The 71024-nt window shown below is 49.0% G+C and overlaps 1 protein-coding gene across 4 annotated transcripts; it reads left to right on the top strand.

Annotated features, from left to right (window-relative positions):
* The first annotated feature begins 23689 nt into the window (after positions 1-23689).
* On the top strand, positions 23690-64967 carry STEAP3 (STEAP3 metalloreductase). 4 transcript variants are annotated; one of them, XM_079132956.1, is made up of 5 exons: positions 23690-23902; positions 46857-47356; positions 49315-49842; positions 56796-56957; positions 62107-64967. In XM_079132956.1, exons 1-5 carry the CDS (start codon positions 23800-23802, stop codon positions 62386-62388), a joined length of 1575 nt encoding a protein of 524 aa, XP_078989082.1. In that variant the 5' UTR covers positions 23690-23799; the 3' UTR covers positions 62389-64967. The 4 variants fall into 4 exon arrangements, with proteins under 4 accessions (XP_078989082.1, XP_078989084.1, XP_078989083.1 ...); XM_079132958.1 differs by lacking the exon at positions 23690-23902 and adding an exon at positions 27236-29009; XM_079132957.1 differs by lacking the exon at positions 23690-23902 and adding an exon at positions 33335-35017.
* Positions 64968-71024: the final 6057 nt, after the last annotated feature.

Raw genomic sequence — 71024 nt, 5'->3', positions numbered from 1 at the left:
CTCTTATAGTGCTGTGATCAGGTCGTGAGGGCTCTGCTGCCATGTCTGGATCAGTGCCTTAGGAAAGGGGGAAGTTCACTCCTTTGGTCCCTTCTGCCACATAAGTACTTTTTTTGTTGTTTTGTTCTTGAGACAGAGGCTCACTAAGTTGCACAGACTAGTCTTGCTCCAAGTCACTAGGATTACAGGCCTGTACACCTTGCCAGGTATCTGACACATAAGGAGGGTGCTGGAAGACACAGCACTACCACACCATCTTGAAAGGACAGACGTCTTGAAAGCGCAACCCTCACCAGACACCAGACCTATTGGTGCCTTGATCTCGTACTTCCCAGACTCCATAAACTTGGCAGGGGGGTTCTACTGTTCATAAATAACCCAGTCTTGGGTATTTTGTTATGGCAGCATGAATGGACTAAGACTATCTAGGTACCCCAAACTCCACAAGCCATTCCCTTAAAGCCCCTCTGTTTGGAATGATGTGAGTCCCTGCCTTGTTCCCCAGGAAGAAAGGGATGAGCAGACAAAAACTACAAATTAACTTCAGTAAACTCTTTAAATTTCCGATCTTCAGAATGCACAGATTGAAGGACAAAGAAAGTAGGAAATTACGGAAAAAGCATTCTCTTAAATGACCCACAACTCCAGTCCAAATCTCTTCCCTGGAAATTAATTATATATTGATCCAACACTTCTAAATATATGTATACATGTATATGTATTTAACATATTTGCATATGTAAATATATGCATATACACACATGTAAATAGTATATCTGTATATAAATGTAAGCATGCATGTGTATACAGTCATGCATTGCTTAACAACAGTGATACGTTCTGACAAATACTTGTTGGCAACTTTGTCATTGAGTGAATATCACATAGTATGCTTACACAAACTCAGATGGCTACAATGGCACTAGGTCATATGACCTTACGGGACCACTGTTGTATGTATTGTGGGTCATTGATCAAACATTGTTAGGCAGTGCATGACTGCTTATTTGTATCCTCAGAAAATATATACTATTATGGTAGTGGTTTTGTTATTTGCATAAAGGATGTTTTCTATATACATTATTCTGGATCTTGGTTTTCCCACACAAAGTGTTGGGCATCTTTGAGGTCCCTTGATCTCACATTCTCTAGACTCTCCTCGTGCACAGCAGTTGTTGTGGCAACCACCTGCTCCCTGGTGTACCCTGACAACTTTACCTCGGGTCACCACAGGTATGTCTTCCTTCTTGCCCCAGGCATCCTGGTGCAGGGGCAAATCTGCAAGTGTATGGGATGAATCCTCCCTGGACAAATTCCTGCTCTCTAGGAGACGCAAACCAGTATACAAATACTGCACACCTTCAGGTCTCAAGAACAAAATGCTAGGCAAATTCTGCATGATTTCTCTGAAGGTCTCCAGTTAAATGCAGTCCCCGATTGCCCTCAGTAATGACTGGCTTTTTCTGCTTCCAGGTCCCCTAACTTCTGATCCTTGGAATCTCTTCCCAAAATAAACTAGCTGAATGTAATCCCTTATCTCAGGCTTTGGGTGGAATCTAAGCTAAAGCACTAAGCCAAAAATATTATTAACAATAATCTACATTGATCAGTACCAATCTGCATGAGTGATCCTCCACAAGTGGTCTTTGAGTGGTCCGGAACTCAGTCCTTAAGACTGTTTCTGGGGGCCCACAAGGTCAAAACTATTTTCATAAACACACAAAGAAGCTATTTTTCTTTATTATTCTCATTCACTCACAAGTCTACAATGCAGTTTTCATTGCTATTGGTTTGTAATGTGGAAGATTGAACACCCAGGGGTCTTGCACATGCCAGGTGAGCTACATTCCAAGCCCTTTATTTTATTTTATTTTGATAGGATTTTGTCAGGATAGTTTTGAACTTGGTGATCTTCCTGACTCATTCTCCAGATCCAGTGGGATTACTGGTATGGACCACTACACCCAGCCTATCTCTTAATCTGAACTGAAGCCTTAGAGTTCTCCTGTAAATTGTTCAGAACACAGCTTGAAAGATGCAAAACTTCTTTCCCCATCTATAATAACTCTGTATTCCCCAATGCCTTATACAAAGCCCCACGCTAGACAGCATGCAGTAAATGTGAAACAAGAAAATACTGCACAGAAGCTGGGCATTTTAGCACATGCCTGTAATCCCAGCAACTCAGGAGGCTGAAGCAGGAGGATTACATGTTTGAGGCCAGCCTCAGTAACTTAGTGAGGCCCTAAGCAACTTAGGGAGAGCCTATCTCAAAATAGAAAAATATTTAAAAGGGCTGGGAATTAATCTCAGTGGTAAAGCACCCAGTCAGTGCCAAAAAAATAAAGAAAAGAAAATAGTGCTTAGACATCGGGTAAGCAATTTCTCCACACTGTCAAGGACTGCAAAGCTACAAGGCATCTTGGAGCTTAAAAAAAAAAAAAAAAAAAAAAAAAAAAAAGGAAGAAAACGCCAAGCATATAGGAAGCTAACACAGATATGACCCACCTCCTGGAGACTGATATGGTTTATATGTGGTTTGTCACCCAAGGGCTCCTAGCGGGAGGTTTAGGCCTCAGTATGGTGATGTTAAGAGGCGGTGGCCCAGTCAAGCTGACACATAAACTGAACCGTCACAGCAGTTGTGTCTCTCTGTAAGGGAAAAATGGGAAGCAGCACCTTCACCTGGCTGTTCTTCCCTCATCTAGGAGATATGGCTGTGGGATCCCATGGACAACGAGGAATGAAAGCTACTGGGAAGGAGAGAGAAGGTGAGATGGAGCAGCAGAAAATGAGATTGGCCCAAGCAGGTTCCAGACTCAGAGGCCTAACTCCCAGAAAGTAAAGAGAGCCCTGCTGGTGCTGCTCCGGGGCCTCCCGGTGTGGAACTGGACTCTCTTCTCTGGATGGCAGCTGAGGAGAAGCTTACTCCATCCAAGAGGAGGACAAGCCTGTCGCCACTGCGTTCCAGCGGTAGGAGGACTCTGCCACATCCTGATCACTCTTGCCTACTTTTATCCTTTCATTTCATTAACTGTATTCAAAGTCACCAATGTGTGGGCAAAGATTTTTCCTCCTTCCCTTCCTTTCTTTTTTTAAACATCATTCTTTTTTAATAATTTTATTTCATTTATTTTTATGTGGTGCTGGGGATGGAACCCAGTGCCTCATATGTGCTAGGCGAGTGCTCCACCCCTGAGCTGCGCCCCAGCCCCTCCGCTCCTTTCTTCCTTTCCTTTTTCTCTTTCTCCTGCATGACTAACGCTATGTTTTGATGGACAGTGAATAAAGGTGGGGGGTTGTTGATTTTATGTAAAGTTCCCCCTCCTCCATTCAACTTTCTTCTCTACTCATAAGCTTTTGGCACTCAATGTTGAACAAAACAAAACAAAATCCTCATATATCTGGTTCAGAGAATTGCAATGTTTTTCATTCTTTGTAAAACCAAGGACAATTTTGTAACAATTTCTGCATATAACTCTTTCACGCAGAGTACTCTGTGTTTGGGTAGGGATATAGCACTTTATTTTATTATATTTTTTGCAGTGCTTGGGATTGAACCCAGGGCCCACACTGAGCTATATCCCCAACAGGGTATCTGGCACTTTAAATGGAAAGTTTTCCCTTCAAGTCAAGCATCTAGTTATTTCATTAAAGTCCTTGAGTGTAGGGATTTTGTTTCTGTGGCCCTAGAGGAAGGTCAAGAAACTTATAATTTGCACAAGTGAATGAAGTCTGATGCTACAGACCTCCCCCCACCACCAAGTTTCCCCATGTGCTCTTCCAACCTAGAATGGGGAAACTGAATACAGTTCCTCTCACATCGTTGACTGAACTTGGGAAGCTCCACTTGGGACTGACCCTGACCTTTTATAAGAAGAGAAAACTTGTTAAACAGCAGGTGCCACAAAGTCACAAGGGGAGGGGAAAGCACCATTTCTAATGGTGCATTTCACACTCAGGTGTAGGGAGGCCTGCTGGGTGGGCATTGAGGTTGCTCCCCTGAGAGCCCCTGGGGGTGAGGGAAGAGGCCTGGAGTCACAGAGCGGTCATATCAGGTTATCCTCCCTCTTCCCCAGTACTGGTATTAAATCCAAGGGTCCTCCACCACTGAGCTACTCCCCCAGCCCTTTTTTAATTTTGTATTTGTTTTGATACAGAGTCTTGATAAGTTGCCCAGGCTGCCCTTGAACTTGCCATCCTCCTGCCTCAGCCTCCTGAGAGTCACTGGGATTACAGTTGTGCACCATCTGGTGGACATCTTGACACAACACCATGAGTTCTTCGTAAAACATCTGGGTGACAGGAAAGGGAGTTGCCCATCCATCCTCCCCATGCTCTCTTCTTCAGAAGACATTCTTCCCTCCATGTCTGCATCCTAGCTAACCATCCCACCATTCTGCCCCTGCTGTCTACGAAGGAGCTGAGTCTGGTTTAGTGGGCGTGCTGAAGGCTGAACATGGAATGTCAGCTGCAGAGGCCAAGGGCTGGGTGGAAGGACTTGCAGGCAAGAGCACTGCAGCCCACACAGCCACCTCCAGCCTGGGGCACCCCTATCACTTACACCCCCTGACAGGATCTGGATTCCCACCCCCACTCCTTCCCACCTGGGAAGCCGCTGGGCCAGCAGGGACTCGCTGTAACCATCCTCCTCCCTTTCCTCTCCTCCCACCCCCAGGGAACACTCAGGCCCTTTTTCCTCCTGTTCCGGAGACAAAAGCTCTTGTTACTGCAGCAGGTAATTTCCGGTTCTTTTCAAGGCAGAGTTTCTCTTTGCTCTTGATCCTGACGTCCTTTTTTGCCTGGCTCAGGCAGATTACTCAGAGAGCAGGGCACGGACAATAGCCCAGGGAACAATTCCACTCCTTCCAGACAGGGATCCATTTTCCAATTATTTCTTTATCCCATTTACTTAATGACCAAATCTACCATCATCCCACATCTTCCAGTCGTGAGCAGAGCCATGATGAGGGGGAAATGGTTCACACTGCTGGACCTGCTCCTGCCGGACTGAAGGAGCCCAAGGAAGCTTCCAGACTTCCTTCTCCACTCACCTGTGCACCAGCCATTGCCTCCAGGGTCAGCTTCCCACTTCCCCTCAGCCCACCCCAGGCCCTTCCCTCGGAAGCAAACCCCAGTGGAATGGGCCCCAGCTTTACAAAGCTCTTCCTGCCCTCTCCTCCCTGCACTGACAGCAGCTGTAGGCAACTGGCATTCCCAGTGGCCAAGCAGAAAGCACAGTCACATGTTTTTTCAAGTATTGTGTCCTTGTGTCACAAGCACAGAGCAGTTGATTACTCCAAGTTACACAGAGGCAGCAAGTGAATGAGCTGCAGCCTGAACCCAGCTCAGACTCTTAAACCTTGCACCGGGGACTTGGAGGCTGCCTTTGCTAAAAGCACGGACTCTTCCCTGGGACCTGCAGATGCCTGATAGGTAACTAAAAACAAGATAAAGCTGGACATCTCTGCCTTCATTCTGTATCTGTCCCCTTCATCTTCAACTTTGGTTCTGTTGTCTGCTGGACTCTGCACATAGGCATGTTAATCATTTAAGGAGTGTTCATCTAAAGCAGGTCATGCTCCTGCCTCAAGGCTGAGGAGCCAAGAGCAGCTAAGGTATTTCCAGATTTGCAGGAACCTTCAGTTGCCAGCTTTCACAATGTCCTGTTCCAAACTTCTGGAGAAGCCTTCAGTTGAAGTAGGATAGAGAAGTTTAAAAAAAAAAGTAGAAAGGAAGACAATGAAATATGCACACACAGACACCTCTCCTCTCTCTCTCTCTCTCTCTCTCTCTCTCTCTCTCTCTCTCTCTCTCTCTCTCTCTCTCTCTCTTTCTCTCTCTCTCTGGCATACTTCCAGAACTGTTTAAATATTTTTATTTTTTAAATTTTTATTTGGAGACAAGACCTCACTAAGTTGCAGAGGCTGGCCTCAGTCTAGCTTATCTTCCTGCTTCAGAGCCTCCAAAGTTTCTGAGATTGCAAACATGCACCACCACTACACCCAGTGGAAATATAATTTTAATTAAAAGTACCACATAATTTTCCAGGCCCATCACTCCCTAAGCCAGTCTCCCTCCCAGGCCTGTCACTCCCAAATATCTGGTAAATCTGCAAATCTTAAAGTTAACCATAAATTCACTCTTATGATCATTACCTTATGTACTGTTAATTCGCCCACCAATAAATAGATCAAGCAAAGAGAAATAGACTATTTTGAGAAACCTATAATTTAGGGGACCTTTCCAGAATTATCTACCAATCAGCCTACCACATCAGCCTAAGGAGCCTGAGAATGACCAGACCACCATAAACTATCTTATGATCACCAAACTGATGTCATCCCTACCTACCTTCCCATACCCACCCCTCATCAAGTTTCCTTTCAAAGAAGAGCCAGGAACCCCCAAAACACATCTCTCACTCTTGAGACAACCCACCTTCTCCCTTGAATGTGTATCCCAGGCTTTCCTAAATAAATCTCAGTGCCTCTATGACACATGCTAAGATTCTTTTCCACCATGTAGGTCAAGGACCTCGCTGTCCTGAGTCGAGTGTCCCATCTCTCTGGGAACTCCTCGGGACCCTCTTCAAGGGATGTCTCTTCTCCAGTAATATAGCCATTGCCCTTCACCTTCCAGGAACAGCAGAGCCTTCCAGGCAGATGGCCCATGACGATACTGCCCCCCTAAGCAGGAGCAATCATCTCATGGGAACCCAGTTGTCCCCTTCTGGCAGCACATGCCTAATGATAAACATCCTGTGAAGCAAATGGAGACTGTCTCCTCCAGTGATAAAAACTTCTCCAGAGCCACCTGCAGAACCTAACTGAGGCAATGATCAACCAGGCCACAGTCTGACCAAGACTGTTTGACCAAGCATTTCCCTCACCTTCTTCCCCAGTCCTTCCTCTACTTAAACCTAAAGCTCTGTCAGTCCCTGAAGACAGGGCTGAGAGGTTGATCTCAATCATCTTCCCAATGTGGCACATTGATTCAAGTTCCTTTCCTGCTCTTTACCATTACTTTTTCCATTTGGCTTTGGAGTAAGTGGCTGGACCTGATTTGTTGGAACCCTCAGAGTCAGACCTCTGGCCTGGGATTCCAGTAACACTCCCAACTGATGCCCTAGCCGCCAGCCTCTCAAAGCCACCAGAGGCCTTCCAAGGCCAAGTCCACGGCTCCTTGAGGCCCAGGCTTCCTTAACTTTCAAGCAACACTGGCTCCCCTAATGAGCCCTCCCTCCCTGTCTCACTCCCTCTGACTCCTGGCTCTCCTACTCTGTCTCTGTTCCCCCCCCCCCCCACCTCCAAGTTAGATTTCAGGCTGTCCTTTCCCTCCAGATTATCCTGTTGAAATGTGGTTTCATTATCCAGTTGGTTCAATTTGTGTTTGCCCCTATACCTGCCAAGTCTGTGTGTCCATCCACCTCTCCCCAAACTTCCCCTCAGCTCCAGAGATGTGTTTGCAAAGGTTTCACCCCTCCTCCACATGATCAGTCCACCAGAAGCAGCGCCCCGGACCACAGTTCCCCATCCTCCTGCTCACTCAGGCTTCAGGCTCCAGGGTCAGCCTTGCCTCCTCCTGCCCTGTCAGACTTCCCACTGATGGTCTTGGCTGCCCACACTTTTCTCCCTATGGATTCTCATCCTCGCTGAAGCTTAGGAATTCCCTTGCAGGGCATTGGGAACTCATGGTTGCCACCCTCTTTGAGAGCCTGATGGATACCAGTCTTGGAGCCCTTCACCTGAGCCCCTGTGCATCGCTAGCCAGTCAGGTGGGTACATGCAGGGTGAGCTCTGGTCTCAACTCTGAAGCACCTCCACATGGAAGACACTCTTCCTAGCTGGCATTTTCTCCTCTGGACTAGCAGTATGCTGTTTTTCTGGGCCAGGTGCTGGGGACATAGTAAGAACTCATGGTCCCTGCCCTCAAGAAGTTTTTAGTACTATTGTAGAAGTAAATAAATAGACGGATATGGAGAAAATGCCCAAGGCATATCTTAGGTGGGGTTTGCATGCAAGGGATAAGCATTTGCAAGGAAAAGATCAAAGCAAGACTGGGAAGAGGGAAAAGCTAAACAGGAAAGTAGCCACAACTGAGGCCTCAACTGACCTCATGAGGTGCTCTGGCACTGGATGGCCCTTCAGTGTTGTCCCAAATTGAGGCAAGTGGAATGGCCCCCAACCCACTGCCAGAATGCCAGCTGCTCCCAGAGGTGGTGAAAGCTGCCACAAGTCATCTGCCTTCTGCAGAAGGCAATTCCCAGAGAGGACTGCAGCCATCACTTCATCCGCAGATAATACCAGAGGCAGCTAGGGAAATGTCCAGAAGGGGAGTCTGGGTGGCATGCCATAGCATCCACTATTGGGCACATGTAAGGATGCCCGAAGGAGGGACTGGTCAAGTTTCTTGCCTGAATGCTTCCCCAGGGTGAGACCTGCCCCAAACCTGACAGATACAGGTTTCTCCTCTAGCTTGACAAATGGGGGCTTGCAGCCAGTTTAATTTGATTTTTATTTTATTAAGTAAATAAAATAACGTGACATTCTTTCATTCCCCCAGCAAGAGCTAACCCACTTTCTCCAGTGCTTCTAGAGAGTAGAGGGCATTTCTCTGATAGAGGCCCTTTGTATGAAGCTCCTACCTCCCTAGAGACTTTAATCTCATGGGAGACATAGTGGGATTTTCAGCATGTCTGCTGCCCAGGTGAGGCCTAGCAAGGACCCAGAACCCAGTGAGTCTGCAACAAATGATATCTATTGTAATCAACCTTCCTTTACATCAGCGCATAAGACGTAGAAGTGTTGCTCATTATTTGCATTCCGCATCCCTGCCTTTCCCTCACCTCACAGGTCCTCGAGCACATATGAGCAGCTGTTCATCAATGATGCATGAAAGAAGCATGGATGGACAGGTGGGAGGATGGACAGGTGGGTGGACGGACACACGAGCATAGTAAGCAAGTGAAGGAAGGCTTGTCTCAGAGTGATCTATTTGGGCCACTGCCATTTCCTGTTGGCTGAGCAATGAGCATGCCACAGGGCCAATCAGCTCCAAAGGCAAGGGAGTACATGGTCAGAGGAAAACTCCTGCTGTCCCCCCATTTCCCTGACAGCCATCACCCTGAGGGCTAACAGAGCCCTTGAGACTAGTTCTGCCTTCAGGAAGGAAAAGGCCTGGCACGACATTTTGCATTCAGAAAATTAACATTTATAAACAGGCAGAGAACTATGAAAAGATCTCTGTAGCCGAGCACGGGGCAATGCCATGTCGCTGGGCTCTGATGAGCACTGCAAACTCACTTGCTCCTTCTCCTCCCACCGGCCCCTTTACAACAGCCGAGTGTGAAACAGGTGACCACAAAGAGCCAGAAGGGTGCAGAATACACAGGAGAGGCCCAATTTCAGGGAGGAGCCTTGGGTGAGTTTGGGGGAGGGACAGGCCCTGCCTCTTGATGGGACCTGGGGAAGCCCTGCCTTGCTCTCCTTAGCTGGGCAGTCAGGCAACAGGCAGATGTCCCATGTTCAGAAAGTCAGATGCTCCAGTCAGGGACTGGGGTCTACAGTGACACCTAGCAGCAGGGCAGGTCAGAAGTCTTGCTGACTGAGGTGGTGTAGAAGCCCCCAGCTGCAGAGGCAGCAGGGCACATGATAGCGCCTGATGTCCAGGTCAGAGGCCACAGTATCCTGGTCAGACAGTCCCTGCCCTGTAACCTCATCTGTCTTTCTGACTGCCTAGAGCACCTGTGTGTTCCCCTAGGTCTCCCTAGATTCTGGGAGAGGCCCTGCTCTAGCCTGTCAAGAGCCCAGTCCCTTGTAGGCAGAGCCCTGGTGATCATTGAAGGGGAGCAGGGAGCGGCGCAAGCCACTGGCAACACCCCTGTGGCATCTGGGAATTTAAGGCTGCTTTCAGCCCAGTTCCCATCATCTGAAGCTGCCTGGACAGATTTGGCCCCCCAGCTATCGGGAATGCTCGTGTTCCTGTAGCGCACCTTGCTGCGGCTTTTGTCCTTGCGTAGCGGCTACGTGCCTGCCTTCTAGATTTGCTTGTGGGCGTTTCTGTGTGCCGTTTCCCCACCTTCACAGAGGAGATTGGGCACAGGTGTTTGTTGGGCTGCCTGCATCCCAGGGCTGGCCAGGCACTCAGGCAGGCAGTCATGGAGCACGTCTTTGTGCAAGGCTGTAACAGGGGTTACAGAGACAGGGAAACTGAGGCCCAAGAGAGGACAAATCCATCACCCAAGGTCAAAAAGAGAACAAGAGGTTAAGGGCAGCGTGTTCATATTACTGCAGGACTCTAAATTCTACCACAAAAATTGATGCCTATTCTTTCAGTGGAGCCCATACATTTTGCACTTTAGCATTTATTTGCAGATCAATATCCATTAATAATTGAAGGAGATGATCAAAGACTTTAACAATGGTCCAGAGGTCTTCCTAGATGTGTTCAAAATAGTGGGGACTCACTCGCCAGTGGTGCCCTAAGTCAGCAGAGGTGATTGTTGGAAGCCGACCTGGCCCACCCCTACCCCATCACACCCAGCCGCACTCACCAGCCCTCCTAGGACCTAAGGGTTCATCACACATGGGCCACCTTGGAAGTTGCTTACCTTCTCTCCCTTTTCCCTGTCATAAAATGGATACAGATGTTGAACAAATTAATACAGATTAATGTATTACCAGAGGGAATCCATTTACCTCTCATTGCTCCACTAAAAGCCCTGGAGGCAGTTTGGCATGAACATAGGTTTATTCAAAGCTGACTTTGAGCAGCGCACGCCTGTAATCCCAACAACTCAGGAAGCTGAGGAAGGAGGATAGCAAGTTCAAAGCCAGCCTCAGCCACTTAGTGAGGCCCTAAGCAACTTAACGAGACCCTGTCTCAAAATTTAAAATAAGGGCTGGGGATGTGGCTCAGTAGTTAAACACCTCTTTGTTCAATCCCTGGTACCAAAAAAGGAAAAAAGAAAAAAAAAAAAAAAAAGCTGGCTTTGAGGAAGGTAGTGTAGTGGAAAACTTTCTGTCACTAAGCTCCTCTTTAAGTCGTTAAGGGGTTCAGGGGCACAGGAAGCTTTTATAAGAAAAGAGAAGGCAAGCCAGGTGTAGTGGTGCATGCCTGCAACCCCAGCTACTTGGGAAGCTGAGCTAGGAAGAGCCAAGTTTGAGGTCAACCTGGGAAACTTAATAAGACCCTGTCTCAAAATAAAATTTAAAAGAGAGAGAGAGAAGACAAAGCAGAGTGGAACAAAAGAAAAATAGAAAATAAACCTATATATCCATAGCTAGTTGTGTTAATCAGAAACCAGTACCAGTCAGGCCACGGGTACAGCCCTTCAGCCTCCACCTTCAGGATGAGGAAACACAGATGCAGAAAAACAGTTATCCATACTTTGCCTTTAATTTTAAAGGGACTCTCTTTCAAATGAATCTCAATTTTATTTTCCTTTCCTTTTGTTTGTTTGTTTGTTTGTTTGTTTGTTTGTTACTAGGGATTGGACCCAGGGGCACTTTGCCACTGACTCACATCCCCAGCACTTTTAATTTTTTATTTTGAGTCAGGGACTCACTAAGTTGCTGAGGCTCTTGCAAAGTTGCTGAGGTTGGCCTCCAACTTGTGATCCTCCTGCCTCAGCCTCTCAAGTCTCTGGTATTACAGGTGTGCACCACCACACCTGGCTCAATTTTCATATCTTGAAGTGAGAAGATTAGACTGGAGTTAACTAGAGGATTCTTGGAATTCCTTTCAAGCAAGGCAAGTAGCATGCACCTGTAGTCCCTCCTATGGGGAGGCTGTGGCAAGAGGATCACATGAGCCTAAGAATTTAGGGACAGCCTGGGCAACATAGCAAGACCCAACAGAGAGAAAGAAAGGAAGAAGGAAGGAAAGAAAAAAGGAAGGAGAGTGACAGAGAGAGAGAGAGAGAGAGAGAGAGAGAGAGAGAGAGAAAGGAATAAATTCCAGCTGTGGCATTATCATCTACCACTAAGTGGTTGTGCAACTGGGTTTCATAAGGTCCAATCCTCTGGCCTCACCAATCGTTTGGCACCTTCAGGCTTTTTCCTCAGCTTGATGGTGAAAGATGTGCTCAAGGGAGGGGTTTTGTGATCTGTGAGTCAGCTTGGATGCTGTGGTCCTTCCTGGGACTGTCCCTGGCTGTATCGGATGCCTTTGCCTCATCTCACACCCCCTCAGCCACCATCTGATTATAGCCAAGCCCGTGCAGGCTTTATTTTATTACTTTTACTTTTGGTACTAGGAATTGAACCCAGGGGTGCTCTATCACTGAGGCACATCTCCAGTTCTTTTGAAATTTTTATTTCGAGTCAAGGCCTTGCTCAGTTGCCCTGGCTGGCCTTAAACTTGCCATCCTCCTGCCTCAGCTTCCCAAGTCTCTGGGATCACAGACCGGCACCGCGCTCAGCTCCTGCGGACTTCTCATGGAGCCTGTTCCTTCTGCATGCTTTCATTCCCTCTGCTGCCCTAGGGCTTTTCTGGTTCTGTGAGGCATTACCCGCAGCACACAGGACAGTCACCGTCCCTTGTAGGAACCCTTGGTCCAGGTGTATGGGCTGCAGGTCGGGAGGCAAATGCCTACACACTCCCTAGAAGCTTGGAACCGGACAGAGATAAGCTCAACCATGCACCTTTGACTTGACTACTCCTTCATTCCGGATCCCGAAACCTTCATTCTGCACGCATGCGCACACCCACCTCTAACACAAAGCACAGGGGCCTGCAGCTGTGTGCTTAGTAGGACTCCAGTGAAGACATCACTGAGACTCTGAGCTTGGGCCAGAGAAGAAAGCCAGGTGCAGGGCTCCAGCTGCGGTCCCCAGTCAAAGAGACTTTGGGGCACTGAGTGGGATCCAAGGAAGAAGAAAGGATATCTGCTATGGAACAAAGAGGAAAAAAACACAGGGCTATAATAACCAAACAAAACAACTTTAGAAGTGTTTCCAGACACCAGTGCAGCTCCGAGAGCTCAGACTGCAAGTCCCTGCACCCATGGCACGGACACAGCCTGCTGCCCTTCCTTCCCCTCAGACCACAGGGAAGAAGCTCAGGACAACAGCCCAGGACATCAGCTCTAGGAAAGGTTGGGCGCATTGGTGCAGAAATGACATGTGGAACTGGAAACAACTTCTCGCAGAATGTGGCACATCATGATTTCTAGAAAGAAGCTACTGGGTGCCCCTTGGGGTACATATTCAAAGATCATATCATGCATCATAAGGGTAAAGGTCTCATAGCACTTTTTATTTTGCTTATAGGTGTATAACATATTTGATTATGTAGGTACAGCATATCCTGAGTTTAAGGGACCCCTTTGTCTTCTACCTGGCTTTGAGCTTCAGCCCCTCATTCTTTACCAGGTGGCCTGAAATTCAAAACTCCTGTCATTTTAAGATGCAGGACAATTTATGTTCCATGTGTCTGGGATTCTGCCCCAGGTGTGGGCTGAGAGCTTGGAGAGGAGTCTGCCTTTTTCAGCTAAAGGACTCCTTAGAGATCTTGTCCCAAAGGAGCAGGTCTCAGCCTCTCTGGGAGGGATTCTGCCCTCTGCCCTCCTCCCAGCTCCAGGAGCTCAACTTGCCTTTTAGAAATAAGATTTCATCTGTCCTCATTACAGAAGCATCGCTGTACCAGTGCAAACAAGACAGACATTAGTGATGATGTGCTCTGGGAAGAGCAGGACAGCTGGGGCTAAAGCTAGGACTGCCACTTGCTGCAGACCTCATGTAAGTGGGGGCTTGGGCCTGTCTTTGCCCAGGTCAGGTGCTGGCTTGTGTAAATTCTGGTGCTGACATCTGAGGGTCTGCAGAAGGCCCAGCAAGGAGGTGCATGACAGGTATAATGATGGCCTCTCCTCTGCAGTGGGGCTTTACACCTCGCTCCCCCAGACCCTAGCCAGCTCCATGCAAGGCTGCCACATACACACTCCACCCCAGTCTCTAGTGGCTCATCCACCATGGTTCTGGTCTCTAAATGGGCAGGGTATTTCATTTTTTCATATATTTTATTTTAAATTATGAATGATTTCTTTATTCACATATTTCCAAGTTACTCTGGGCAGGATATTTTAAAGACTGGAAAGAAAAATGAAATAAGTTAAGGGAGAAGGAAGTCAAGTTCAGGTTGGGACAATCCCAGAATGCCCTGGCTAGAAGGTCCATGGATGTTATTGGCTACACAGTCCCAGTGTTTAGATAAGGAGTTTGGAACAGAGTGGCTAAGTCAAAAGCACCAGGCCTTTTAGGGAATCCTGAGTTCCTTCAGATACAGAGTAGATACCTCTGACCTAAGCGACAATCGTGTTAGCTTTCTGTCACCGTGACCAAAAGACCTGGCAAGGACCACTTAGAAGAGGAAGTTCATTTTGGTCCACGAATCATAGGTTTCAGTCCATGGTTGGCTGACTCCGTTGCTCTGGGTCTGAGAAGATGCAGCATATCATGGTAGAAGGGTTTGATGGCCTCCAGAAAGCAGATAAAGAGACAGCAAGCGGCACCAGGGACAAAATATAAACCCCAAAGGCACACTCCCAGTGACTTATTTTCTCTAGCCATAACTACCTGCTATAGTTACCACTCAATAAGTCAACTCAAATTATTAATCTATCAGATGGATTAATCCACTGATTAGGTTACAGCTCTTATAATCTGATCATTTCAGCTTTGAACATTCTTGGAGTAACAAGAGTTCTGAGAGGTCGCTGTATATCCAAACCATAGCACACACCTTGGGGTACATAAGCAAAGATCATATCATGCATCATAAGGGTAAATGTGTCTCATAGCACTTTTTACTTTGCTTATAGGTATATAACATATTTGATTATGTACATACAGAGTCAGGTTGTGCAATCACATGACACAATTGAGAAAATGCTCCATCTCTCCTTCTCACCCTCTCAGGTTCCAGTGTACACAACCAAAAAGGCAGAACCAACCCAGCACTATTGTAACCATGATGTGTCTGACAGGTGGCCACAGCTGTGTTTTCAAACTTTGGTAACTATTAGAAAGTAAAATTGATCAAAACTGGGTATAGTGGTACACACTTGTAATTCCAGCGATTCAGGAGGTTGAGGCAGGAGGATCACAAGTTTGAAGCCAACCTCAGCATGTCAGTGATATCCTCAGCAACTTAGTGAGACCCTGAATCCAAAAAAAAAAAAAAAAATTTTTTTAAGAAAGGGCTGAGGTTGTAACTCAAAGATAGAAAGAAAGAAAGATATGGGCTAACAAGCATCCCTTTTATTGAAAAAGAATAAAGTTTTATAGCTGGGCTAATGGTATATAATACTCATATAATCCCAGCTATTCAGGAGGCTGAGGCAAGAGGATCACCAAGTTTAAAGCCAGTCTCAAAATTTAAAAATTGAAAGGATGGGGACTGTGGCTCAGCAGTAAAGCATCACTGGGTTTCAGCCTCAGTACAGAGTGGGGGGAAATCAGATCACATCATGCATCATAAGGGTGAATGTGTCTCACGGCTCTTTTTGTTTGACTTGTAGGTATATAATATATTTGATTACGTACATACAGGGTCAGGTTGTGCAATCACATGACACAAGCTTGAAAAATCCATTTTATATATTTTATTATATATGCCCATTATTTTATACCACTTGACAAACCAACCACCCAACAACGCCTGTGTGTGTGTGTGTGTGTGTGTGTGTGTGTGTGTGTGTGTGTGTTACTGGAAATTGAACCCAGGGCTTCATGCATGCTAGGCAAGCACTGAGCTAAATTCCTTCCTTTTTATTTTATTTTAAGGCAGGACCTTGCTAAGTTGTCCAGGCTGGCTTGCAATCTTCTTGCTTGAGCCTCTCTAGTAGCTGGGATTACAGGCATGTGCCACGACCTCCAGTTCTAACATTCTTTTCCGTAGTGGTTGCAGTTCCTGTTCTGCCATGCAATCATTTTTATTCATGTGTCTTTAATTCTTCAGATTTTCCTGACTGTATAGTTTAAACAACTGAAAACCTATTTAAAACTGTAGCAGCAGGTTGTAGTTTTAGCAAAGAGGAAAGTGGTGGGATTAAACTTGGTATTTTATTTCTTGTAGAAGTTTATAACAAGGTATTTTTATATGGTCCTTTAAAAAATATACTGTGTACAACACTTAAAGCATCAATGTTGGGATCACTACAAAACCCAGCTCATTTTCTGCTTGTTGTAAATTAAGCGAACATGTTTAAACCAAAACCACTGTAGTAAGTTGATGGTTTATAAGGCGACATCCATCACATGACTTCCTTCCATTCTCACTGCAGGAGGATCAGCATTTTCAACTTCTAAATGTGCAGATGGAAGGTCCTCTTACAAGGGTGCAAAGATGTTAGTGACGATGGATGTGTAGCCTCAGCTCACAGGAGCAGCAGAACCACCCGCACACCCACGAGGAGCCCAGTGTCAGTCAGAGGGAGACCAGAGCCTGAAGGAGGCCTCATCCAACACCTTTCCTGCCTCTGCTCCTGTAGGACCTCTATAGTGAGTCTGCTGCCTCAAGAAAGGGTATTTGAGGGCTGAATGGGAAATGTGGGCCTGTCTTCAGAGAGTCTGCCAGGTGGGAGGCCCTTCCGGCAGGAGCCACAGGTAAGGGTCAAAGATGGTTCCCGGCCCCAGACACAAGCAAGTCTATGCCAGAGACACCCCAGTGCTCGGGCACACTTCTTGAGGAAGTCTGTATAAGGCAGACTTCTTGTTTTCCTCCTCACTCTCCTTTTCCAAAAGGCAGAGAAGCCCTGGCTGCCTCACACTGCTCTGGGGCCGCATGGCACCGTGGAAGCTCCTGAGGGGAGGCCCTTCTCCAAGAAGTGTTCCCAAGACCTGTGGTTCATTTGCCAGCATTCATACACCTCCTCAGCACTAATGGGCCTGGGAAATGGCTGAGCTTCCATCCCTGCTAAGTGCTTGGGCCTCCCCCACCTCTGCCCTGCAACCGGGCACTCTGCACTGCCATTAGCTCTGGTTCGCACTCTGCCAAGGACTGGAGCATCTCCTGTGGGGTTTGGCATCTTATTTTACTGGTAATTGTACCTGCTCCTCGTGTGGTAACTCCAGGAAGTGAAAGATTATGCCTGTGTCACTAGGATCCAGTCAAATCCTGAAGTACATGGTACTGAGAAAGATCCCCAGTGCTCAGAGGTTGGCGGTGGAGGAGCCTGGCTGCTGAGTCTGGAGACCCACACCGCCATGGGGATCCTAGGCCCCTGGTCACCTTTGGCCATTTCTGCAGACCACACTGTCCTCAGCTGTGTTGTTTTATTACACTCTGCTTTTCTGGTCCTTGAGACAGAGTGAAGTTGGGGTATGTGGGTCCCTGAGTCCGCCACCTTGTGAAGTCCTAATGAGACTACTTTTGCTTTTGAGGTGGAAATCTCTATAACACAAGCCCCTACCACCATCTATCTGGAAATTCATACCTTCCCAAGGCACACATACCCACCCACCCCCACCACTGTGATTTCTGAGTATTTCTCAGAAAACTGTCTCCCAAGGCTGAGAGTGAGGAGCATCCCCCACACGCCACCACCACTGCCTTGGGTCTGGCCACTGCAGTGATGTCTCATTGATGTTGATCACATGAGATGAGTTGTATCCACTGGGGACCACTGATGCCCCCGCTGGCTTTGGAGAGCAAGAAGATGAAACCCTGATTGCACGACCAAGCCCCGCTATGACTTTGAGCAAAACACTCAAAGCTGTATTTAGCCCAGTCCAGTCCTCTCAGCTCACACAGACCTCAGCCTGCCTGTGGAACTTCACTCAATCTGTGCCTGTGCCCACATGGTAACTCCCTGGGCCTGAAGGCTGAATGATGGGGGCAGGGAAGGAGGAAGGTGGCAGGCTCCATGCCCATCAGGAGGAACTGTTCCCTCTCCACACCGGAGTGTTCAAGCCAAAGTTCTCCAGGCACCAAGCGACCTCGCTCTAGAAGTCCAAGACTGCCCTCACATCCCTTCCACCAGCATTAACTTCTTTCCTAGATGACCAGAGTACCCATTCCCTGCAGCAAGAAAACCCCACCCTAACCACCAGGGTAAATTCTGGCCTGAACCTGGCTGACTTAAGAAAATAGCAACAAGGGCCTCCAACCTTTGTAGAGGCTTTGTGTACCTTAAAGTCCAGCTTTCATGCATTAATATTTGCAGAACCAGGCCCTAGGTGATCCTGTGCCCACCTGTATACACATGCTTGAAAGGTTATTTATTTCCAACGTTTATTTATTTGTTTGTTTGTTTATGCAGGGCTGATGACAGAACCCAGGGCCTCTCGTGTGCTAGGCAAGGGCTCCTCCATGGAGTTTCAACCCCAGCCCACGTGATTTATGGACCCAGCAACACAGCAGCACTAATTGGAGGCTGCATGTAATTACCACTGCAGGAGTTTCTGGAGAGGACCTCGACTCAGGACAAGGGGGGTTCTTGGCTCACGCAATGGAAAAGAATTTCAACATGAGCCAGTTAGAGACACCGATAGATTTATTCTGAAAAGCAGATACAGGTTTGAGAGAAAATGTGAACTATCTCAAGGAAGACAGAGATGTCTTGGGGAGTAAGGGAAGAAGTACACATTCAAGGGAGAATCCTGAGTGCAAAGGAGAATACCAGCCACTTTCAGAGTGAGAAGCTTTGAGGGTACATTGGAGGGAGAGGAGGAGGGCCATCTCCAGAGGAAGAGGCAGCAATCCAAGTAAGGAGTGTCAATATTTATAGAGCGACAGTTGCAGGGGCTGGACAGGAGGTGGAGTCGGGGCAGAGTACTGTAGTTTTCATGCCAATTTTCCCTCTGCTTGCAAGTTGCCCTCCTGTTACTTCTGGCAGACAAGGGCATGGGTCAAGGGCATGGGCCAAGGTCACAGGCTAGACCTGGACCAGGGTGCTCAGGAATGTTTATTTGGCATTTCAAAGGTTCATGGGCATTTCCTGCATTCCAATAATTCATGGGCATTTCTCTTTTTATTTATTTATTTATTTATTTATCTATTTTTGGTACTGGGAATTAAATCTAGGGGGGGTTTCACCACTAAGCTACATCCACAAGCCCTTTTAATTTTTTATTTTGAGACGGGGTCTCACTGCGTTGCTCAGGGTGTTCCTAAATTGCAGAGGCTGGCCTCAGATTTGTGATCCTCCTCCCTCAACCTCCCGAGTAGCTGGGATTACAGGTGCAAATCACCATGCTCAGCACTTTATCCTTTTTTCTAATTTTTCTTTTCCTCTATCACCAAATTCCCATCTCAGAATGAAAGCCAGGCAGCTGTGGATAGGAGTCCATTTCCTCTGCCTCTGGCTGTGGGACCAGGAAATCCCCTGTACCTCTCCCAGCCTCATTGGCATCCCCTCAGGGCCGTGGTGCTCTCTTGCTCAGTGGCACCTGTTCCTAGTTGGTGCTCCATAGCTGCTTGTTGTCCTGCTGAACACTGCTGAGAAGAGGGACCTTGTGGCAGGAAAGCTGGTGGGCCTGTCCCTGTCAAGTCCTCTGAGGCTTAAGGCAAAGTTGGAAGTGAAAAACAGGAGGGGAGCACCCCACCCCCAACCAGCTGCCATCCCAGGGCCCCAGCCTAAGGCCAGATTCATTTGCATCTATTTGCATAAATCTGCATAAGTTCTATATTCCAAGTGTGTCCTGTAGCCAATTATTGTCTTCAGGCAGCTTTTAGTTCCAGGAAGGGGCATCAGCAGAGAGGTGGCCCCCTGGGTTCCATGACAAGAGGACACCCAAAACCCCTCCCCTACCCTGAGCAAAAGCATCTGTCCTGAGCCTATCCCATTCTGTCCCCATGACTACCAAAAAGTTTATGCCCACTGCCTTTGCTGGCTTCCATTCAGATAGGTATGGTTTTGGCACCGCTACTACTTCAAGAAAAAAAAAATTTTTTTTTTTTTTTTTTTTTTGCACTGAACCACATTCTGAGCCCTTTTTATATTTTATTTTAGAGACAGGGTCTCACTGAGGTGCTCAGTGCCTCACTAAATTGCTGAGGCTGGCTTTGATCCTCTTGCCTCAGCCTCCCAAGCTACTGAGATTATAGGCAGGCCCCACCATGCCCGGCAAGAAATTTTAACTTACCCAGATTAGAATCTTGGGTGTGGAGGGGACTTCAGGGATGTTTAACTCAGTGGATTTTTAAGACAAATCCCTGGTCTTGATAAGAGGTGGATAAGATTAAAGTCCCACCCTTGTTTAATACCTTTTCCTCCAAGGGCATCTGCAAAGGCCTCAGACACTTCAGAATGTTTGAGACCCCCTCATTTTATATCTGGGGACAAGAGGGAATTGAGCCTCTGAAGGATCAGAAAAGGACCCTGAAGACTAGTGTGCCACAACATGCTGAGAGGCAGTGGACATTGCCACAGGATCACATCCCTCTGACCTTGTTTGGAGAAACTCTCCGGAATTTCCTCCTCTAGGGAAAGCTTCTTTTAAAAGAAAAGCAGTGGCAGGGTGTGACTTAGTAGTAGAGCACTTGCCTAGCATGTTCTGAGGCCCTGGGTTTCATACTGAGCTCTGCAAAATTAAAAAAAAGAAAAACAGCCTGTTCTTTCTGGGTGTCAAAGTGGGGTCTTGAAGTTCTGATGCTTAATACTTAGAACAGGACCTGGTATGTGGCAAGTCCTCAGATAAACGCTTGTCATTATTATCACAGATACTCGGGCCTCTTAAAATACTCCTGGGCTCCCCCTCCAGCATGATCAAACCTGACTTCTCAAGGGCAACCAGGGCCTCCGCTGGCTTGCCCCTCCTCCCCGGCCCTGACTCCTGCAGTGCCTCTCAGGCCCCCAACCTGTGCACAGGCCAGGGCCTGTCCCCAGCAGCTCTCACAGCAGTGAGGGAGGTTCCAACACTAAGACCTCACTACCTCAAGCTGGCAGGAGCACGAGGCCCAGCAAGAGTCCGTGAGGCGGCCAGTCACCACAGCCTGATTCCCACACCAGGGTGCCTGGCTGCTCACCAAGGCTGGTGGCCCTTGCCTGCCTGGAGTTCCTTGCCCCCTGGGACAGATGGAAGCGGAGGAGAACAAGTCCCCTGGGCTTGTCCCAGGAAGTCCTCTTCCTAGGAGAGGAAAGGGGCCTTCTGGGAGGCCTGTGTCTTCAGGGAAATGACTTTTTCAGCAGGCCGCCTTCCTCTCCAGTCTTGGAAATCAGGATTAAACACTGGAGAAATACCGAGGCAAGCGTAGAAAGCAAGTTCTATTTGAGAGAGACAGAGAGAAACTTTTCCTGAGACAAAAGGACCCAGAGCTGGGTATCCGTAGGAGTGGGTGTGTCTGGCCTTTTCATGGATCCCAGGTTTCCTCTCCTTACCCACCTGCCTACGTGCCTAAGGACAGGAAAAGAGCCCTCCCCGATGTGATCATTAGCAACTCCTTGGGGTGGGAAGAGCGTTAGCAACCCATTTCCTTCTCCTTAATAATTAACCAATTAGCCTTCATCTGTGCAACCTGATCATCTGCTATCTATGCTGACCACCTGTCCTTCGCCCTGTCTCTGTCTGACTCACTTTTTTGTTATTGTTGTTTTGAGATGAAGTCTAGCTGCATTGTCCAGATTGATCTTAAATTCCTGGGTTTAAGCTATCCTCCTGCCTCAGCCTCCTGAATAGCTGGGACTACAGGCACGTACCACTATGCTTGGCTTGGTCTGACAGAGTTTTAATGAACACCTACCAAATGTCAGGCGCTTTCCTAGTGATGTTGCACTTAATGCTCACAACCAGCTCGAGATGTATATATGCTCCCATTTTGCAGGGGAGGAAACCATGAGGCTAGTGGAGAGTTAATTTGAACCCTGGTTTGTTTGACTCCAAAGTTCAGACATGTTTTTCCTTTACTTTTTTCTTCTCCTGTCCCCTCCCCTCTCCTTTTCTCGTTTTCTTTTCCCTTCTTTGTGGTTCTGGGCACGGAACCCAAGACTCCTACATGCTAAGGAAGCTCTCTACCTCTGAGCTCCATCCCCAGCCCACTGCATGTTTCTTGACCCTGTGAATGCCTCCAGAGGCCAAAGCTTGCCTCCCTACTTCCCTGGTTTGCTGTGACCTAGAACCCTGGACCCAGAAGCAGGCCCTGGGCCATTATGTACCCCACCCGCCCCTTGCAGGAATCTGGCCTCTCCCATGCCACAGTCGATACTGGCCTTGGAAATCAGGGTCGAGTTCTCATTCTTCCCCTGCTGTTAAAGATCAAATGCCCGAGAAACACGGAGGCAAGCGTGGAAAGCAAGTTTGACTTAAGAGATAAAATAGATAGTAGACTTCTCTGGAGAGAGGCAGACACCCAGAGCTGGTGCCTGCAGGACTTGGAGTGTCTTGCTTTTTTATAGACCCGCCCGACCTCCTTTCTTTCCTGTTTATGTGCTCAGAGGCAGGAAAGAGTAGACCCCAGGTGATTGCTGTGTTGGAAAGTCCAATCCTTTCCCCTAATGAGGCATAAGCATCCCATCTCCTTTTCTTTGATAATTAGCCTCCATCTTTCCAACCCAATCATACGCTGACTACTTGTCCTTTGCCCCTGCTTTACAGTCACCAGCAGTGACTAAGGATGGCTGTGAATGATGGCCCTCTTGCATGGTGTCATGAAGGCAGCCAGAACACCAGACAGAATCAGAATCTTGAGAATTTACCTGGCATCCCATACACTTGCTTTCCAGCTGGACGGATCCCAGGTAAACGCAATACCGAGCAGTCACCTTTAACAGTGGTCCACTTCATGCTTTCAATACAGCCCTTGCCTCTCTGGCACTACAATTTATTTTTAAAAAGAACATGTTTCTTTCTCTTCCTCTCTCCCTGCTCCTCCCTAATCTCAGGGAAAACAGGATCACCTTCCTTCCCCATCCTAGGCAGTTATCTGTCCCTGAGTGCACACCCCCACAGGAACAAAGGAATTCACATTAGGGGATGACACAAGAAGATCTCAGAAATGACTATCTCCCAAATTAACAAGTGAATTACAACCCCAGACAGAGAACATGTGGAATGTAGCCTTTGAAACACCTCTTTAAAAGACCCCAGTTCCCCTGGATGGGCAGAATCATAGCCTCTGGGACAGGAGTCCCCTGTGCCTCTTCTCTGCTAGCAAAGCAAAAAACCTTTTCTTTTTTTTCAAAACCTTGTCCTTATTATTGGATTGGCATTGGGGGCAAGGGCCCAGCTTTCAGTAACAGCCTTCCAAGAGGTTGGGGACAGATCACCCTAAGCAGTCTGAGGTGCATTGTGAGAAGTGTTTGGAAGAGAATTATCTCCCTCTGGTCATTCTGCATGCACTGCCCCTAGTCCTCAAGCTGTCACCAAATGTGTTCAGGCCTTTCCCCACAGAAGCCTTCTACTTGGAGAGGTAGGGGAAGATCTGGGAGTCAGGGGAACCTGGTTCAAATTCCAGATCTGCCATTTCCTCACTGTGTGATGCTTAACAGGTAATATCCTCATATGAAAAATGGAGCTGGTCCCATTCATTTGCAGAGTTTTAATGTAGCTTGCCACCAGGTGAGCAAATGTTATTTCCCTCCCTCATGTCCCCTTGGGGGACAAGACCAGGGAAGCAGAGATCTGGGCAGGTTAATCACAACCCCAACCCTGGAGGGAGGTTTTATCTCCGTCCTTGACTTCAGTGTGTTTGCAGATGACCCTGAGGCCACTGACCAACATGCCCCGCCTGCAGAGCTCATCTGTAATCTGCCTGCCCTAAGCCTCCATCTATACTGGTCTCCACCACCTGAGCTGTGCTGAGTGAGCTCCAGTCACCCAGCCTGGGATCCCTGCAGAAGAAGGAGCAGCACTCAGAGACATGGCAGCTGAGGTCCCTGGTGACCAAGGCGCCTGCCCTAACATCCCTTCTCAGGACTGTGGAAAGTCACCTGACAAGGACAGCACCTCCCACCTGAGACCTGGTGAGCTGGGCTCTGATGGGCAGGGAGGAAGCAGGGAGTGGCACGTGATGAGCGTCCTGTGCCAATTCCCCCACCAGCTGCTGGGGTTTCTTTACTTCTGGCAGAAGTCCAAGGAGGCATGCTTCTTCCAACCCCTTCATCCGCCTTCCAGAATTCAGCAGAAGTCATGCCATGACCATGAGAGAATGACAGTAGTCAAAAGGAAACAGGGAGGGCTGGGGGTTTAGCTCAGTGGTAGAGCACTTGCCTAGCATGCAGGTCTCCCTGGGTTCAATCCCCAGCCCTGAAAGAAAAAAAAAGGAAAGGGGGAATTTGCCTTTGTAGTCCACACAACATTCCTATTTGTTTTGTTCCTGGTGTTGGCATGGGATAATTTACAATGGAAAGCTTAACAATAAGGATGATAGTAAACTAAACAAGAATCCTGGATTAGGGGAAAAGAAAGGAGAAATTAAATGTGTTTAATAAGAATAATACAGTCAGAAACATGGTTCTGAGTATCCTAGTCACCATGGTGGAAGGGAAATAAGATCAGTTCTTGGAAAGGAGCCCCACCAATGGAATGACTGAGCTGTCTAAGGAACTGCATTCAGGAAAGAGTAAGTGTAATTTGTCTTTTTTTTTTTTTTTTTTTTCTTTGAAGTTTTGTGTAATAGGCACTGAGTGCTATGAAGGGTACATTCATTTGCCTCGTATATATAGAAATTCAGAATCAGATAAATGAGGCTATTTGGTTCCCAAGAACCTTCAGGAAAGCAGATTGCGATATTGAATTGCAACCTGGTGAGGGTGAGGGTCCATCAATTTGAGGCTTCCATTGGCCAGCCTTGACCCGGAGTGCAAGGAGCTGTCAGTTTCCTCAGCTGTACTATGAACCAGTGCTTCCGATCTTTAAGGTACATTTTTCTAGGGGATCTTGTTAAACTGCAGTTCTAATTCAGGAGCTAGAGCCAGCCTGACACTGCAGTTCTAAACCCCTCCCTGGGTGTCATGCAGTAGCAAGGGGCTGAAGCGCAGACTCCTCTAGCTGTCTAAGAGTGCCATTCTAATCCGCCCCCCAACTGGAAAGGCAGCGCCATGACTACCTCAGACACAAAGCAGCTGCTCCTGGGCTCGGCAGACGCTTCCTGCAGGTGCTGGGCCAGCTTCCCTACACTTGAGCTGGTCACGTTGGTCTAATCACAAGCCAAGATACTTGCTCTAACACAAGAGTTTATACCTTAGTGCCTACTAAGTACCAGGAAAGCCAAGAGAAAAACGGGACTGCTCCGTCCTTTACCCACCCTCCCCCAGAACCTGCCTGTAGAACCTTCCTAATGGTCTTGCGTCAGCCACCGTTAAATCTCCCTGTGGACACACAGTCTCATTACCCTGAGCTCAGAGAATTTATCTTCTCTAAAGAGCTCAAGTTTCAACAGAGGACTGGAAGGAGGACTGCCTTACACCACAGCAGACTACTGACCTTGGGGATGCCAGGAGATTTGGGGTGTGGTTGGGGGTTTCCAGTGTCCCATAAGCCACGGCTTTACAATACTGTGCAATATGCAGTACTGGTTCACAATAATATGTTGTGGAAGCCATCTATATGTATTTTTTTAAGATTATTTTTGTTGTTGGTTTTTTCTTTGTTTGTTTGTTTGTTTGTTTTGTACCAGGGATTAAACCCAGGGGCACTTAAGCACTGAACCACATCCCCAGCCCTTTCTTTTAAAAAAAATATTTTATTTAGAGATAGAATCTCACTGAGTTGCTTAGGCCTTACTAAGTTTCTGAGGCTGGACTTAAACTTGCGATCCTCTTGCCTACGCCTCCAGAGCCCCTGAGATTATAGGTGTCCACCACCAAGACCAGTCTTGTTGTTTTATTTTGTGGCGCTGGGGATGGAACCCAGGGCCATGTGCATGCTGGGCAAACACTCTACCACTGAGTTACATCCTCGACACCACCATCCATATATCTAAATCCCAGGCCCCAACACATTTCTGCCAGCTTGCCTCACAGTCTAGTTGCATTATTCTTCTGGCTCCGGATGTGACTGACATGGGTGACATTAGATCTTCCTGAACGCAAGGATAACTCTTCCATTTGCCTGAGTCACCCTCAGGATCTTCCTGCTTGAGTGCAGCCTCATTCCCTCCCTCACAGAAGGGTGATTCCCTCCCTGTACGCCCAAAGCTTGGGGAATCTCAGGGTGCTGGGAGAAGCACAATTCTGCAAGGAACACTAGCTTCCTTGGGACACAGCCCACCCCACCCAGCCAGGCAGGAACAGATCCAGGTGGCCTGGCTCCTGGTTAGGGCTGTCAGAATTCATTGAGGTCCATGGCTTCCTGTGGACATCTCATTTTAATAGTCAATTAGAGTATATATTTGGTGAAACGGATGTACTCTGTCCCAGTCTACAAACGCTGGATCAACCCAAGAAGCTGAGAGTGAACAACATTCCAAGTTTCCTCTGGTCCAAGTAGAAGATGAATCTAGATTATTTTCCTAGATACTCTTATTTGTTTATTTAGTGGTGCTGAGGATTAAACCCAGGGGTGCTCTACCACTGAGCTATATCCCCAGCCCTTTTAAAATTTATCTTGATACAGGGTTTTACTAAGTTGCCTTGAACTTATGATCCTCCAGCTCCAGCCTCCTGAGTCACTGGGATTACAGGCATGCGCCAACAGGGCTGGCTTCATCCTGGATACTTTTGTCCTCGTAGCCAAAGGGCTAGTCTCCTCTTCAAGGAAAAGGCGATCCCAGGTGCTCTGTAAATAAAACATTCAGCAACCCCAGGCACAGAACCCCTTAAATGCATGTAGGGATCTTCTCTATCAGCAGCATGTGATCACTGAGCACGTGGGACAGCAGGGTGGGCAGGAGCCCTGGTGGAAGCTTCCCAGAGATGCTGAAGGAGCTGAAAGAGGGCGACAGGAAGTGTGTTGATTTGAGAAGTATTTGCTGAGCACCTATTACCTGCCATGCGCTACTTTAGCAATGAGTAAAACAGACAAGAATCCCTGCCCTGGAGGAGCTCACATTTCTGTGGGAGAAAGTTATTACCATGCAATAGACGTAAAAAATGTATACTCTACAGTATATTAGAAAATGATAAAGCCTATGGAAAAGAAGAAGGGGGGGAGGGAGGGAAGGAAAGAAAGGGAAAGGGAAGGGAAGGGAAGGAAGAGAGAGGGAGAGGGAGAGAGAAAGAAAGAAAGAAAGAAAGAAAGAAAGAGAGAGAGAGAGAGAGAGAGAGAGGGAGGGAGGGAGGGAGGGAGGGAGGGAGGGAAAAGAAAAGAAAAGGAAAGGAAAGGCAAGGAAAGGAGAAAGTAATCCAAACTGCAAGATGGAGGAGATGAGGGTAGGCTCATGAAGGCCATATTTCAGCGAAGACTTAAGGGAGGAAGGTAGGAGGTTCGTGGGGATTCCTGGGTCAACAGAAGGAACAGCAAGGGCCATGGTCTTGCCTGATCTATTAGAGAAAAGGGAGAAGGTCAATTCAGCAGGGTGGAGCTTGAGTAGAGATGGGGAATGGAAGATGGGGTCCAGAGCCATTCATGCTAGGCCTTGGAGGCCATTTCAAAGATTTGGTTTTTGCTCTGAGACACCCTGGGGAACCGAGGGATGGTTTTCAGCAGAGCGACTTGATCTGTTAACGGTCTTGTAAGGGTGGCTCTCATGTTCTGCCATTGGGCTGGTTCAGAACACCAGAGTCTGACCCATAGAAGGTGCTCAACACACCTCAGTACCTCCTGTCAGTGCATTCCTTGAAGAAGACAGGTGGTGGTCCAGGCCAGCAGAGCTAGGGAGAGGGGGACCCTGCCAGCAGGAGGAAGCCCATGGCAGTGAGAACGCACAAGGTGCTCATTGTGGTCTAATGGGTTGGTGGGAGGGCAGAGGGGCCCCTCATCACAGCCTTTAGGGCAAATCTCTGCTTCCTCATCTCTTCCTCATCTCCCTTTTGGGTTCCTATGGTAGGGCCATTCTGGAGGCCCAGCACCCCCACCTCTGGCTTCCCTAGGGCTTATCTCTCTGATGCAGTTTGACTTCCTGGAAACAGGACTCTTATACTCCCTAAGAGTAACTTGAAGCCCCTTATCAGGAGCTGGTGGAATATGACCCCCCTCTGGAATATTCTAGAAAAGGTCCCAGGGGTTAGAAAACCCCTATTTATCCTACCAGATGCTGAGTGAAGTTAGTGTTGGCCACTTTACTATCAGCCCCCATTTCCTCACCTATAAGGAAGGGGAGGCACTGTCAACAGCAGATGTGGCCTCGGCTAGAAAAGGGCTTGGGACAACGGTACAATGTTTCCTCCACCTGTGAGCCACCTCCCTGTTGTGCCATGAAGCCTGTAGAATAAGGGGTGGGGGCAGCAGTGGACAGTGTCCTAGGACAGGGAACTAGACAGGGCTCCTGCACATCTCCTGGGGTACTGGTGTTGACCTCCAGCCCCAGCCCTGTGAACCTATAAGGAAGGGTCAAAGGCTCACCCTAAAGGCGGACAAGAGACAGGGATGGAACAGGACCACAAATGCCTGGATTCAACCTTGTTAGAGGGAAGGAGCGGAGCCTCCTGCCCTCACTTCCATTGGAGGGAAAGAAAGGGTCTCCTTCAGGGGGTTGGGCCTCTGCCTACCTGTGCAGGCTTAACCTGCCGCTTGGTCTGCCAGTATGACCTCGGTTATAAAATGGGCTTGCATTTGAGGTGGCCCTCGGGTTAGGGCAGGGAACGAGGTCACCTCGTCCTCCATGCCCTGCTTGTCCTGGTTAAGAGGTGACCGGAATTCTGCTAGCTTTAACTGCATGCCAACAAGGAAGCAGCAGCGCTGGCTCCAAACCTCCCGCCTGAGGCACGAGGAGGAGGCTGGTTGGTCGCTTCCTCCTATGCCGGGGTTGCAAGGCTGGGCGGGGACCGAGGACTCTGCCGCTCGGCGATTGCTGACCGAGAGGTGGCCGAGCGGGATAAGCAGTGGCGGGTTGGCGGGCGGCCACCTCCCGCGCAGCTCCTGCCCCCGCGGGTGGGCGGGGCGCGGGCAGAGGAGGAGCCTAGGGCCGAACCACCGCCTCCGCCGAGGACCTGCAGCCACTGCCGCTGCACAGAGCGGCCGGCCGGAAAGGTGAGTGACCTTCCTTGTCGCCTCGGGGCTATGCGCTGTGCCGCGTCACCCGGACCCCAGCCCATCGCCTGTCCATTTGCACCCCGAGCCATCGCTACTCGTCTGGCAACCTCCATGCCTTCTGACCGAGCCACGTGCGCCCGGTGGTAGAAGAACCCTGTCCTGTCCCCAACCGGTGCGCTTCCTTTTCTAGGGACGGAAGCCGCGCGTGCCGGGCGGGGTGGGCAGGGCCAGGAACCGAACCGGGGTGCAGAAGAGGTCCAGAGTTGGGGTGCAGCTCTAAGCGCTCCTCCTGGCGGCCCCAGCCCAGAGCCTCCAGCGTGCCGGGAGGTTCTGCGCAGCGGGTCTCAGGGGAGGACAGGCAGTCGTGGGCGGGACCTTCCTGGATCTTCCTCTACCGGCCTCCGGCTCCAGCACAGCGCGGGCAGGGGCGCGGGACCCTGGTCAAAGGAGGCTGGCCTGCCCAGTGCCCGCCTCTGCCCGCGGAGCTTTTGCCTGGAAAGTTCCCCCTCCTTTCCAGTTCCCCGAAATTTGGAGGCAGGCTGCCCGGAGAAGTGTGATTGGAACTTTGGTCACTCTGGCTAGATGAAGGAGGGTGCGAGCAACTGTTTGTTTATTCTTGTACGAGTCAGGAGGCGCGATCTGGCCAGAAAAGGAAAATGCACACAGGTTCTTTTGGAGGTCTGGCACAGGGCATGAGGGTGTTCGGGGCCCCTTCTGAGACGGGCTGCAGAAGTGGGGTTCTGAAAATGCCCCCAGGGAAACATTTCTGTACATCAGAGTGCAGCCATGATATAATTAATAGCAAACATTTATTGTACATTTATGTGTTCCGGGCCTCTTGCGAAGGGCTCTGCACGCAATATCCCAGCTAACCGTCACAGCAGGAAGGCATCATTATTATCTCCTGTTACAGATGGAGATGCTGAGCATCAGAGAGCCTGGGTATTTTGCAAAGATACTCAGTTAGCAAGTTGCACAAGATTTGAACCCTGATTTATCTTACTTGGGAACCAAGAGGAACTTACTAGTGGAGAGGGACAGGCTGTGTCCTCAGAGGATCCTGGCAGTCCAAAGAATGCAATGCTGGGGGCCAGCATGTTCCCAAGATCAAAGGTTCTCACCAGGGTGTGCCCCCTCAGTCACCTAGTCACCTGGAAGCTCTGTTAAAAATGCCAATGCCCAGGTCCCACATTCTGTGGAAGGAATCAGTCAGGTGCACCTGGAGGGCCTAGACTCGCCCCTGTAGCAACCTGCAGAGGAGCTGTCTGGGAGCAGGTGCCTCAGTGTCTGATGGATAAGTGGGTATAGTGGGCTAGATCACGTCTGGAGGGTTGGGGAGGAGGGGGAGGCTTTCTGATACTGGCCTTAGAGCCCGCAGGGAGTTCAGGCTGGGTCCCCTGATCAGTCACTTGAGAGTTGAACAGCCTTAGCCCAAGTCTGCTGAGGTCTTGAGAATCCAGCTTGGTCAAGCTGAGACCACAGATGTGCCCTGTCCAGCCTAGAGGCATCGAACAGGTGGATTCCTCTACCATTCATGTTTTCTGCGCTTTGTCCCATAGCTCTTTCCTCCCTGAACTTATCAGAGACCAGAGTGCTAGGCAATGTCTCGAGGGAATTAAAAAGTGAAAGTGCCTGGTGGAAGTTCACACCTGAGTGCCAGGTTGGGGAAGTGGCAGCTAACTGCCAATAGGGCAGAGAGCCTGAACCTCAGCTGTCATTGAAGCCCTGAACTTGTTTCTTCTTCTATATAAATCTTGCCAAGAACTTTGGATATGATATCCCCATCAGGGACAATGATGGCTTCCTGGGGGTTAACTGTGTGGAGTGCTGAGTTGTGGAGACGTATTAAATATCAGGCCCCTCTCTCTTCCCCTAGGGTATGTGTATTAATCTGATGGAAACTTACAGGCTCATTGCTCTTCTAGTCTGAACCCTGGTTCCCTGGAAAAGGCAACTGAAGCCCAGAGAGTGACCTCCAAGGTTCTCTTTGTGGAAGAGCTGGCTCCAGCTCCAGACCCCAGGGTTCCCAGCTCAATGTCTTGGCCAGTGCCTCCCAGCCTGGAGGAGAAGTCTGCTTCATTCCTTGTCCACCCTGCAGATGAGCTCAGTGGGCTGGGGTGGTTTTCAGGCAGTTGGGGTGGAGTAGGAAGCAGGCCATTCAAGAACTTGGGTTCCTTTGCCTTCCAGTTACGACTGGATCCACCTCTTCCTACCCTCCCTATCATGCCTGCTTGCTAGGAGTTCCTGGGCTGGGCAGGTGGGAGCTATGCTAAGCACTGCATACAATTGTTTTCTAGTATGGGATCCCGAAATGGGCCCCTTGATTTAAAGTGAGGAAATTTGCTAATTTCAGTAGTTATTAAAATCTAAGACCAAGTTGACTCTATTCCTCCTCCTGGGAGTCAAAGGAGCATGGCAGGTACCTCTCTTTTCCACTCGCCCTGGCCCCATCCTATTTCAGGAGATTGTGGAGATGATAGAACTTGGGGACAGGTAGGGGCGGGTACTCCGGGGGTATACAAACGTTTGGCTATAGAGGTTTCACCTCCTCCTGGATGCCCCCTGCACCTGGATCCACCCACCTGTCCAACTCTGCCTCCCATGGCTCCCAGGTCGCTGTGCACTACAGCCTGTCAGTTACCACACCTGAAATGACAGTCCTCACCCCTGCCACTCCTGTGTGCCAAGCCCTGGACCAAGCAGAGAACGGGCATGAGCACATTTGTACCTCCAAACTCTTAAGAGATGGATAGTGTTGTTCTCCCAACCACATAACTTTCTTAAGGACAGATGAGATTCCAGTCTCTTCTTTCAACCCCAAACCTGAGATTCCTGACCACTAACTATATGCCTGTCCAAATTCTGCTTCATCATTATTCATTCAACAAACACTTACTGAGCACTCACTCTGTGCCAGATACTCTAGAGACTGACTGAGCCCCACTTCTGGCAGGATGAATGTCACAGTCATCATTTGTCACCCCTGGAGGCCCCTACCATCCACATATTTCTGAATACAAGTAGGAAACAACCTCAGAGAGGCCTAGGACCCACAGCTATTGTGAAAAAGGATTCAAATCAGAGACAATACCTCCCCCACCCCCAAGTTGGAGGTATTGACTGCTGTGCTGCGCCAGGGTTGATGGGCTACTGCTCGTGAATCATAAACTCCTGCGTGGTTTCTTCAACCCAGGACAGACTGTCTCCCTCCTCTTCAAGAACATTGCTCTGAAATGACCATGGTTTGTTGCCTCAGTACATAAAAACCCCTGTCACTGGAGAATTCCTCCATAGTAAACCCTTCCCAGTCAGTCTGCCCCCATACATCACATCGTCACCTGCAACAGGTGAGCACTGCTTGTTCTGCAGTCAGGTGGTAAATTATTCCTACCTCCTTCTTCCACTTAATGACAGGTAGTTGGATTCTAACCAAGCAGAGCATTTTCATCTTGGGTACCAAGATTTGAACTCAGGGGCGCTTTGCCACTGAGTTACATCCACAACCCCTTTTATTTTTTATTTTGAGACAGTCTCACTAAGTTGCTAAGACTGGCCTTGAACCTACAATCCTTCCTCTGCCTCCCAAATTCCTGGGATTACAGGCATGCACTACCATGCCTGGCTGCATTTTTAAATAATTTCTCAATGTGCTGGGGATGGAACTCAGGGCATTTGAGCATGCTAGGCAAGTGCTCTATCACTGAATTACACCCTGAATGTTCAAACAGCTGGTTTGTCAGTCTTTTTGAGCTGTAAAATTAGGAAATTAAACTGGGGGGAAAAAAGTTAAAACCCCAAGATTGTAACATAGATAGTGGTATAAATGTAATGGAATGTAAGATTGGTGAGGGGGCTGCTGATCTTTTTCATGGTAGATTGGGCTGTAGACAGTAGGGGTTCCTAAGGTGGTGTGCTGGGGTCTGGGGTGGAGGGACCTCTCCTGTGGACTGTAGACAATTGTGGGATGGATGTCAGGCCCGTGGGGAGGGTGGTGGTACCCAGAACTGGAAAGGAAAGAAGCAAGAAGTCAAGAACTGTGATGCAGGGAACAGGGCGCCAGCAGGCAGGCTGCCATCCAGGAATGGCATCTCATCCAGATCAGAGAGCTGGAAGGCGGAGACCACAACACTCGGCTTTTGGGAGGGTTCCAGTGTGGCTGCTTTGTTCGTCATGGTCCTTGCTGCAACTCCTGTTGAACATTGTGGCATGGATGTGTGGAATACCAATGGGAGAGGGTTTTCAAGATTGGGGAGCTTAGGGTGCAGCAGGTCTCAAAACCCCGGGAGAGGTGTCAGAGCTGACCTGCAGCTCTGAGGGACTGTGGGGTGCTTGCAAGTTCCTTTCCACTCAATCTGATGGCTTTGTTTTCTAGAGAAGCGTGGTTTCTGCACAGGGTGTCTTCTCCAAGGGAATATGGAGAGCACCCGGCAGCTTAGATAGGAACAGAGTCCTGAACCCCACTCTGGTCTACTGCATCAGGGTCTCTGGGCTTGGGGCTGCCTGCACACCTGCTTCTTTGGCTCTCTGGGCAATTCTGGTGGATTCCAGGGTTCGCTAATGTTTGAAAACCATGCCTGAGCGCCATCAGCCCCACAGACATCTGGCAACCTCACCGAGAGCAGAACATGAGGGAGGGGCTGTGTAGACCTGCAGGGGTGAGGGATGTGCAGGTCCCTACCCTCAGCTGACACTGCGGGGTGATTGTAGTGCATCCACAGCCACAGAGGGGGAGGAGTTCAGAGCCACAGGTGGTGGTAAGTGGTCCCCTCACAGCAGGGACATGTAAGCAAGAACAGGTCTATGTAAAATGTGGGCTGGGGGTGGTTCATGTTTTGTTTTACTTAATCATCAGAACAGAGAGCCACCTGCCCAATGTCACACTAACAGGTGGCTGAACTCGGGTCTGTCTAGTAACCACCAACTAACACAGCTACCTCTGAATTTAGAGCAAGAGAAGTTGTTGGGAGGCTCTCCGGGGCTGGCAGGCACCTTAAGTGTCCGAGAGCTCCAAATGGATCATCAAGGAAGGGGGATTGGGACAGGCCAGGAAGATCTTAAAACTTCCAGTGGAAAAATGGGCTGAGTGGGAGGAGGCAGTGGACTGGAAGGAGGGTACTGCTGGACTCTAGGGAGATTCCAGAATTTTCCCCTGTCCCCAGAAGTTTTCACTCTTGTACGGGAGACAAGACACAAGAGGCCATAGTGGTCAGAATGGGGCAGCCTGGTTCTGGTTGGTTGTCATTATAGAGTAATCCTGCCTGAACCCTGCTGGGATGTGTTCTGGTTATCAGATGCCCGGGGTTACTCAGATTCCATATTCCAAGATTGTTAGTTTTCAAATAAATTGAAAACAATCAAATATGCTTTTCCACAGACAGGACTGTCTGTCCGTCTGTCTTTTTTTCTCACCGTGGGCTCTGTCTGGCAAGTAAAGATGACAGTGAAACCTTTGTCAACACAAAATGCTGAGAGAATTATCACTAAGCCAGTGACAGTCATGGTGATTGCAATGAATTACCCCTGCAGAAATTGATAAATTGCCACGTTCTGCAGCCATTATGTTTGGCTTCGTATCTTCAAGAATCTCAACACTTCTCTCTCTCCCTCTCTTTCTGCGAGGTAGTCTGCCTTGTGCTGGATGACATTTACTCATTTTATGCATCTTGGGTTCTGCTGACTGTCCCGCCTCAGTTCCTGTAGCAAAGAAACCGGGAGTCTGAGCCACTAATTATCCCCAGCGAGGTTTCCTGCCCAAACAGGAAGTCTCAGGCCAGAACTGCTCTCTCTCAGTGCACTCTCTAACCGAGCAGCAGTCACCACTCCCGGTCCCTTCCCTGTGGCCAGCAGCTGGAGTGCAGGCTGACGTGGAGGCAGCCCCGCTTTCCACACCCCCGGCCACAGGTTGGAGACCCATAAGAGAAGGGGTGGCCCAGCTTGCTGTGGGGCTGCCAGGAGCTCCAGAGCTTCAGACCCTCTCATCCAGATGTCACACCTGCCTGTCGTTGGTAAGTCCTGTTAGGGTACAGATCCTGGTGGGAGGTGGCGTGGGGAGTAGCAGGCTCCCTCCCAGACTGTCAGCCCCTGGGCTGCTGGATTGTGCCCCTCACATCTCCAGGGAGTCCAAATAATTTGATGTCGCTTAAAGGACTGGAACTGCCCTCTTGGTACTGGCAGCAAAGAGCGCAGACTAATAGGTTCCCAAAATAAAGTGGGGAGTCATCTCATGTGCACATCTGTTGAGGGATGGGAGTCTAGTGATTGTCAGGAGCATTTTCAAAGTAAAGGGTTCAAATATTTATCACACGTGGGACCTGCAGGTAGCGAGAGCAACAGCTCTGTGGGTTCCGGTGTGTTGTTTTTTTTTAAAAAAAATGTTAATGTTTACGATGCATTTCTGTAGAATACAAGCCCATTGGGAATTATAAATTTTACTTCTTGGTATCCATTTGTGTGTTGGTTTATCACGGAATTGCTGCTGCAAGTAATTGAACCGGATTTTTCTAGAATGATTTGAAAATCTCGATGTTTGTAAAAAGCCCTATCAATTATTCATCACTTTTAGTTTGCAAAGTGGTGTGGGGCTAAAATTCTGTTTTCTCTCAGACTGAACTCGCACGTATGTGTACGTGTGACTGGCCTATGTGCCCGCCTGAGCTTTCTGTCTCCTCTCTGGTAGGAACATATCCTCCCCCTTCCTTTTTAAAAATATAATGATTTTTTTTATGATGTCTAAATAACGATTCCAGCAGTATTACAAGAAATGTAACAGTGAAATGTTTGTAAGAGCCCTCAGAAAGGGGAAAATGCCCACAGAGAAAATAGAAATGCACCCATTAAGTGAATGTGGCGATTCGCCCAGGCTTTTAAACCCCAATGATTTTGAGACTGGCATCCTCTGTCCCCTCTCTCCTCCTGTTAGCTGTGGGAGGTTGGGAGTCAGGTGAGGAGAGGAACCCAGGGCACTGGACTCCTAAGCCTGAGAGGGCCCAGGAAGGATAAGACCTGGGGCTGTGCTGCCTTGTCCAGGGCCTGGGACAGAGGGCGACTCCAGATTTGCAAGTTCAAACTGAGAACAGACAGCCGAGGAGCTCAGTGAGGAGAAGGGAGCAGGACAGGGAAGGGAGCAGGCCTAAGCCACAAGCTGACCAGGTGAACGCCACATAAGAAGCCGCTGCCCTCACCACCACAGAGGCAGTCTGAACCTGGGAATAGATGGGCAAAGGGTTGCAATGGATTGGGTCAGGCATGGGCAACCAGGACCTGGAGGAAGTCCCTTAACCTGTTTGAGCCTCTGTTTTGAGATCTGCAATGTGGAAGTAATGATAGGCTTCCACAGGTCACACCCCACAAGCACACAGCCTCCGGCATGAGCTCTCCATGGCTGAGTCTGGCCTCGCCCCATGCTACTTCTGTCTTTTGACTCCTGGTCATTGTGATGTTCTTGTGCCAGGCACTTACTGGGAGCTGGGATGCGCCTGCCCATTGCCAGTCTGTGCCCCAGGGGAAACCCTGAGTTGCCACATAAGGGCAGTCATGTGTCAGTAGCGGGTGACTAGAGGCCTTCCCTAAGACTGGCTTTTATTTGCATAGCAAGGACCCTAATTTTTACTCAGATTGTGTAGATGGTCCCTAACCTACAGTGAATGGTTTGATTTAGGATTTCTTGGCTTTATAGTGGGGTGAAAGCAATGCACATTCAGTCAGTAGAAACTGTACTTCATGTTTTGGATTTGGATCGTTTCCCAGCTAGCAATAAGCAAGTTACAATGTTTTCAATTTTTGATATTTTCAACTTACAATGGGCTTATTGGATGTAACCCCATCATTAAGTCAAGAAGCATGGGTATGTTTCAGGTCGATAAAATGAGAAAAACTTTCTAGAAGCTATTATTCATTTTACCTGACTGAGAAAAGTGAATTATTCATATCAAAAGGCATTAGGTTTAATATTAACATTGGCATGTGGGAGGGTTTATGGGGATAGGGCCCCCCATTACCTTCTTGGACCTCTAAAGGAAGGTACCTGGCTTTATCCTGTCACTTGTGTACAGAAATCTAAGCAGGGGAGAGGGGAGATCAATTCTGTCTTAAAGAGGAACGAGGCCTTCCTATTGGAACTTGAGCTTCATTAGTTGGAGGGAAGGGAATTTCCAGGAAAAAAGAGTAAGTCAGAGAAAAAGCAAGGGGTCTAGGAGTACATAAGGCTGTAGACCAGGTAGGTCCTGCTGGGAAGGGCCAAGGAGATGTCACATCTGCCATGCGCTGCAGCTGAGTCAACACCCCAGCCTGAGGAGGCTGGGCCGATTCCTCTGAACAGTTGATATACCATGGCCCAAGAAGTCCTGGGGCCCTAGAGCCCTTGACCCCGCATCTCTAAAGCCTCCCTCCTATAAACGGCTGCACCTCAGTGCTCCTCAGATCTGGTGTTTGATTTTTCACTTTGACCGGAGCTGCAGGAGTCTACTTAGGTTTTTATGCTTATTGACAGTATTTAAATAATTTTTATAATATTTAATTATCCAATAGTGAAATGCTTGGGCAGGACTAGCAATAGCTCCAGGCTGCAGTAGAATTAGAAGCAACCGGTGTCACTTTATTGGTGCCAGGAGGCCCCAGCAAGTTCTAAGAGAAGACCCATAAGCACACCCTCTCCTTAGGCATAGAATCCAGAAGTTAAATCACTCAAACCACAGACATTAATTGAGCACCCACTGGGTATCAAGTCACAGACTAGGTGCACGAGGCACAGAAATGAGAAAGTGGCCTCCATCTGGTGTGGTGACAGACAAGTGAACCAGGGAGCGTAGTCAATGGTAAAGGGACAGAAGAGCAGAGTAAGTCTCAAATTTGGTGGTCCCCTCTGTTTTGGCCCAGGGGGAAGTCAGGGACTGCTCCTGGGCTAACCTTTTGAACTCTCTGGGACCCTTGGAAAAGTCAGAGCTGGACTTTGACAGGGATTGGGAAGTGGCTGCCTGATGTCCCCACGCAGGGCAGCTGGAGAGTGAAAGCCAAGTTCAGTGTTCCCATGAGTCAAGAGGAAGAGGCTGCCAAGGGTCAGGGGAGGGGCCCCCAGAGGCTTGCTGGAAAAGGCACCTCATGACTAGGCAACCCAGGGAGAGCCATGCACCCCACAAGCACCAGAAGGCAGGCTGAGCTCCTTGGCAGACGCCCTGGAGCTGCCTGTGTGTGTCTTGGCCACCTCTGCCCTTTCTTTGTTCCCACACCTACCCTGCTCAGAAGCAGGGCCGGGGCTCATTCCTGATTCTGCAAATCCTGCACCATGGTGAGGGGAGGGGAGGGACAGCCACAGCCCACAAGACCCACTGGCCTCAGACTTTGGAGCTCCAAGTCTCCCTGGAAAGCAAGAAACAACCCAACCCCAGACGCTGAGGCTGCAAATTCAGCCACCACTGCTGATGGTCTCCAGCCTGGCTGGATTAACTGGCCCTCTGGGAGCTGGCTGCCCCCACATGCTGGTTCCTGGCTCCGCCAGTGCCTGCCATACCCTGTTGGAGCACTTGCACCTTGTAGCAGAACTTAAGAAGGCAGGCTGTCATCTCGCCACCTGCATGGCCCCAGTGCCTTGCTCACTGCTGGGTATATAGGAGGTCCTCCGGCAATCGTGAATCAGGGCATTTCTTGAGAAGCCTTGGCAGGTCTGACCATAGCCTAAAACTGCACAGCTGTGTTCTGCACCGCTTCATAGGTACCCCCGGCACGAATTCCAAAGTGAAAGACACCCTTGGGGGTATGTAGCAAAGGGACCCATGGCCTTGAGCACCCTCTGCTGCCTAAAGCTCCTGGCCTTGGTGCTGACCCCTGGGCCAGCCACTTCCCCTTCCCACCCAGACGGGCTGCCCTCCTGCTCCTACAGGTAGTAATGGAGCATTCCAACGAGTGATTCTTCCAGCTGGTCTGTTGCATCAAGGCAGTGAAACAGTCCTGATGGCAGGCTGCCAGGACACTCAGTCCTCTGGAAACATCCTCTGGTTGGGAGGAATAGGGCACATGCACCTGACCCTCAAGACCAGGAGGAGTCTAGGGAGATACCAGGGGACTGCATGGTCAGGGAGGGTTTATGGAGGGGGTGGGCTGGGAGCTGTGCTTGACTGTAAAGACCCAGGAGCCAATCTCCAATGGCTCTTGCATGCAAGTGGTTTCAGTACATCATCTGTCCCTTCCATGTTTTGAGTACCTACTGCAGTAGTTTTCAGTGTGGTCCCTGGACCAGCAACATCAGGAGCTCCAGGGAAGGAGCCCAGCAGTAGGTTTCAAGCCGCAGGTGATGCTCATGCACCTCAGTTTGACCTAACATGTGTCAGCCACGGCTCTGAGTGCTAGGGTCACACAAGGGAGTTTTGCCATTTTTCTGTCTTTGAGGAGCGCGGAGTCCTAGGAAGAGACAGGGGACAGTGGTTGCTCCTGAGGGCAGTGAGGCAGAGGGACAGCTGGTACGGGCTTGATTCAAGAGCTGGATATGCTGTTGAGGAGGGGTGGCCTGGGGACCCCATGGCATGAGGACTGTCCCTGGCAGGGAGCCCATTGCCTCACTGCCAAACCACCCTGGTATCTGCCCCTTAGGCTACCTTCTCCCTGCTGTGCCCCTCTCCCTTGGCTCCATCGTCCCCCTCTTCTTCCCCAAATCCCAGACATCTGCGTCTCCTCTCCTCCCGCTGTCATGGGGAAATGAGTGTGCACCTCTAGGGCATTATCTCAGAGCACATGTTAGAAAGTTTGCAAATACATTTTTCCAATTTGCAGAGAACAGTATATATTGATTTGGGCGCATCTATTTCTGCTTTATACAGACAAAAAGGTTTTTAAAAAATCCTAGAGAGAGAGAGAGAGGAATAAAATGAAAATTGAGTGAATTTAACAGTCCCAGAGTATAGCACTTACCTCCCAGAACTCTCAGTACAACTGAATGAAGTAAGTGCCGTCACCAATTGTGTACATGAGGAGATGGGGCTCAGGCTACCTGGCTAGTAAGTGATCAGGATGGGATATGAATCCAGCTGCCTCCATGCTGTGCCCTTGCTTGCAGTTTACTAAGGTGATGGATCTTAAATAATCCAGAATGTCCAAATGCTTTCCTGAGCCCATGTTCTGATGGCTACATTGGGAACATCAAACTGACCTGACTGGGCAAGCTCCCAAGGACTGATTGTGACTTGGGGATGTGATTTGGAGAGTCCCAGGGCCTGGTCTGATCCTCTGCCTAATTAGGGAAGATAAAAATTTGAGGAGAAAAGGAGATGTCTTAATTCATTTTCTGTTGCTATAATAAAATTCCTAAGGCTGGGTACTTTATAGAGAAAAGAGGTTTATTCTGGCTCACAATTCCGATCTAATGTCTAGGAGCTGTATCTCATGATGAGTTTATTGCTGGCAGTGTCCTGAGGGGTGCAGGGTATCACATGGTGAGTGACTTTTATAATAAACCCTCTGGAGATGATCTGTTAACCCGTACATCCAGTAATTGCATGAGTGGATTAACCCATTCATGAGGGCAGAGCCCCAATCACCTCTCAAGGTTCCCACCTGGTCCCACCTTTTAATGTCTCATAATGGGGATGAAATTTCAACATGAGTTTCAGAGCGGGGCAAACCATATTCAAACCATAGTGGGGGAAGTAACCAGACCTGTAGCCCCAGCAAGCAGATCTGCATCTGTGGGCTTGTTTCCAGCTGCATGCCCTTACATAACCCACTAGACATTTGGGTGAATAGAAGATGATGCCTCCCACCTCCCTCCCACCGGGACACATCTGTCCAGTTCACTGACCATCCTGGGAACAGGTGGGTGGATCTCAGCCCTCAGCACATCTCCAATGCACATGGCCCTGGAAAGGCTGTCTGCTTGTGTGGGCGGAGCACAGAAAGGGAGCCATGAGCAAAAGCCACAGCACCCACCAAGGCCAAGAGGTACCCAAGGTTCCATCCTTTCCCCTGCAGCAACAGCCTATGAGCTCCATCACATGAGCCTCACTTGTAGAGGCACAGGGCGTAGAAACCTCACTGCAGAAAACAGCTGGAGATCAGCTTTAGCAGGCTGCAGAGCCACCAGTGTTGATGCTACCCAATCCGTGCAGTGAGCTCACAGAGTGTCCCTAACGGCTCCCAGTCCTGCTTACTCTTAGTGTATCACATGCTAATAACAGTCTGTGACATCTCAATTTTTCTCATGTGTGTGTGTGTGTGTGTATACATATTTTTTTTCTTTGTGGTGCTGGGAACTGAACCCAGGGTCTCACACATGCTGGCAAGCATATAAAAGCTTTTTCAATAGCAATTTTTCTTTTTTTTTTTTTTAAACAACTTTATTGAGTTATACCTCACATGCAATCCACCCATTTATAAAGTCTGCAAGTTAATGGTTACTAGTCTATTCAGAGCTGTGCAACCATCACCACTACCAATTTGATATTATTTTCATCAGTGCAAAAATAAACCCTAGCCCGGTGGGCATTTGCTCCTCATTTTCTCTGAAACTTACATTCCTTAGCAACCACTAATCTACTTTCCTTCTGTATGGATTTGCCTATTCCAGACTTTTCATATAAGTATAATCCTTTCATATGCGGCCCTTTGCCACTGGCTTCTTTCACTGAGCACAGTATTTTCAAGGTTCATGCATGTTGGAGCAGGTATTAAGACTTAGTTCCCTTTTATGGTTAAACATCATTCCATTATCTGGATAGACCATTTTGTTTAACCATTCATTAGTTGATGTATATTTGGGTGATTTATACTTTCTGGGCATTACAAATAATGCTACTATGAACATTGGTGAACCTTTTGTTTTTTTGGTGGTGGTGCTAGAGATTAAACCCAGGAGAGCACTCTATGACTGAGCTACATCCCTAGCCCTTTTTAAAAATTACTTCCTATTTTGAGACAGTGTCTCATTAAGGTGCCTAGGCTGGCCTTAAATTTGAGAGCCTCCTGCCTCAGTCTCCCAAGTAGCTGGAATTACAGGTGCATACCCCCCAGTGCCTAGCTCTTCACCTTTTTTTTTTTGGCACTGGGGATTGAGCCCATGAGCACTTTCCCAGCCCATTTTATTTTTTATTTGGAGACAGGGTTTCACTAAGTTGCCAAGGCTGAGGCTGGCCTCCAATTTGTGATCCTCTTGTCTCAACCTCCCAAGTTGCTGGGATTGCAGGTGTATATCCCTGCACCTGGCTCATCTTCAGGTGGTCTTTGATGGTCTGCTCTGGGAATTTCTTGTCTGCAACAAGGTGGAGGACCTGAGGTTGAGTGGGGGTTGCAGGGGCAGGCAGGCAGCTTTGGCAAAGTCCTGACAGTGAGGGAGGAGGTGGAAAACCTACAAAAATGTTTTCCAAAACCATTAGGGATGAGGGGCGTGGTTCAGTGGTAGAGCACAGGCTTAGCATGCACAAAGCCCTGGGTCCATCCCCAGCACCAAGAAAGGAAAAACAAAAAGATCAGCCAGGTGCAGTGGCACACTGTAACCCCAGTGGCTCAGGAGGCTGAGGCAGGATTGCAAGTTCAAAGGCAGCCTCAGCAACCTTAATGAGGCCCTATGCAGCTTAATGAGACCATGTCTCAAAATAAAATATAAAAAGTGCTGGGGACTAGGCTCAGTGGTTAAGCATCCCTGTGTTCAATCCCTGGCACCAAAAAACAAAAACAAAAACGGGGGGAAGCCCAAACAGCTTGGAGTGGTCTCTGGGTTCTGGGTGAGGGCTTGGCTGCCTTCTCTTAAAGTGCCTAATGCATTTTGGAAGGATTTCTGCTCCCTCAAGTGTCTGAAGGGCCCTGTGTGCTGGCATTACAACCTCTCACTGTCACCAGCCCACACAAGAGCATGGGAAGCTAACTGGCAGCCTCTAGGCCAGGCGAGGCTCCCAGCCACAAGCACAGCTCAGGTTTGGCCCTGCTAGGAAGTGGGTGGGGACGGGCAAGCCCAGGCAGAGACCAGGGGGAGACCAGGACATCTGAACCTCTTCGCCCTTTCCACAGGTCAGGTCTGGGCCTCCGCCCACAGCTGCAATCTGATCGCCTCTCTGCTCTCTCACTGGACCTATAAATAGACCCTCAGGGAGCCTGGGCCCTGGGCCAGTGTGTCCACCCACACCTTCAGGCCACAGGCACAAGCAAGAGGTGGTGGGCATCTCCACTAGGCCTCTGGGACCTCCAGGACTTGTGTCACCTCTCCTGCCCCCACCCCCACTGGCCTTCAGACCTGCAGCATTTATGCTGGGCACCAGGAGGGCAGAATGGGATGTGGCCCCTGCCCATGAGTAACTTAAAGGTTAGCGCACACACACTCGCACAAAGAGCTCTGCTCCTGCACACGAGCTCATTTGTCCCCACACAACCCTTAAGGAAGTAAACCAATGTCCCCCCTTTAAAGTTGAGGGAACTAAGGCACAGAGAGGCTGCATAACTTGCCCAAAGGTGTCCAGCTAGCTAGTGATCTTGTGACCATGACTTGACCCCTTGCAGCCTGGCCCAGACCCCCTCGCCACCTACCCAGCAGCTTCCCACACTCAAGTGGCTCTGTCTTTGCCTCAGGACTGTAGAGGAAGGAGCCGCCCATGGGGCAGGGAGTTCTCACAGGGTGGCATGTCAACCTGGCGTTTTCCTGTCCCAAGTACTGATGTTGGTGGCAAGAAGTGCTTTAGAGGTGCATTATGTTTAGTTTCCATTCATCCTGCAACTGAAAGCAGGCCCGTAAGTAGAGGACGTGGGTTGGGGTTGGTACTGGGGGTTGAACCCGGGGCGCTTTTACCTCCGAGCTACATCCCCAGCCCTTTTTCCTTTTGCATTTTGAGAGAGTCTCTGTAAGTTGTGGAGGGTTTTGCTAACCCTCGAACCTGGTCTCAAACCTGCAATCCTCCTACCTCAGCCTCTAGAGTAGCTGGAATTCCAGGTCCACGCCCACCTGAACCTGCCAGCATTGCTAGACTGCCAGGACTGGGAGGGACTTGGAGCTGATCTGGTTCAGTGGCTTGTGTCAGAGGAGCCACCTAGAGAAGCTTGGTGATACTCCAGTGTCCCAGCACCAGTTGGGAGCAGAGATGAGGCCAAACCCAGGTTCCTGGCCTCCACCACTGACTTCCTCTGCTATGGCTGCCCTTCAACTCCCTAAAAGGAAGGAGATACCAAATTTGCTGAGATTTGGAGCAGTGACCTTGAGGGCCATCCCACATAATCCCATCGCACCCGCCATGCTGAGCCTGGGGTTACAGCACAGGTGAGACTCACCATCTGAGTCTGACAGCCTTCCCTAACTTTGGATTGGCTCCATTTGTGTTGAGGTGGTAAGCCAGTCGGGCTTCTTCAAGCACCATCAGATGGTGCATACGTGTGTTGCCTTCCCTAGCTTCTTCTTGAGAGGTGTGTCAGCCCTCGGGACAAGAGTCACAGCCAGGCCTGCACCCCTCCTGAGCTGCCCAGCTCCCGTGTCCAGTCCTTGATGAATGAGTCTTATCCAAACCCCACCCCCGACACATGCACAGATGAAACTTAACCAGCCACGAGTGCCAACAGTGGCTTGCCATCTTTATACTTCTCTGAGCATTCCACACGGTTACTTAGGAGATGGGAGGAAGAGAGCAGAGTGATGACAGGCTTCTGTCCAGGAGGGAGTCTACTTGGGATCCACATGCTAGCAAATGTGGAAGCGCCAGCTTGGAAGCCTCCATGTGGCTTCTCTCCCTCCCCATCAGGGTGGAGCTGCCCATCCCCACCTTCACTGACCACAGGGGAAGCCTTAAACCTCCCAACCACAGGGACACTGGAATCCCTGAGAGGGGCCCTGATACTGGCTTGTGGAGCCCCTACCCTGGCTCCCCTCCCATACCGCTCTCATCCTCTTCCCGGGGCTGCTGGGCTTCAGGTGAGGTCTCCACCCTCCTCCACGCCCTCTGGCCTGCTGCTGGTGCCCAGCTTGGCATCCTCTGGCAACCAGTATGTGCTTAATAATCACTCGACCTTTACTGTGTGCTTAATACATGCCCAGCACTGTTCTGAGCTCTTTATTCCTACAACCTCCATAGAGAAGGGAACAGGATTGTGTCCCTTTTACAGCTGGGGAAACTGAGTCACCGACAGCCCCCCCCCCCTCCAGGTCACTCAGTAGGTGCCAGTCAGTCAGAACCCAGGCTGTCTGGCTCCTGTAGCATGCTGAGCAGAGCCCTTCCTGCCATGGTGTGCCACTCCAAGTCTGTAAGATGGGGGGTCAGGAGGCCCACTGGCACTTACAGAGAGTAGCTCATCTCCCTCACTGGGGAGCATCCCGGAACCAGGCAGAAAATTCCCTTTCCCATTTTACAGGGAGGTCGAGTCTAGTGAGACAGGGTGTGGGGTGTGTCTGGTACCCTTGTGTCCTGTGTGGGCATGGCCCCGCCATCTGGAGTCAGGAAGCAGGCATGGTCCCTACAAAGCCACATACTGGGGCTTAGCTTGGTCAGCCCCTGCTGTCCTGTAAGAGAGAAGGGCAATGTTTTAAAACCACTTTAAAGTGAAAGGTTAAGGGAGCAGAGGCAGGATGGGAACTGTGTCCCACAACACTCAGAATGGACAGTCACTGCCTTTCTGTCCATCGGCACCTCTCCTCTGGGCCTGTGTGCGCCTGCTCCCACCTCTGCAGGGCGTCTGCACAGCGCGCTGTCCTCTGGGGAGCAGACCAGATGAAGCTCAGGCCACCGAGGCAGAAGCACCTGCATCCTGTTCTTCCTTTGCTTACAGTCTGTGCCTCCTGGAACAAGGTCCTCAACCCCTTGAGCCTCAGTTTCTCCAGTTTAAACTAGGACACCTGTCTGTAATACCAGCAACTCCAGAGGGTGAGGCAGGAGGGTTACAAGTTCAAGGCCAGCCTAAGCAACTTAGTGAGACCCTGACTCCAAAAAGAAAGTGCTAGGGATGTAGCGTATATGGGTTCAGTCCCCGGTACCACAAAAAAGATGGGTTTCAGTAACATGCATCCTTTATTAGCACATAAGGAACAAGATCCAGTAGCAGGTCTAATGTCTACCATAATTTGTGTGTGTGTTGGGGGGTACTGCAGATTGAATCCCCCACTCTACCATAATTTAAATAAAGGTAAGTTTAGTACTCAAAGAACTATTTGACAGTTGAATTGGTGATTTGACATTGATCAGTACTGGTGACACACAGGTCCTGCCAATACTCTGTGATTTGTTGCTTCATATGTGAAGGAAATAGCCAATTTCAATTAGAAGTTGGTGACAATTAAAATATCGTTTTGCCACCTAAGGGCACCCACCCTATCTCAGGGTCCCATCCATGCCCATGTCTCCCCAGGTCCTCAGAGGAGGGTTTCATTGTTCATTCATGCATTCAGCAAACATTGAGCGCCACCTCTGTGCCAGGACCAATGACCAACAGTGAGTCCAAAGTCATAAGGGGAGACCCTGCACAGGAGCATGGTGGCCCTGCCAGTGAGCACAGATAACAACACCCAGCCATGATGAGGTTGGGTTGAGTGGCCACTCCTGGCTGGTGACACTGTCCAGAGCATGATCCTTTGGAAAAGAAGCATGTTACTGCACAGCGTGGGCCGTATAGACACTGTTTCCTCCTGTCCGGTACCCCTCCCCCCACTTCTTCCTGAGGAGATAATTCTGCAGGAAAGACAAAGGGTGGAGGCCTCCCCGCTCCTCTTCCTGAGTCTGTGCCCTCCTCGGGATGGGGGCTGGTCTTGCTCAGCACGTCCCCTGGTGCTAGCGCATGGTGCCACTCAGTGAACACCTGCTGGGTGAGTGCGCGACCCTCTGCATTGGACGAAAGGAGTGGGGTGGCAGGAGGGGCAGCAGGGAGCACTCAGTGATGGAGTTCCTGCTTCTCTTACAGCCACCAAAATGTCAGGAGAAATGGACAAGCCGCTGATCAGCCGCCGCCTGGTGGACAGTGACGGCAGCCTTGCAGAGGCTCCCAGTGAGGCCCCCAAAGTGGGCATCTTGGGCAGTGGGGACTTCGCCCGCTCCCTGGCTACACGCCTTGTCAGCTCTGGCTTCAGTGTGGTGGTGGGAAGCCGTAACCCCAAGCGCACAGCCGGGCTGTTCCCCTCCTCTGCCCAGGTGACTTTGAGGGAGGAGGCAGTGAGCTCCCCGGAGGTCATCTTCCTGGCCGTGTTCAGGGAACACTACTCCTCATTGTGTGGTCTCAGCGACCAGCTAGCTGGCAAGATCCTGGTGGATGTGAGCAATCCCACGGAGCAGGAGCACCTTCGGCATCGTGAGTCCAACGCCGAGTACCTGGCCTCTCTCTTCCCCACCTGCATGGTGGTCAAGGCCTTCAACGTCATCTCCGCCTGGACCCTGCAGGCTGGCCCGAGGGATGGGAACAGGCAGGTAGGTTCTGGGGGAATAACAACCATCATCACAATAAATATAAATGGCTCATTTTCTTTAAGGACTATCAGCATGCCAAGCTTTTTATGTACCTTAGCCAATCTTATATCACTGCAACATTCCATTTTACAACCATTTTACAGGATGCTAATGATCTTACTTCAAAGCTTATAGCTAGTGACAGATTTGAACCCTATTAATATTCATTAGGGTCTGAAACCTATTGTGTTACTCAGCTTTTTGTCACTATACCAAAATACCTGAAATAAATCAGCTTAAAGAAGGAAAGAGTTATTTTGGCTGACGGTTTCAGAAGTTTCAGTCTGCAGTCAACTGGCTCCATTGTTCTGAGCCTATGGTAAGGCAGAATATCTTGGCCAGGAAGGCAGGGTGGAGAAAAGTTGCTCACTTCATGGTGACCAGTCAAACAGAGAAAGAAAGCCTGGGACAAAATGTACCCTTCAGGGATACACTGTGAAATTTACTTCCTCCTAGAGTTTCTGCCACCTCCCAATAGTGCCACCAGCTGGGGACTAAGCCTTCAATACAAGCCTTTGGGAGTTCCTGATCTAAATCAAAACACCCATGTTCTTTCTGTCATGGTGACTGGTTTCCTAGGGGAGAGGAGTCAAGATGGAGAGCTTTGCTTGTAGAATTGGACTCAGAAAGAAAAAAGTAACACACTTAACATACCAGGCCCTGAGAAGACAGGCATGTCCCAAGCTTCATCTGGTTTATTCCAAGGACTTCTAAGAACTGAGTAAGTTTCTTAGAACAATCAACAGCAGTTTGGGCGGGGACTAGCAAATAGGACTCTCCGGAACAGCATTTCTGGGCAGGAGGAGCTCTTACCCAGACAAGGTGGATTTTCATGCTAAAAGGACACCTGCAACTTCCTGGGGGAGAAGGCCAGACTCCACACGTGTGGGAGAATGTCCCCCACGGAGTCCAGCCTGGGTGCCAGCTCTGTGAGAGAGTCCAGAGATGTTGTGCCAGCCCTGACTGCAGGCCTGTGTGCAGTCTGCGTGGCAGGACTCCTGCAGTGGGCGAGTGTCGGGTGCAGGTTCAGGAGGGATCAGAGCCAGCAAGCTACTAGAGAAGACGCTGAAGTGGCCTTCAACCTGGACCTACCTCTAGTAGCAGAGAGAGATTTCCAGGCTGAAAGGACACCCTGAAAAATCACGAAGGCAAGAAACAATGCTTTCGAACTTCAGTGTCTTCATCTGAAAAAAAAAAAAAATGGGGACAATAGTAACTACCTGCAGGCTTGTGGCAAGGCTGAGGACCATGTGTATAAAGCTGGCACACGCTAAGTGCTCAGTTAGTGCCAGGGGACCCGAATGACCCCAGGAGTCCCTGGAGATCTGAGGACACCAAGGCACCTTCAGTGGGAGCTCACAAGAAACTGTGCTAGGGGCGGAGAAGCCAGGTAGGGCTGGCATGAGAAAGGCCTCATGAGTGGGCTGCGGACCCTGTGGAATCAAGGGACATTGTCAGAGGAGACACTTCTGTACTGCTGCTGAGCTGTTGCCAGAGATACATGTTCTGGACCACGTCTGGAACTTATCACTGAGCGGCTCCCAGGGCAGGGTGCAGTCACGAAAGCAGCTCTTCCTGGGGCCCAGAGGGGCTACCTCAGTGGGCGTTTATCCTGTGGCTGTTGATGTCCATGAACTGGGCAGGACACTCACTTGCTGTTAGCAGCTTCCCTCCTTGAGTGGCAGACCTTGCTGTGCATGCTGGGCCTAAGCTAGGAGACCACAGGGGGCCTGGAGAAGACCCCAGCCTGGGAGTCAGCCACCTCGTACTGACTGTTGACTGACCGCTCACTTGGACAAGCCCCCTCTGCACCTCATTTTCCTCAGCTGACAGTGAGGAGTTTGGCCCAGGTGGTCCCTGAGGTCCCCCTCCTGTGGCCTGTGACCTCATCTAATTGTCCTCTTCCTTCCTCCTCCCAGGTGCCCATCTGCAGTGACCAGCCAGAAGCCAAGCGTGCCATCTCAGAGATGGTGCACGCCATGGGCTTCATGCCGGTGGACATGGGATCCCTGGCATCAGCCCGGGAGGTCGAGGCCATGCCCCTGCGTCTCCTCCCGGGCTGGAAGGTGCCCGCCCTCCTGGCCCTGGGGCTCTTCGTCTGCTTCTACGCCTACAACTTCATCCGTGACGTGCTGCACCCCTACGTACAGGAGGGCAAGAACAAGTTCTACAAGCTGCCCGTGTCTGTGGTCAACACCACACTACCCTGCGTGGCCTACGTGCTGCTGTCCCTGGTGTACCTGCCCGGCGTGCTGGCAGCTGCCCTGCAGCTGAGGCGCGGCACCAAATACCGCCGCTTCCCCGACTGGCTGGACCACTGGCTGCAGCACCGCAAGCAGATGGGGCTGCTCAGCTTCTTCTGCGCGGCTCTGCACGCCGGCTACAGCTTCTGTCTGCCTCTGCTGCGCTCCCACCGCTACGAACTGGTCAACCTGGCCGTCAAGCAGGTATCAGCCCCATACCCGCCCCTCCTGTCCTTCAGGGTGCACATGCCCAGCACCGCCTGCACGCTGGGTGCTGCTGTGCCAATGGTTGGCCGCAGGTCCTGTTCCATTTGGGCAGTGCCCACATCCTGCAACCCAGGATTTCCAGTGTCAGGGAGCAGAGCAGATGAAAACCCCCATTATGGGCACAGACTTAATTAAACAAGAATGAGCCAAGTGAGGACAGCACCCAGGAGGTGATAAGTGCTGAGGATCGGGCCAAAGCCCGTGAGGCTGGTGGGGCACTGTCCTCAAAGTGGCCTTGCTGAGCAGGTGATGTAAGAGCAGAGGCCTGAAGCAGGTGAGGTAGCCCGGTGGCAGCTGGGGGGTGCCATGGGCCATGGGAGCAGCAAGAGAAGGGCCTTCAAGAGAATGTCAGGCATGCTGGAGGGACAGCCAGGAGCCAGTGAGGCTGGAGCCAGGGGGCAGGTGGTTCCCAGGCCTGAGAAGCAGAAGCCAGATCCCAGGGCCTTGAAGGTCAAGGACAGACTTTGCCCTTGGACTTTGAGGGGAACAGGGAGCCAGTGAAAGGTCCAGGGAATCAATCTTGCTGGTAAGCTGCCTGATGCTGGTGAAGCCACATCACCCACATAGGAGCCAGTGGAGGCTGGGAGCGGGATGGAGCGGCAGAGGAGCAGGAGGGGACGGGAGATGGACTGTGAAGCTGGAGCACACAGAATGATGGGCTTTGGGTGGCCGGCTGCGGGGCACAGAGGTCTCAGGGGTTTTGGTGTGAGCACCTGGAAGAATTGAGTTGCCATCAGCTAAAGTGCGAAGGCCTTTGGGAGTGAGTGTTTCTGGTCTGTGGACTTTGTTTGATTTGGGGGGCTGGTATTTTTCTTGATTTGGAAAAGCCATATGGTGTTCCTTTGCCAGCAGCATTCCTGGGAAGGGAGGGCCTTTGGGCCAAGCCAGGTGGAACAGAGGCGGCGGGCGTCAGCTGGCAGCCGGACTCCCAGAAACAGGCCCTGCTGCTCGAGCCCCGCACTGCCCCAGCGCCATGTCCCTTCATTCTCTCCAGCTACTGAACCCACCGCCGGGCCCCGCCCCCGGCCGGCGGCTGCGAGGGTCCTGCCCACTCCAGGACCGACAGCAGCGGGGCTGGCCCAGGCGCTGTGGGGCGCTTCTCACCCGCCTCTCGGTCCAGCCTGGGCGGGCCCTGCAGCTTCCTTGCGGCTCAGGATGCAGGGAGCTTTCGAGGCTGGCCTCTCCCCAGGCCCGCCCACCACACGGCCTCACGTGATGGCACCAAGCGAAGCGAGGCAGGCGCCTGCCAGGGAACCACAGACCTCAGCCCCTGCTCTTCTCTGGGCTCCTGCTCTCCTGCTGGCAGCCTCTCAGGGGCCCTCATCTCCCCACCCACAGACACCTGGCACCATCGCCTCTGTGGGTTCAGTCTCTCCTAAGAGAAAGGAAGAACCCCAGATTTCAGGCAGAGAAGCGCAATGCCTGCTGGAAATGAGAGGAAAGGAAAAAATAATAGTCACGAACCCTTAAAAAAGAACTTGTGTTCCGGGTACCATTCTAGGAGCATCACATACCCACTGTGAATTCATTTAATCCCTGTCTTATCCCTGTAAGGCAAGCACTGTACTAGCTTTATTTTATAGGTGAGAAAACTAAAGCACAGAGAGGTTAAGTAACTGGACCAAAGTCACAAAGCCAATAAGTAGCAGAGCTAGGATTCAGACTCAGCCATTCTAATCCAGATCCATGTTGTACTCATGGTGCTTTTTACTGGGAAAATAGCCAAATTAGCAGTAGAGTATATGATCTCAGAACTGGGTAATTCATTCCTTTACTCATTCACTGAGCACCTACTCTGCCAGGCTCTGAGTATGGTGGGGGCCTGGGGAGGTACAGAGGGAAGTAAGATTGACTTTAGCAGGTGTTGTGTAGAGGCCTGAAGGCCAGAGCCCTGGACTCTAATCCTCCAGTGTCACTGATTAGAACAAAGATCTTGACATTGAGCAAATCCCAGGTCCTCTTTTGCCCTGGCTATGGTCAAGGTCTCTCCTACGTCTAGTGTTGATGCTCCTAGATTTTTTTCCCCCTCAATTGGGGATTGAACCCAGGAGTGCTCTACCACTGAGCTGCAGCCCCAGTCCTTTTTATTTTGTATGTTGAGACAGGGTCTCTCTAAGTTGCCCAGTCTGGCCTTGAATCTGCGATCCTCCTGCCTTAGCCTCCCTAGTCACTGGGATTACAGGTGTGAGCCATGGCACCCAGTTGGCAGATACTTTCTCACTTCTGAAGAGCTGCTCCTCTCCACTGGGAGCTCTGTGCGGCTCTTGGGGGGACAGTGCTTCCCAGGAGGGGGCAGGCCCTAAGAGTGGAAGAGCCTGAGCCCTGTGTGTGGGGAGTGGGGAGCCCTCGCCTCTGTTTCAGGCAGTGATGGGGAACCCACCCAGGGGATGCCCACCCAGGGTTTGATGTAAATCCCTGCTTCCTCCCTTCCCCCTCCCCCACACCTCATTGGCCAGCTGCCTTTCTCTAAATTCCTTTTTCTATTTTGGCAGTAATGGATATTGAACCCGTGAGAGTTCAGTACCCCTGAACTCTCTCCAGTTCCACCACCCCCTCTTTTTTAAAATTTTGAGACAGGGTCTTGGCAAGGCTGGCCTTGAACTTGCAATCCTCCTGCTTCAGCCTCCTAAATTGGGATTATGATTGTGCCCTGTGCCTTTCCCTAAATTCTCTACCTGGCCAAGGCTCACCTTGAGAGTATGTTAACCAATTTTGCTTTGATGCCAATACCAGGACACAGAGGGGCACAGGCAAGGTAATTTCCCTTATGTTCCAAAGCCATATAGGGTTGCAGGCTCTGTAGAGGTTGCCAGGCAACCATCACTCTACAGGATGGGATGGCATCGAAGGCTGGCCATGCAAAGGGGCTTCAATGTGTTCCACAGAATTCTCAAGGGTAGAACGGACTGATGGGCTATGTCTAGGGGGATGGTCAGAGGAAGGCTGGGGTTGACGTGAAGCAGCCCAGAGCAGTGAGATGTTTAGCCTAGAGGTGCTGGATTAAACCATGTTGAATGCTCTGGGTTCTGTACCTGGGCACCCGAGCCTGTTCTGCATCCATCTCTCCCAGCAGGGCTCCCCGGTGGCTCCTGCCTGGCCAGTGGTTTTCCCTGCCTGCCTTCAGCCACCTCTCCACAGCACCCCCTGACACTGCTCTGCACCCCAGGGGCCCACTGTGCCCTTTTGGTTGAGGAACACATTAGCCTGGGTGCAGGAAACTCCCTCAGGATTTCCTGGAAGCCCCTGAATCTGCAGATTTGGAAGCAAAGCAGATTCCAGCTGTAGAGAAGACCTTTGAGTCCATGTTTGTTGACAGTATTATCAGCAGCAACAACTAATATTTGAATAACGCTTTCTGATTTGCTTGTGCTGTTCTCTAGAGATCCGTTTCAAAATCAAAATCAGTGTTTAACCCACCTACTGTTTCCCTAGCCCCCTTGCTCCAAATCGAATCTGTATGTGACTGTCAGAGAACAGTCTAAACCTCATTGGCCACCTCACTGCTGAAAGGTGACTCCCCATGTTCTTGGATATGGGTAGACCATTCATGATGCAGCCACACCCCCTCTCCAGTCTCACTGACCCCACTTCTGTGACACATCCCACTGTGTCCTGTATTGTCCTCTAAAGGGGCAGAACTCATTCCCCTTGACCTAGAAGACCCGCCCTGGGACACCTGGGCAGTCTGGCAAACTCCTATTCCTCCTTCAAAACCCTACCTCTTATAAGCCCTCCCGGCCTTTCCCTTTGCTTTTGCATATGCACCTGCTGTGTTTTGTACACACTTGTATTATTTTTCTTACACACCACTTCATCATGTGGCTCTTCCACACCTTGAGGGTGGAATTCCTAATAGAGTCCCCATTACATTCACTGAGTGACTGCAAAAATGGCCACAAAGCCAAAGCCAGGCATCCCCTAAGAGGAGTACATGTAGAGCTCAGACAAGAGTTTTTTTTTTGTTTGTTTGTTTGTTTGTCTTGGTTTTTTTGTTTGTTTTTTTTTTTTTTTTTGGTACCAGGGATTGAACCCAGGGGCACTTAACCACTGAGCCATATTCCCAACCCTTTTTTATATTTTATTTAGAGACAGGGTCTTGCTAAGTTTCTTAGGACCTCTCTGAGTTGCTCAGACTGGCTTTGAACTCACGATCCTCCTTCCTCAGCCTCCTGAACTGCTGGGATTACAGGCATGTGCCACCAGGCCTGGCTAAGAGCTCACTGAATTGCCCAGCTGCCACTAAGAACTAGAGCCCCAGCCATTTATTATATTAAGCATCTACTTCGTACCAGTCACGTGTGCTCATTTCACAAACACCATCCATTTAGTCCTTGAGTAACACAGCCAGAGACACAGAGGTGCTCCTAGCAAGGAAGGCACCGCCCAGGGCCTCATAACTGCCCCAAGGCAGAGCTGGCATCGGAGTCCAGCTCGCGGGGGAATGCTTCAACTCCTGCGCCCCACTCGCCCCTTTCTCTCCCCGCTCCTCCTCCTCTGGTTTGGCAGACCACGGGCACCAGTCTGTCCCCACCACTGCCCCCCATGGAGATTTGGGGAAGGGACAGTGCTGCAGCCTCACTGGTCCTCCCGCCCCTAGTCCTACAGCATCTAATCCATAACCAGAAGGGAAAGAAAATCCCACTCCTGAGTGCCATCTGCCCCTTTCTGGCTGATGAGCGCTCTCCTTGGTACCCTCAGAGTGGCCATAGCAGTAAAAGTACCTCTCTGGGGTCTCCACTTCTGACCACCAAAAGTCCCCACGGAAGCCCCGGTCTGTAGTCCTTTGATCACTGGACACGTCGGAGGGCCCTTTGGGGAATGGAAAACTCTTGGGCCTATGCAGCGCCAGGGCCGGGGAGGTTGAGGACACATGCCCCAGGCTGTCAGGGTGACCAAGATGCAGGTCCTTGGCCGTCCACTGCTCCCTTGCCCCTCACCCCTCCCTTCCTAGCATCACCACAGAATGGAACTCTCCGAGGAAAATAACAAGACATTTTGCAAGCCGGCGTGGTATATGTGTGCAATCCTCCAAACCCTGACTTGTGACATTAACTGCTTGGTCTTACCCAGTCACAGGAAGGAGTGACTAATGAAGCAGAGTTGACGAACAAACAACTTGCCACGTGGAGATGACTTCTTTGGCAGCCTGGTTAACACTGCCAGGAGTGAGTCAGTCCTCTTCGGGCAACGCTGTGGAGGGGACCTGTGCCCTTGGTGTGGTCCCAGCTGCACCCAACTAGCTCCTGCTGCCCTCACAGTTTCTGCCACACCTGGCACATGAGACAAACCGTCGTTTCAGACATGACCTCATCCATGTCTCCCAGGTAGAGAAATTGAGGCCTGAGCCAGTTTTCCAGAGGCATGACTAGTGGTCAGGACAGGAAGCAGGGTCTCCGGACTCCTGGTCCTTTTGTGGCTAAAAGACACCAACATGAGGGCGGGGGATGCAGCTCAGTGGTGGAGCACTTGCCTAGCAGGTCAAGGTCCTGGTCCCATCACCAGCACCATGGAAGAAAGAAAAGAAGAGAGAAAGAAAAAGCAAGAAGACCCCCAACATGAGCCATTCCACCCTAAAATCCTAAAATAACACAGACCCAATAATTTTTGGCAAATTTCAGGCGATGTGCCAAGTGCATAGCATTTTCTCAGTTTCTCTAAATGTTTCTCAAAAAGCTTTTCAACCATTTTTGCTCAGGCTCTGGATTCATTTTTAATATTTTATCTGGTAACTGAGCTTAGGTTATTTTTTTCTTTTTTTCCTAGCTGAAGTAGTTATTCAAAAAACCTGTATGAGTCACTCTGTTTTGAGAGGCAAGGACCAGCCTACTGAAGAGAGTCACATTTTCTGTCACATTTGCTGCTGCTTGTTCTGCTGGGAGAATAAAAGTAACTAGCATCTCACGGGGCTTCTCAGAAAACACACTGACTTCCAGGAACTTGGCTACCTGGGCCAGATGGGAAATGACGATCCTAATGGAAGGACCTTGACACAAGGTCTTCGTCTTGAGTGTGCTCTGCCTGTGACTGTCACCTGGCTAGAAGGGGCTCCTCTGCAGGGGCGGTCCAGGTGGGAAGAGGAGGGGCAATCTCCAGGTTTTCAGAGATCCCCAATTTATGCATTCCTGGAGTTTAGTGGGGGACCATCAAGCTCTATGAAAGCAGGTATCCTTGCTCTTTGCTCAGCACACAGTAGGCACTTCCTAAATGGCTACTGAACTGCTAATGGATGTCAGTCTCTGTTGCCTGGCAACAGTTGAACCAAAGCTATGTGCCTCAGACAGAAATGAATAAATAGGTGGGAAGATGGGGACCTGGAGGACTTGAGTTAGGAAATGTTGGGAGGTCATCGACTATGTGTGCCCTGGGGGGTGAGCCAGGGGCAGACCAAGGGTCCAAGGGGAGATGGGCTGGGAGGGGAGGCAGCCAGCAGAGGTGTGAGCCCACCTGGCTGTGGGGATTCAGAGCTGAAAGAGCCCCTCTTTGATCTCCAGTGATGTGGGGACTGGAAAACCATGTGATGTAGCTTTGCTCAAAGTGTATTTCTTGTTGACTTCTCTGGCTCCTTGCTCTTACCTGGTTGGTTGCTCCCAGACAGAGCAACATGTGTGCAAGACTCCAGGAGCCCATGACCTTGGGAAAGTGACTTGACCTTTGTGTCTCCATTCCCTCATCTGTGAAATGGGATTGTAGTGATGTCCATCTCAGGGGATGTTTGTGAAGTTAGAGTTGATAATGCCTGAGAAGCACTTAGAACACAACTAGGCGCCTGTTGGGTGTCAGGTGGGGTGTGGGCAGTAGCAGCAGCTATCTTTCTCCTATTCTTTCAGCACGGGCTCACCCACATCCCAGGGCACCAGCCTTTGTCACTGTGTTCATGGTTTTCCTTTCAGGTGGCCAACAAAAGCCACCTCTGGGTGGAGGAGGAAGTCTGGCGAATGGAGATATATGTCTCCCTGGGAGTACTGGCCCTCGGCACACTGTCCCTGCTGGCTGTCACCTCTCTGCCATCCATTGCAAACTCACTCAACTGGAGGGAGTTCAGCTTTGTACAGGTAAAGTAGTGTCTTCTCTATCAGTGAACCTCAGTGGGCCCCAGCCCACCTGCCCCGCACCTTCCTTCCACCCAGTCAGATGCCAGGGCCTTCCTACCCTGGGAACCCTCCAGGCTTCCTGACACAGGACTGCCAATGACAAGCTCATTTTTATGACATCAGGGAAAGCCAGGTAGAGGCCTGCAAAATATAAAAGAACAGAACAGAGAACCCCAGATCAAGCATTCTCAGTTTCTACCATTCTTTAACTGTCCAAACAAATTTCTGTGAAATGCAGTCATTGGACATTTTGTAGGTGTAGATGTGAATCAGTGAGCCCAGATCATCAAGCCACCCCCTCATTCCAACCTGGGACTACTGTTCCTTTTAACCCTCTGACACAGACAGGGCAGGTGCGAGGTGAGCTTTGGGATCACTGTACATGAGGGATGAGACACAGCATCTCCCAAAGGACACCCTTCCTGGGAAAATCCAGAGAAAAGGAGGTGTTAGGGGTGGGGTATTGCTTAGTGGTAGAGTGCTTGCCTAGCACACAGGAGGCCCTGGGTTCCATATCCCCAGCACCGCCAAAAAAAGAAGAAAAAGAAGGTCTGTCATCAAATAAGTTTGGGAAATGCCTCCCCCTAGAGACTCATAGCGCACTGTGGCACACCCACACACGACCTCTGTTAACCAGACCGACCGGGGCGTGAGAGCCCCTCCCGCCCCTGTTTTCCAGGTAAAGGCTATCAGAGCTGTCAGCCCAGTTCCTTGCATGCTCTGGGAAAGGCTGCCAGCAGCAGAGGGTCTTTGTACATTTGTTCAGGCAGCAAACATTTATGAGGCACTTACTGCATGCCAGGCATCACACGAGGCCCAGGATGAGACAGGGAGAAGCCAGGCAGAGCCCTGTTCCAATTATAATGGAGACAACTGAGCTGGAGACACTTCTTACATTCCTCTGGCATCTCTGGCGCCGTCCCCCACTCAGAGGACATGGTCAGTGTTGGCGGATTAACTCACCCCCTCCGTGGATAGGTGCTGACTAATGCTGGATCCTGCCATTGTATTGGATCAGGGCAGAGAACAGCCATGGCATCCACCCCCGCTGTCAACAAAAAATCTGTCCAGTATCTTCCCTGTGCGGCGAGGACTCAGGGACAGTGACAGTGTGCCGCTTTTATGTAATCGCAATTAATTATTCGTGACTGGGGATCCTTAACGTACCTTAGAACAAAACGGTTGTGGTTGTTTTTTAAAGTGTTGTCTGTGAATCTCCAGGGCTCCGCTCATCTCAGAAGTCCTGGAGGAGTGTTCACAGCTGACACATGCTAGCCAGGAGGGTGGAGGGAAGGGAATTTGACTGATCTGCCACTAATCCCCATGTGTCTCACACTCAAATCTAGGATTTGCCTTTTCCCGCCTGGAGTATCCTGGGTACATGGCTTGTCCACAATTAAAACAGACAGCAGGTTGCTCCTCTCACCAGAAAGTGGCTCCCTTAAGCAGCCATAGATTACATGCCCTGGCTCTGGCTGCCAGAGAAAGCCTATGGATTTGATTTTGTTAGCAAAAGCTGACTGAGACCCCAGCAGCCGCACCCTGCTTTACATATTGAAGAGTCAAAATAAAAATATGAAAGTCCTTCTGCACTGCAGGAGCTGGGGAGAGGGGTCAGATGGGTAGAAAGGCAGGATTTTGTTTGTGGAAATCAAATACCTTCACTGTGCCCACAAAACCCAGTTGCTCTGTTTCCCAAGAGTGCTAACATGGAAGATGAAGGTCTACAGCCTGTGTCCCCGCTCTAAGAGGATCATGTCCACCACCTGAGTCCCCAAACTGGGACTACAGTCATGCACCACCATGGTGGCTCTTGACCACCCTCTTCTGATTGGAGGTAGCGAGATAGGGGCCAAGAGACTTCAACCGGGGGTATCAAAGCAGTTCAGGTTGGAGTTTGCAAACTACAGTAGACATGTTTAGTGGGCCATGCCTCCATTCAGTGGGTTCTCCCTGGATTTCCTAAGTGAAATAGAATAGAATGACAAAGAAAACATTGGAGCATTTTGCATGGTGTGAGGATAGGATATTTTCAGCTACATTGACTCAAGCAATAAATACATGTGTCCTGTGCAGTAATGTAAAATGCATTTCTTACTGCAAACCACCATTAGAAAGGTTTGAAGACACAGAACACTCCTGGAGAATAGGGATGCCCAAACTTGCCCCAGACCTGTGAACTCAGATACTGAGGGATGACTTGGAAGTCTGGGTGACTCCTAGGTGTATGTGCTGCAGCATGTGGCGCCCCCTGGTGGTGTGAACATAGGCGGTGAAACCACAGACCTGTCGAGACTCTCCCCTCACCTGCACCATCAGGCAAATTCCTCAGACTCTGAGATTCTGCTTTCTCACCTGGTACCTGAGTTCACTCATGTGGTCATTGGAAATATGTAAGCCCAGTATATATAAACTCAGGACCCATGCACCCAATAATAGCTGGATAATTTTTTTTTTTTTTTTTTTTTTTGGTGGGTATACTGAATTTGAACCCAAGGGCACTATACCACTGAGCTACACCCCAAGCCCTTTTTATTTTTTATTTTGAGACAGGATCTCACTAAGTTGCTTAGACTGACCTTGAATTTGTGATCCTTCTGCCTTGGGCCCCTGAGTCACTGGGATTACAGGCATGCACCAGCATGCCTGGCTGGTTCACTGAATGATTTTTGAGCAGAGTAGCAACCCTCTCCTGTCAAGTTAGCATGGGCAGTGAGGAGCTACCAGACTCTATTTCTCTCCCCTGCCATGTACCCTCACACAGCCACCAGGGCTTAGAAACCAGCTGTGGTCTCAATGGACTTGGCCTGACCCCTGGGTATGTAATACTTTGTTTTTCTAAAAGCCATATGATTTGCATTTATCCTTTGGTCTCCAAGTCTGTTTTCAAAGTTTTAGTTTTGTATTGTTTCTTTGGGTGGTTTTGTTGCTTTGGTGTAGGTTTTGGCTGCTTTAGTTTCCACTTCAGTCAGCTAAACATCATTATATCACAAAATATCCAGGTTGGAACCACTCACCTGCACAGAAAAACTAAGGTTCAGCTCTTAGCACCTCTGTTATGTCCCAGAGTTTGAGGAGCTTCCTATGACCTTGTTCACTCCAGCCACTTGCCTGAAATAATGACAGAGTACAGCATGACCCCACTTGATGAGCGATTGTCCAAAGACCCTTCTTGCTGTAGTAATTGAGCACCAGCAGGAGCCACCGAGGACCTGGCTGTTTCTTTTTTGCTAACAAGCTTCCATGTAATAAAAATGGCCCTTGCTTGGGGGTTATTAATTGCCCTGTGACAATCCCTCTCCCTTTTTGGGTTTCCTTTGGCCATTCTGGGATTATTAAATTGCTCCCAAGGAGAGAGAATTTTAGGGACACGAACTCACTGGAATCATCTGGGCTTTCCACCAGGATTGGGAAGTAAAGAGGCCCTTTGTTATTGGCTGACCTTTGGCTGTTGGCCCTTGCTGTGAACCCTCAGCCCAAGGTTAGGGCTTCCTGACATCTGCATCCTGGGATTTGGGATGCGTAGCATGAGAATGTATGAACAGGAGGAGCTGGCAGCCTCTGATGGGTCTGGGGGTTGCATCTCCATGCTGTACCAGTGCAGGGCCCCATCCATCCCTCTCCAGATTAGAGACTGGGGACAGGGGCCCACATGTATCAGACTCTGTAGTATAGGCATGTCACCCAAGGGAGATGCTAATGCTAGTGGGGCCACCATCCTAGGCCTGGGCAGCTTCTTACTGCTGCCGCATCTGGGGGAAAGCACAACACAGCACACAGGCACTAAGAAGCCCTCAGAGGCTCTTTGTGTAAGGAACAGGTAGGTCCAGGTTCTCCCCAGGCAAACTTCCTGGGCACAGGGACCCATGTGGACTTTTCAACCTCAAGTTAGAAAGATGTGGGTGATGTGAGTTTCCAGAATTAGTGCTTTAGTCCTGGCTGCATATTAGCATCATCTGCTGAACTCTGAAAAACAACAGATGCCTGAGCCCTGCCCCAAACCAATTTAATCTAAATTCCCGGGGGCAGAGCTCGGGCACTAATATTTCCCTAGGTGATTTTAATGTGCAGCAAATGTTTGAAACCAGTCTCAGACTGATCAACTCAGGGATAAAAGGCACTTTCCAGCCATCTCTGCAACTCTGGTGCCTCCACAAAGAGGGGGCGCTGGCAGGACCTTCTGTTGGAACGGGGTCATTGTCAGTGGGAACTAGCACCAGGGAAGAATCTGCATCCCCTGCATGGTCCATAGGAATGTTGACATGCAAGTTGCAGGAATCAGCACTTCCTGGCATTTGTTACACCTGTCAGTGACCCACAAAAGCCCACCTGCGGCTCAAGGGGTGGAGTTCTGTATAAGATGGCCATTAACAGTTGAAGCTGGAATGGTCTTATCTCCCCTATCCTCACATCACTCTTTGCAGGCCAAGGGTAAAGCTCAGTGGGTTCCGCCTGGGGTGCTCATAACTCAGCATGGCAGGAGGTGAAGGACCAGCCCACACTGACTGAGAGAATCTGTCTGGTGTCATGGGACTTTCTGTATAGTGCCAGATACCCAGACTGCAGGTCCCTGGAACCCCCTTAACTGTTGGTGCCCTATCCACGTACCATCTGTAAATTATTTACTTTGTGTTTCTCTTTAAGTCAACTAAAATCAATTTCCTTTTTTATCCGGCCTTAACTTAAACCAGCTATTTGTGAAATTACAATTTTGGTATGCTGGCAGACACTTGTTATTTTTCATTAAAATATTCACAAAACTACTAAACTGTTTTTCAATTCCTTTGAACATAATTCCACCTAAAATTGGCTGGCAGCTGTCAGAGGCACAGATAACACAGCTGGGGGGAAGCATCATTATCTCATTGAGTCTGCATGAACCAACCCTTATACACCTTCAACATAGAAGCGATAGTCCCACTTTTCTGCTAGTGATGCTTTAGAGTTTAGGAAGTAATTCTAAGTTCGTGCCTGTGCTGAGTGGTTGGGCGGGAACTGGAAACCACAGCCTTGAATCCTAAAGCTCAATCCTAAAGCCCCCTCGCGGTGGCCAGCGCACAGAAGCGCGGGGTCCTCCACGGACGCTCATTCCTGCCTTTTCCTCCCGCAGTCCACGCTGGGCTTTGTGGCGCTGGTGCTGAGCACGCTGCACACGCTCACCTACGGCTGGACGCGCGCCTTCGAGGAAAGCCGCTACAAGTTCTACCTGCCGCCCACCTTCACGCTCACGCTGCTGGTCCCCTGCGTGGTCATCCTGGCCAAAGGCCTGTTCCTCCTCCCCTGTTTCAGCCGCAGACTTGCCAAGATCCGCAGGGGCTGGGAGAAGGACGGCGCCGTCAAGTTCGCGCTACCGACAGACCACATCCTGGTGGAGAAGACTAGCCACGTGTGAGGCGCCTGTGCCGGGCTTCTAGGCGCTGGTGGGTGGGTAGCTGAGCCCAGTTGGGTTTTCTTTTTTTGGACACTGTAGAGTGGAATATTTATGGACAAATGGGTGGTCTGAGGTTCGAATTCCTGGGACGCAAATGTACACAGTAATATACAGAATGCCACGCATGTGCGCGTGTGATATATATGTACGTTTATTTCACATATATAACAGAATTTGCCATTATACTTATTAGCTTTGAAAAATTGGGTCCCTGAGATTTCAACTTGTAGCTAAAAGCAAGTACCAGATGTTAAACAGCTAGATCATGCTATCGTGACCTTGGCAGAGATATACACACTTTTGTACAGAAGAGGCTTTGCTCTCCCCCATCATCTCCCTTCAGCTACTCTCCCAAGGCTCACGCGGAGCTGGGGCTCTAAAGTGGCAGAAAGACAACAGCTCTACCTGCAGCCCCACCAGGTGCCTGGAGCTGAGGAGATGTCAGTGGGCAGGGTTTGTGGGTCTGGTCCCTTCTCAACCCCCTGGGGGGTTGGGGAGGAATCATAGCATAATGGGGGAACCGGGAGTCAGAGCTGGGAGCCGAATGAAGGTCGCGTCCATTTTGGGGTGGGGTGGGGATGGGATTGGGGCTGAAGCTGCTCCACCTGGTTTTTACTGAGCCAGGGAGATTTTTTTTCCCTCAAAGTCAGGAGTCACCATGGAGCCTGCAAATGGATCCTCTTGTGAGGGTGTGAAGTCACCTCTTTGTGGAGTCACTAATGAACTGTCTTCAGAACAAGTGTAATTGCTTTCTCTCCATTAAGTAGGTGGTGACCGTTCTTTAAACCACTGTGCCTTCTCGCCTTCTCATTGTTAATCTGAATGCCTCCCTGGAAGGCTTAGAGTAGATGCTTTGCAGATCAGCCCTGTGAGGTGGGGGCACATACGTGCTCACTGAGTATCATGGCTGAGGCCCCTCTTGGACCTGCCCTCAAGGCTGAAGGACTGTCTTCGTTAAGCTGGCTCTGTGGAAAAATAACGTCCTCTGTTGCCACGGGGCAGAGGAAACTGTCTTCCCAGCACCCTGAAAGTCACAGTGGCTCTCAGTGCCCCCTCACAGGGTACAGTAGTCTCCTCTTCTCCAGTTTCATCTTCCCCCATTTCAGCTCTCCATGGTCAACTGCAGTCTGAAAATATTAATATTTTGTCTTGACTTTCAATAGAGAGGCCACACATTTTATTACAGTATGTTGTTATAATTTTTCTATTTTGTTTTTGTGTTAATCTCTTCCTAAGCCTAATTTATTAATTAAACTTTATCACAGGTACTTATGCATATGGAAGAATGTATATGTAGAGTTGATTACACCCATGGTTTCAGGCATCCACTGGCAGGGTGTCTTGTAAGTATTCCTGAGGATAAGAGGGGATTACCATATTGTTTCAAAAACGCTAGGTGGAACTTTTCCTTTAAAGTTACAAATCTAAAATGTTGCTACCCCAAAGCACAAGAGGCCAGACCACAGCCAGGGCCATAGGACATCTGTCCCCTAGTCCCACGCCATGTGTCACTGATTCAGACTGAAACTGGTTTACTCTCTGTTGATAAACAGCTGTTTTCTGCTGAGTCTCTCCCCAAGCCAGGGTGATCAGTCACCAAAACGTCATCTCTGAACTCAAAGATCACTATGGGCTCCTGGACCAGGAGTCAAGTTTTGGTAGCAGCCAAGAGAGTAGGGCATGCAGAGGCCAACCAGAGAGTGCTTGAGACGTGACTGCCAGCCCACAGCGGCTACACGTACTAATGTCTACAGACTGCTTTAGGGTCCTTATGTGATAAGGAGTAAAAACTCAGTGTAGGAGCCCCTCATTAGGCCTGTGACTGATGGGGGAGGGCTGTGCAGAGGGACTGTCTATTTTCTAAGGTGCTTCCCCAGGCTGGAGATAGAAGCTTGTCATATACATTGGTCCTGATGGAGTGCCAGCCGATGAGAGGCTCACCAAAAGATGGACAAGCAGAGTGCCATTTGCTTGGCATGAGGAGGGCCTGTGACTCCCTGCTAATGAGAAGCAGGAGAGCACCAGCAAATGAGCCTGCGAGGATCCCGGCCCCAGTGGGTGTCAGCTGCCCTCCTTCCCCAACCCTCCCTGGCTGGGGATGCGTCCTTATACCAAAGAGGATGACACGGAGCAAAGGCCAGGTCCTTCCTTCCTTTCCCCACCCACCTCCTGCCAAAGGTGTTTATCAGGGGAGAAATGGTCCCAAGGTGGGTGACAGGAGGAAACAGGCAGCGGTGTCATCTACCAACCAGACAATCTGCTCGTGAAAGGGCCCTGGGATTGGCCCTGACCCGTGTCTCCTGCTGTTCCTCCCTACCTCACCAGGCAGCTGCAACAGCATCCCCAAGAGAGCAAGTCACTCCCCACCACCTGGGAAAGTCTGTGTGTCTCGGTACAAAAGTGCCTCAACCCAAGTGCTCTGGAAATCCTAAGTGCTACGGTCTGAGGTGGATGTTTGATACCTAGGCCGTTGAGCCTGTGTATTTTGTTTTTACCTTATAGAGCTTGTCTTAAGCAATGAAAATAAACACTTAGCCTTCCAAGAATTTCAGGCTTAATTTCTGGTGTGTGGACCATGTGTGAGCTGGTTCAGTCATGGACTTGACCAGCCTTCTGAATGGAGCCTGCTGTCAGTCAGGCAGCGCCCAAAGACTACCTGGGTGAACACAGAATATGTTACAGCCAGTTACTGAGGAAGGGCAAACAGATAGACCCACAGTGATGGGCCAGTAGGAAAATGGATAAGATCCAGGTGACAAAGTCTGAGTTGGGGTGGGGGGTGAAAGTAGTACCCCAGGCCAGCTGGATGGCAAGGGGCCCCCTGGAGTGATCTGCAGGCCCAGGCCCTGAGTGCGGGTTAGAACAGGGGTACATCTTACATTATAGTGTACCTGTAAGTCATATGAGGATGTCGTTCAAATGCAAGGTCTGAGGTGGGTCCTGAGATTGTACGCATCTGATAAGCTCCCTGGTGACAGATGGTGTCGATCCTTGGACACTCTGAGAAAGATCTCGTTTGGCTTCCTTTGCTTTTGTTGTGCTGCAGTCTATAGCACACTGACTGGCACATACATCTCTCTGCCCTATTAACCTGCTCTGTGATCCACCTCCTCTGGTGGCCCTGGTGACATGTGTCTGTGCTCACTGCCCCTGCTGTTCCCATGAAGACTGAGGGAGAAAACACCCCATCCCTAGAGCCTCCATTTTGCTTTTGTGAATCACATGCACGACATCCCCTGGGTGCCCATCAGAACAGGAGGTCCTCTCTTCAGAAATACCCACCCGTCACACAGCCAGGCCTTTCTGTGGAAGTCACTAGACAGTCTTGCTATAGACGGAGGAAAACAAGAGACCCATGGGCTAGAAGTCTGTCTGATAGGTAAAAAACATTTCCAACAACAACCAAAAAATGGTTTTGCCATCTCGAGTCCATGGTCTGCACTGGCCACAAAAAGAACCATGTCCAGAAAATAACTTCACTCAAAAAATGTTTAATGTAAGAGAAATCTCTGTCCTCACACACTTAATGCTGGGAGAGTGATGTTTACGAAGAAGTAACAAAATCTGTGGGAAATACCTATTACTCAGATAGTTCGTTCACATGAGAACTAGGAACTAAGGAACCATTGAGCTATTGGGCAAATTGAAACTTCTCCTAAAACAATGGAGTTGGCCCTTGGGAGTTTTTTGGTGCTGGGTTGTTTCTCTGGTCTCTGCACCAAGAATAAGTTGGTACCACCAAAGCTGAAATTCTGAATCCCAACACACCAGCACCAACCTTTTCTAGCAGATATACTAAAAATCCCTGTTTACTCACCTGAAACGAACTTTAGAAATAATATAACTTACCTGTGCATTTAATTTTTAATCAAAAGGTCAAAAACATAAGCTAAAAATAAAGATGATTTATACTAAAATTGCCTTTGTAACAGTAATAGCAATTATTACATTGAGCGATAATCTTACAATAAGTTGACTTTAAGATAAATGATATTCAACTAAACATCATTGGTTGACCTAGAGGAAGAAAGTTAGGTCATTGGGGGCATGCCCTTAAAGAATATTATTCAGATCCTAGCCCAGTCACCCCCACCCTAACTCTATCTCTGTTCTATCTCATGTTCTCTGACCTGAACATGTTTTAAATGTTTCTGGAACATACCAATGAACAGGAGTGGTTGAAGACATAAGAGACAGAGACAAGTAATGAGAGAAAATCAAAGTCCTAGAGGGCACAGGAAAGACTGAAAGCCAGAGCACAGGTGACTTGTGGGGTGGGCGGTGAGCAGGGAGCTTATCCTTTAAAAGTAGGAAAGAAGGAGAAAGGAGGCGGTGTCAGTGGGGGAAGGCCTGGCCTTGACTCCTGGTGGCCCCTCCAGTGGCATCTACATCTTTATAGAGAAATGAACAATGCATCTGAAGGGAAAGGAGACTGGGCTTCAAGGGTTGAAAAAAAGTGAAAAGGGAGCTGATGAGCTGATGAGGGACACATAGTAGGAGTTTTAAAGGACTTGATTATAGAGTGCTTTTTTGTTTTTGTTTTTGTTTTCTAAAAAGAAATGCATCTAATGCATCTAATTGTGTTTCCTGGGAAGTGTACAAAGCAGATTTTGTTCAGTGGAATTGTTTTCCCCCACAAATTACCATAACTCCAGAGAGTTTATCTTTGCCCAGTTTAGTCTCCAAGCAAAAATGCTTTGGCTACCTTTTTGTTTTCCTAGATCAGAAATGAACAATCACAAATGGACCCTTTGATGTACCAAGCAACCAAACCTCCACGTCCAGCCCTCCCGTGAAGTGAGCCATCAACCCCTGGTGTACTGAGTGTTCACATTATTTATGGGATCAGAAATGTAGCTTATTTCTATAATTCCCATTCTGTGCAGAACATACTCTTGAAAATATAATTTTAGCCAACGGTGATAACTTTTCCCTGCCCAAAGAATTTGTTAGGGCTTCCATTTCCTGAAGGGTCTTCCTGCTGCAAAATAGCTAGTTCCTGGACAAAAGACATTTAGAAAGCACGCTGAACTCTCAGGGGGTAAGGGAAATCACCAGGGCGGAAAGTGAATGGGAACACACAAATAAACAAACAAGACAAAGCTCTCTTTGACTCCTGGCAGGAGCAAATTCAAGTCCTTTCTGGTGCAAAACAACCTCAGTTCATGCCAACCAAAGAGGAATTTGGCATCTATGATCAACAGACCATAGGTGAGAATCCACAGAAGCCACCATGGAGGACTTCAAAGGAGAATCATTACATACAGAATGAGGATATTTTCAGTATCTAAAGAACTAGAGGCTTGAAAACTAAATATCAATAAGACCCTATGAAGAACCAGGCGTGATAACAAATAAAACCTTCAGAAATGAAGAATTGTTGGAAACAACGCAAATATGGTGAGTTTAACAGCAGACTGGAAGAAATTAGTACATTCAAAAATGGAGCCAAGTGACTCAGCATATAAAAAAGGACATATAGATAGAAAATATAAAAAGAAAGTTAAAAGAAAGAGCTGTTAAAATGAAAGAGTCTAACACACTAATAACTGGAGTTCCAGAAACAAAGAATAGGGGACAAACTTTAAAGAGACAAAAATTTAGGATTTTCTAAAGCCAACAAAAGACTGGAATCAGAAACGTAGAAAGCACAATGTATACCATGAGGTGGGAAAGGGAATTTAAAAGTAAAGCCACACTTAGACATACTGAAAAGCTTTAAAGGCAGCCAGCAAAACAATGACAGATTTCCTGGTGCAGTGGTGCACATCAATAATCCCTGCTGCTCTGGGGGCTAAGGCAGGAGGGTCACGAGTTTGAGGCCAACCTGTGCAATTTAGTGAGACTCTTTTATTTAAAAGAGCTGGGGATGTGGCTCAGAGGAAGAGCATCCCTGGGTTCAACCCCTGGTGCTGCAAATAAAATAAAATAAAATAAATTACTATTTCAAATAGTTGAGGACACAGAAAGAATCCTACTTAGAAGGAAATCAATAGGCTTGATAGGAATCAAGACACAAAGACTCCAACTCAGAGAAAGTGAATAGAAAGATATACTAAATATAAGAGCAGAAATTACAGGAAACAAAGTTAAGATGGAGAAGATGGCAGAGTCAGAGGTTGGATTTTGGACAAAACTGATCAATGAATCTTTGATAAGCCAATCATGAAAATAAAAGAGAGAAAAGGCTCAAGTTAATAATTTTAGGTATAAAACAGAGGTAAAACTACAGAAGAAACAGAAATTTAAAAGATAACGAGTGAGGTGTGGTGGCACATGCCTGTAACCCCAGCGACTTGAGAGATGGAGGCAGGAGGATCACAAGTTCAAAGCCAGCCTCAGCAACTTAGTGAGGTCCTGAGCAACTCAGTGAGACTGTCTCTAATAAAATATAAAAAAGGGCTGTGGATGTGGATCAGTGGTTAAGCACCCCTGGGCTAATGAGAATATTACACATGAGACTATTCAAGTAAGTTTGAAATGGACAAAAATATAACTTACCAAACTGTCTGAGGGAAACAGAAAACTTTAATATTCCCTGAAATCACTAAAAAACTTAAATAAGAAATTTAAAACACACACACACACACACACACACACACACACACACACACACACATACACACACACACTCCTAAGGTCCAGATGATTTTGCAGCAAAATTCTACTAAACTTTCAGTAAATTAATGCTTCTATCTTTATAATCCCTCCCAAAAGTCCCTTTTAAAGTATGCCTCTACTTCATGTACAGAGAAACAAGAAGTATCCCATTTGTTTACAATAAAAATGAATTAAAAAAAAAAAAGTTGAACTAGTCCCCACCTTATTCTAAAAGGTCATAAAAGATAATAAAACTAAACAAGAAATGTATAATAAAGGAAAATCACAGGCCGAATTCACTCCTTACATAAATCCAAAAATCCTAAACAAATATATTAGCAAATTTAATCTTGCAATAAACATAAAAGATCACAAATTATGACTAAGTTTGACTTATTCCAGGAAAGCAAGTGTGGTATAACATAAACTCTATAAATATCATTAACGACATTAAAATTTTTGATCATTTCAGTAGCTAGGGGGAAATACATGATAAAATTCAATGCTCATTTGCTAATGGTTTCCATGATTTGAATGTGCCCCCAAGGGTATCTGTGTTGGAACTGGTCCCCAACATGGCAGTATTAAGAAGTGGTGCAATGGGACATGGTGGCACATGCCTGTAATTCCAGAAACTCTGGAGGTTGAGGCAGGAGGATTACAAATTTGAGGCCAGCCTCAGCAACTTAGCAAAGTCCTAAGCAATTTAGTGACCCTGTCTCAAAAATAAAAAGCAAAAAGGAGTGGGAATGTGGCTCAGTGGTCACATGCCCCTGGATTAAATCACTGGTACCAAAAATAAAGTCGTGCATCTTATAAGAAGCGAGGCCAGGTGGAAGGTGGTTGGATCATCACTGGGAGCATTGCTCTTAGAAGTAATTAATGTAGTTCTTATGGGACCCCAGTTAGTTTCTGCAAGAACAGGTTGTAAAAAGAGCAAGACTGGCTCCTTCTGGGTCTCTGGCTTCCAATCTCACCATGGGATTCCTCCCTCCACTCATGTTCCTGCCACTGTGATGACACCCATGATGAGGCCGAAACTGATGGAACTGCCCAGTTGTGGCCTCCCAGCTTCCAAAACCGTGAGCTAAACAGACCTTTTTTCTTTGTAAATTACTGAGCCATGAGTATTTTATTATAGCAACAGAAAATAGACTAATACACCATTTGTGAATAAAATTTTAAAAAAAGAGCCTTAACAAATGGGAAATAGAAGGGAACTTTCTTGACCTGATAGAGGTAATCTATTACAAACTTATAGCAAATACTATTCAATTAGTGAAATGTTAGAAGCTCACCTAAAATGAGGAGTGAGAACTGAGGACATAGCTCAGTGGTAAAGTGCTTGCTTAGCCAGTGAAAGGCCCTGGGTTTGATCCTCAGTAGCACATTGGCAACTACTACAAAAATCAGAAACAAGACAATGATGCCACTATCACCAGAGGTCCTAGCCAATGCAAAAGAAGAAACTAATAAAAAGTAAAGATAGATAGAACAGGAGAGGAAGTCACAAAACTGTCATTGTTTACAGATTACATGATTACCTACACTGAAAACCCAAAAGAATATGAACCTTATTAGAAGTAAAAGGACAGTTTAGACAGGTAGCTGCTTTAAATGAATATTAAAATATGTTGAATTCTCATATACCAGTTACAAATGGTAAGGAAATATTAAAAATAAACACCTGCTGGGCACAGTGACACATGCCTTTAATTCCAGCTGCTCAGGAGACTGAGACTGGAGGATCACAAGTTCAAAGCCAGGCTGAGCAGCTTAGCAAAACCCTAAGCAACTTAGCAAGACCCTTTTTCAAAATAATTTTTTTTAAAGGGAAATGTGATTAAGTGCCCCTGGGTTCAATCTTTAGTACCAAAAATAAATACATTATTAATAAATAAACATCTTTTACAATAGCAATAAAAATATGATTCCTAGAATAAATCTAATACATCTGTGGAATGCCCATAATGAGAAAATTATAAAATTATTCAAGT

This window comes from Sciurus vulgaris (genome assembly GCF_902686455.1).
Source record: "Sciurus vulgaris genome assembly, chromosome: 3".
Classification (NCBI taxonomy): Eukaryota; Metazoa; Chordata; class Mammalia; order Rodentia; family Sciuridae; genus Sciurus; species Sciurus vulgaris.
The sequence above is the reverse complement of the archived record's forward strand: the minus strand, read 5'-3'. Positions and strand labels throughout refer to the sequence as shown.

Bases quoted from the DNA above. Each gene is read 5' to 3' on its own strand.
- STEAP3 (XM_079132956.1), top strand. From the start codon at position 23,800: ATGGCAGCTGAGGTCCCTGGTGACCAAGGCGCCTGCCCTAACATCCCT. The intron at 47,357-49,314 runs GTAGGTTCTGGG...TCCTCCTCCCAG, and splicing joins CGAGGGATGGGAACAGGCAG to GTGCCCATCTGCAGTGACCA. The intron at 49,843-56,795 runs GTATCAGCCCCA...TTTTCCTTTCAG, and splicing joins TCAACCTGGCCGTCAAGCAG to GTGGCCAACAAAAGCCACCT.